General features: G+C 34.8%; 1 protein-coding gene and 1 pseudogene across 1 annotated transcript; both read right to left on the bottom strand.

Moving 5' to 3' along the window:
• Positions 1 to 12,552: 12,552 nt before the first annotated feature.
• LOC141686307 (galactinol synthase 2-like) lies at positions 12,553 to 58,234 on the bottom strand (annotated as a pseudogene).
• A 3,244-nt stretch (positions 58,235 to 61,478) lies between these two features.
• LOC141686306 (uncharacterized) lies at positions 61,479 to 62,009 on the bottom strand. The gene has a single exon (XM_074491348.1). It carries the CDS (start codon positions 62,007 to 62,009, stop codon positions 61,479 to 61,481), a length of 531 nt encoding a protein of 176 aa, XP_074347449.1.
• Between the last annotated feature and the right edge of the window lie 10,080 nt (positions 62,010 to 72,089).

Genomic DNA, 72,089 nt, shown 5'->3' with positions numbered 1-72,089 from the left:
ATAATTTGTTTTTAAGTGATAGGAATGCTGTGTTAGAGAATCAGGTAATTGAGCTTGAAAATATTAAAATTAAATGCTTGACTGTTAAGAGTGAACTAGAAGAAGCTGTTAAGAAAGTAGAAATTCTTTCTAAATAGTTAGAAAGTGAGCAAGAGGTAATCAAGGCCTGGAAAACATCTAGGGATGTTAGTGCTCAGATTGTCAAGGTTCAGAGAATTGAATCATTCTGTGAGAATGCCTGGAAGAAAAACAAAAAGGAGTTAGAATTAATTGATGGATTGTCAACAGATGTGGAATCAACGGATGATGAAAGTTATCCGTTGAAGGAAGAAAAAGAGCATCCGTTGAAGGCTCATCAATTAAAACAGGCAAGTGATTCTAAAAAGAAAAATCTTAATAAGGAGGTTGGTTCAACTTTCAAGAACTTTGTCAAAGAAGGAGCTAGCACATCCAAAGATGCCAGTAAGGTGAATATAGGACACATGACTTTAGATCAGTTGAAAAATAGGCTTAAATTGGTTGAGGATAAAAAGGAAACTAAAAGAAAATCTAATAAAAATGGGAAGGTAGGGATTAATAAACACAACAACTACACACCTGACAAATATGCTCCTAGAAAAAGCTGTGTGCATTGTAAAAGTGTTAATCATCTACCTGATAACTGCAAATTTGTTAAGAATGCTCTCATGCCTTTAACTCCCTCCATGCCTAACATGTCTATGTCACCTCTGCATGCTATGCCTGTTATGTCTCATCAGAATCCTCATGCACATTTTGCAAACATGCCATATATTATTAATCCTTATTTTACTGCATTTAGTATGCCTCAGAAGCCATACAACATGCCTAAATGCCACTGCATTTAGTAACACATCTCTAGTGGAACAACAAATCCACCGGAAAAGTTTTTAAGTCTGTTGTGTTCTTTACATTTGTGTTTGAATATATATATCTGTCTGCATTAGCTGAAAGCAATTCACTCACACTTGTTCATCAAAACACAATAGCCCAGAAACTGCTCAAAACTTGAAAAAGTTTTGAGATTAACATTCAACCCCCCTTTTGTAAATCTCATTGTTAGTTCACTGGGAATAACACTATTCTTTAATCAGAGGATGCCGATGATGCTGATTTTATAAGTTCTGATGTTGCTAATGATGACCTTACTGGTGAAGCTGCTGCCAATGTAGATGCTGATGCAGCTGGTCCATCAGGACATGCACATCAACAAGCTCCAAAAAAAGCTGAATTAATCAAGAAGTTTGTTAGAGAAGAGGCACCGGTACCTTGGAGTGAAACTCCTTGAGGAAGGGAGTGGACTAAGGAATGGAACAAAGTTGATTTTGTTCCTTCTTCAACCATACTTACTGACCACTTGACCAAAGCTAATGAGATGCTACTCAATGATGATTTCAAGACACAGCTCAAAGTTACTGCACTAAGTACAAGGAACCTTCAAGGTCAATAATCTGTAAATCAGGCCAAGGTAGACAAGATTCAAGAATCCATAAATCAGCAAGATATGCTTGTCAAGCTGGACAAGAAAAGGTTTTTCAAACCTACCTTTGACAGAGTTGAATACATTGAGAAAACTCAGGAGAAGCAACAGGCTCAGATTGATGAAATTTTGAAGAATCAAGCTTCTCATCAAAATCAACTCAATGAGATCCAATCCTCAGTGGAATTGCTTCTCTCTCTTCTTTTACCTGCTGATGCCAAAAAGGGGGAGAAAGTAATTAAGTCCAAATGCAAAACTGTTAAGACACTGAAGGGAAAGGATGATGAAAAAGATGACCAGGGAAACTCTGGAATGGGTGGAGGTCATGGTCAAGGTTTTTCATCAAGCAAAGCTGGAACTATAAGTCAAAGAATAAGTTCTGATACTGGGAGAAGAAAAAGTTCTGATACTGGTAAAAGGATAAGTTCTGATAAACATCTGGAACTTGATGAGGAAATTTCAAGACAATTATTTCTGAAAGAAAATCCAGGAATGGACTTTGAGAGTCTAAAGGAAGAAGAAGCTAGACTTAAGTTAGAAAAAGTCAACTCCAAATCTAAAGCTTCTGTTGTTCCTAAGGCTAAAGGCATTGTGATAAAAGAAAGGACAAATCTTGAGGCAACTAAAGTCAAATCACTAGTGGAGATAGATCCAAGGTCCAAGAGCAAAGAAAAAGTTGATGAACCTGTAAAGGTTTATGTGCCATTCATGGATGAACAAATATCTGATAAAGATGCTAGTCTTACTCTGATAAAAAGGAAGATATCTCAAACAACCTCTGACACGGCTCATGTTGTTCAGAGTTAAGATATAGTAAGTTCTTATATGACAGTGAAGCAAGCAACCTCTGCATAGCTCAAGTTGGCTTGATATCAGAAGATAAGGAAAATGAAACCTCTGACATTGCTCATGTTAAACCTTCAAAGTTACTCCTACCAGGATTCACCAAAGCTAAACAGTCTCAATCTTTAAAGACTGCAACAAGTGGTTTTGAAGCAAGAGTTGTTACAGGAAAAGAAGCCAGAGATAAATCTGGATTGGGTAGTGCTGATGAAAGAAGAATACAGAATACAACCAGTGATCCAACTTCTTTAAGTGAACTAGGTGTTGGAGCAACTCCTGAAAGATTGAATCAGCTTGAATCTGTACAGATGGTTTACCATACATTTTTGAAAGAACACATCTTGTTATATTTTATGACAGATGGAAGGGTATACCATATTAGGCAGAATGCTATACCACTGAAGTATTTTAAGGAACTGGAACATGTTCTATTCTTACTTCAAGTGAAGAACAGATTAACAGATGGTGCTGTAAATTATTTGAAGACTCAAATTCAAAGACAGCAGAAGCTTTACTCTGTAAAGTCTGACAGCACATACTGTCCCAAGTACAGAGATCACAAAGGTGATACTGTTGAGATGAATCCTAACTCTGCTAAGATTATAACTACTTTTCTGGGTTATAAGGATGCGGAATTCAATATTGAGTCTGACAAGGCAAATTTAATCAGACTAGATCAGGATATAAGGAAAGCTAGAATAAATGATCTCAGGGCTGCTATCTTTAAAATTGGTGAAGATACAGTTGAATTGAAGAATGCTAAAAAGAGGATGTTTAATGAACTGGAATATGCTGAGAGATGTTTGTTAAAGAACTATCTCAGAACAACTCCTGATATCAAAGAGATCAGTAATTGAAGCCAAGTCAAAGATCTATAACTGCTTAAATTCTGATGTATATACAGACTAAAGCTGTTATCAGACCTTGAGGATGGTAAAGCTACAAGGACTGTAAGTTATAGTTATCTAGTCAAATTTTCATGTATTTGTACTTAATGTTTTTGACATCATCAAATATCTGTTAAACTTGTATATTATGCTAATTTACAAGTTGGGGGAGATTATTAGATATATTTGATAATGTCATGACTCATATGATTTGTGTTTAGTTTTCAGATCTTACTTAATAGGACAAATCAATACTTAACTGGAAATCAGCACTTATACTAAGTCAGAACTTAAGATATCAGAACTTAAGTTGTCAGAACTTAATTTATCAGGATATATTTATCAGGAGATAATATCACGACTTAAGGAGAATTTCAGATAAGGAAGGCAGCTGATTGAAAGGAAAGAAGATCAAGACAAACGCAAGAAGAGATATGCATGAAGAAGGAATTCTATGAAGAATAGAATACTTGGAAGAAAAGAAAACTAGTTGATATATTTTAGGAAGCAAAATTATATTCCATATCAATTAGAATTTATCTTGTAACTGTGTAGTATATAAACAGAGACATAGGGTTTACACTATATGTGTTATCATAATCGAAGTTATTATTTATTGTAACCCTAGCAGCTCTCGTGATAAGTTGTTCATCGCTGAGAGAGAACAGTTCCATATTGTAACAGAGTTTATTGTGTTAAATAAAATCTGTTTTCTGTGTTCTTCTATTCGATTTGATTGTGATAAACACTGTATTCAACCCCCTTCTACAGTGTGTGAGACCTAACACCCCACATTAACTCTTTTGCTATCCTTGACTTGACTTGATTCTCCTGTAACAAAATTCTTAGAAATTGATCCATATTTCTCATTGAGTTTAGATAGTTTAGCTTTGCTAATTGGTTTTCTTTCATTTCGACGAATGTGGCTCTTTGTCTTTTGACAGATAATTCCTTTTATCTTTCGACCGATAATCTTCATTATCTGTTGAATCCACATCCGTGGAAAATCCTTCTATCAAACCAGGATCTAGTTTCTCCTTGATCGTTTTCCAAGCTTCTTCACAGAAAGATTTTATGCCTTGAACTTTAGCAATTTGGGTATGTACATCTCTTGATGACTTCCAAGCTTTGATTACCTCTTGCTCTCGTTCAAGTTGCTTTCTCATAATCTCCTCTTTCTTCAAATATTTTGCCAGTTCATCTTTAGAAATTCTACACTCTATCTTCAGTTTCTCAAACTCAACAAATTGAGTTTCTAACACAGTATTCCTCTCACTTAAAAACAAATTGTTTTCCTTAATTTTTGTGTTTTCCTTAGTGAGTGATTTAAGTGTAACACGCAAGTGATATAATTGCGTTGACATGTCATTTATAGCATCATTACACTCATCTTTAGAAAGGTGTGCTAGATTACTGGTGATTACCTGATTGCTTGAAGAACTGACTTCTGTTTCATCCGATTTAGCCATTAGAGCTAGATTGACATAGCTTGTTTCTTCATCTTCATCTAGCCCATCAGCTACCCAGTCATTTTCTTGAGTCAGGAAAACCCTTTCCTTTTGTTTAAACAATTCAAAATACTTCATTTTGTAATCCACGAGCTCAAACTTCTATTTCTCAGAATCAGGCTTTCTGCATTCACTTGCAAAATGACCACTCAAGCCACATTTGAAACACTTGAATTTAGATTTACCCACCATGTTTCTATTTGGCTTGGATGCTCCAAATTTCTTTTTAAATTTAAGCTTGGAAAACCTCCTTGACAGGAAAGTTAAATGTTCATCTTTGTCTTCCATTTCATCTTGGCTTAGATGATCTTCATGCTCAGCCACTAGCCCCTTTCCTTTGCCTTCACAAACCCTAGAGTTTGGTGCAGATTCCACAACTTCAACCTTCATCTCTTTCACTCTCTCTTGTTTAGCTACCAAAGCTATATATCCTCGCTTCTTCCTTCCTTTCTCTATCTGCTCATCTTGTTCTAATTCAAGCTCATAAGTTTTTAGAATGCCATACTGTCTCTCCAAAGTAAACTCCTTGTAATCTTGAGAATTTCTGAGAGAGACGGTCATAGGCTTTCATTCTTTTGTTAGAGATCTAAGGAATTTCATGTTTGAGTCTTTTATCTGATAGATTCTTCCATGCAGCTTCAATACATTTATTAGTTTTTGAAATCTACTAAAAGATGTCACTTAAAGATTCACTGTCTTCATAATGAAAGTGCTCATACTGCTGGATTAATAGTTGCATCTTGTTTTCCCTCACTTGTTCAGTTCCGTCACATACGATTTGAATTGTATCCCAAATTTCTTTATCAGTTTTATAATTGATGACATTGTCAAATATATCTCCATCAAAAGCATTGAATAGAATGTTCAAAGCCTTTTTATCTTCATCTGTCCATTCTGATTGTGGCTTTGGAATACTTTGCGCATTGCCTACAGCTCCTTCAATGTCTGTAACAGCTCTTTTAGGAATATGAGGACCTTTCTCAATGCAATCAACATATCTTTCATCTTAAAAAAGAAGATGCAGGTGTATTTTCACCATCCAATGGTGATAGTTGTTTTTATCAAAGAAAAGGATCTTCACTCCAACATCCTTTCTGCTCATGTTGTTAGTTGCTTTGATCTTTAAACTCTTAGCGTGTCAAGAGCTTGCTCTAATACCAATTTTTATTCCCAAACAATCTAACAAAGAGAATTACAGAAGGGGGGTGAATGTAATTCTTGGTTTCTTTACAATCTTAAAAACTTCTTATAAATATAACTATAACTGTGTATGAATATGCTAAGTACGGATAAGAAATGTGTAAGTATTCAAACACAAAGTAAATAAAAAGGATGTTTAAAAACTTTCTGTTGGATTGTTATTTCCACCAGAGATATATATAAATGTAGAAGATCTCTGTGATGCAAAAATCACACAGTTGCTTACAAGAGTTTTTACAAACTTAAACTTGAGAGTACTAAAAGATACATCTTACAAATGCTCTATAGTTCTTGCTTGTTCTAAATGTGTTAATTTCTTAACTTCTAATAACTCTTTCTACCCTTGGTTTATAGATCACCAAGTTACATATGAGTAAAATAAAACATAAGTCTATCATCTAGGTTTAATCACATGATTCTTCATTTCTCTGTCCAATGCAATCCAGATAGATATGGCATCTTTGAACGTCTCTGTTTTGCATGAAAATGGAAATGTTTCTTGATCATAATAATCCTGATTACAGGATGCCACATTCCTTTTATATACAATTAACCCATATGACTGTCAAGTTACTATCAACTCCTATTTGAATTCGTTATCCGTTGAAACTCTATTAATTATCAGTCGAGACTCTACTTGCTTATTCGTCGAGACTTTTTTGGATCATCCGTTAATTGGAACTTGGGTCATCCGTCGAAGCCTTGTAGAAACATCCGTTAAAATTATTTTCATAGAAGTTGACTCAATTTCACTTATGCAAAATTACAAGGCATCTAATATTTATAATTAGCCAACCTTTTTTACATATCATACTAGAAGCCAACATGACTTAGAATATCCTACAACTATTAATCCTTCAAGACATTACAGTATACAGGATTATGCTACAAAAACTTATCTAATCATTAGCTACTCTTTCAATGGATGACAAGTAAGATTATCCGTTGAAAGCTACAATTACACTTAATTAAATCTACTAAGGTGTTTTGGTAAAATATCATCAAGCCTACAACAAAGAGCTATGAAAAACACGTTGGTCAAGCATTAAGTTGAAGTGAAAAAATTGGTGACTGACAAGATTGATGAGCTGATGCCTACATTTCAAGACATTAAGACCAAGTTCAACAAGTTTTCAAACAGACTTCAAGCCTTCTCTCTAACATCTGTAGAAGAAAATGTGTCTAAGCTACGGGAATCTTTCAAAACTCTACATGAAGTGATTTAGAAGTAAATTACTCAAAACAATGACTCAAAGGTCAAGATGGATCAAATTTACAAAGCTAGGTTTGAACCTTCAGTCTTGGTCATAGAGGAGGTCAAGAATGTTGTGCAGAATTCTATTGGTCCTTTGGAAGTATTAAGCTTTCAACAACCTTTGTCTACTTCAACAACCCTCCAAATCCAAAACCTGCAAACTTAAATCTCATCTTTACAATCCTCAAATGATTCCTTGATAACTCAAGTCTCCCAACTTACAACTTTGGTGCAAACTCAACAATAATATATAAAGTCCCTGGTAGACTCCGACAAACACCTGAGGCACTCAGTCTGTACAAATAATTTGACAAATTGTTAAGGGTTCTCAGAGTTTCTCTAACCAACAACTTTTTCACCTACAATAAGGCTTTAGATAGAAATATTAATTTTCTAAGGTTGATTATGGTGACAGCAGATAACTTTCAAAAGAGGAGGATTGTTGTAAACATAAATGACTCGGGTGTGGATAGATGTATATAGGTGTCTCATAATTATCTCATAACTAAAAGAGCATCTGAGCTGGATATCCTGATTAACAAAGTTAACGGGGTGATATCAGAGGACACTCTCTTGCTAAATGAACTCAAGAAGTCTCAAATAGCTGCTTTTTCAGAAGCATATCTCCAATCTAGCAAGCAAGTGACCTACATATATTCATCAACCAAAAGGTGCAAACACTTCATGATTCTAAAGCACTGTGTCATGGGGAACTTAAGGCTAATAATGACATTAGAAACTGACTTAAAGCACAAGAGGATCAAGACTGTAGATAATGAAGAAATGATAAAGATATTTGGGAAATATTTGAGGAATGCTGATAACATGTTGCCAAGAACTCAATTCAACACTAAAGATGATTTGGATGATGATGAGCAGAAGAAGGATGAACAAAAATCTTTTGGCTCAAATCCAAGTCAATTTTCTAAAGAAATTGGAAGCACAGTGTATGGGAAGAGAAAGGGGAAGGAAGAGAGGAAAGAAGATGGAAAGAAGAGTAGGAGAGATGAAGAAGGGGAAACAAGGAAACAAAATTTCCAGGAAGCAAAAATTTTAAAAATTCAATCAACTCAAACCTCCAAGCCAAGCCAAACAAACATTCAACCAATCCAATCTCAAAAACCTAAATTCTTGTTCAAACAAACTGCAAACACCTTACTCAAAATACCATTCACATCCAGCCATGTCACTTTAAAGAAAATCTCAAATCTACCTCCATTCAAGCCTCCAACCAAAACTCACTTCAAGACCGTTGGAAGAAAACCAAAGAAAATGCAAGTCGATGCCTGTGTGATATGGAACTTCTTTAATCAAGATGATTTTCTGCCTCTAATATGAGCATAATAGATGATGACTATTTCCAATAACTATTTGAAGAAATAGTCAAAGTTTGGGTTGTCTCTTGGGCAGAAGTTAGAATCTACTATTTGGATGGCTCCTTCATTTTGCTTAGCAGGGAAGTAATGGAAACATTTTCAATCAAGGAATTGAAGAGGGTGATTAGCTTGATTAAGGACAAGGATCAAGTACAAGGATGTGGAAGGCTGTGATATCTGAGAGGTTGAGATAAAGGAATGAAAGACATGAAATAATAAAGGCTGAGAAGGAGGAAAGGGATAGGCATTATGCCAAGGAGATAAAAATGTTTGAACAAAGATCAAATGAGCTCAAGGCAAGGGGGATGAGTAGAATTTCAAAAGATGGACATTTTCTAAACATTCAAGTTGGCAGATTTTCAAGGTTCAGAGTAACTTACCTTAACAGTTATAAATTGGATGATTGGCTCAAACTGGTGGAAGCCTTAAGAGGGATAAAAATAATTGAAGAACTACAGGTGCTAGTAAATCTCTCATTGGGAAAGAACCAGGCTATGAGAAATTCACCTAATGTCTTTAATTTTTGAACTAATGTAATTACTTAAAAGTCTGTATTTATCAATTTTTATGTATTTGATTTTATCTTGGGATTAGTCTTATTATCAGGCATTAATTTGTGATAAGCAATCTTCTCATAAATTGGGGGAGATTATTGTGCATGACATGCCTGTAAAATAATAAGACTAAGTCACATTGATAGCCCTATGATTTAGTTGTTTGATAGTCAATTTTTTATTCTATATTGTATTTCTTGAGTCTGTTAAATGGTTAGAAGATTAGACTGGGGGATTTTTCTGTGAACAGATTCAAGCTAAGGAATAAACTCTAGAAGAATATTAAGCCATTATCATGCCTTAGAGAAAAGTGTAGAATCTTGGAGTTGAATAAAGCTGTTATATGAAAAATGTTCCAAGTCATGATATCGACAAGTCACAAATCAAGTTATATCGAGAAGTCATTCGAGAAGTCTAGAATGACTTGTAGAGAAGTCCAAAATGTCGAATAGAGAAGTCTCAGAGATATCGACAAGTTAAATAAAGATATAGAGAACTAGAAATACCGACAAGTCATTTCTGAATGTAGAGAACTCAGAGATATCGACAATTCAAATGAGGATGTGAAGAATTGGAGATATTGACAAGTCAATTTCTCATATAGAGATCTCAGAGATATCAATAAGTCAAAATGTGTATATAGAGATCTCAGAGATATCGACAAGTCAATTCTACATATAGAGATCTCATACATATCGATAAGTCATTTCTCATGCAAGAATCTAGAGACCTTGACAAGTCAAGTATACCTATAGAGAACTTATAGATATCGATAAGTCATTATACTTATCGAGATGTCACTTCTCTATAGAACAAACTGAAGATCTCGACATACTTCTCAAACACAGATTGCAGACAAGTTCAAGATTCAAAATTATCAGTCAACAAATAATCTATTCACTAGATTAAAAAGTCTACAAAGTAGCTGGAAGAATACAAGATCAAGGGCCAAGATTAACTGGACAAAGGGTGGTCAAAGACCTGCAAGATTGTGCACATATTTGCTAAACTAGAAATGGAAACAGAAAAAGGTTTCTTTAGAAAGTAGCTTAGTACATTTTAGTGCTAGTGTTGTAAACACATGCTACTAGTCTATAAAACATGCACGGGCCCTTAGTTCAGTAGTAACAAAAAGATCTAAATTTTCTTGCATTCTCTTAAGATAGAAGCTGAGTTTTATTTTCTTAAGAACACATAATTTTTAGCAAGACCAACTTAATTAATACAAATTAAGTCATTTTTGAAAATATTGTGCTTGTTGATTAATTATGTAAACACAGTATTAGATAAGTTAACTGCTTTGTTGCCCTACAATCCAAACAATTTTAAAAGGCTAAAAATCCAAGAAACACGTTCACCACCCCTGTATTGCATTCAATATCTAACAGCTATGTCCTTCAGGTTCATTTTTACTTGGTTGTATCTGTAGAAAGCATCCACAAAATTGAGCATTACATGTCCCGCAGTTACGTTTATTAGATGGTCGATGTTCGAGAGTGGGTAAGAATTCTTTTGGGCGCGCGGAGTTCAGGCTTGTGTAGTCCATGCACATTCTCTATTTTTCATTTGGCTTCTTGACTAAGACCACATTAGCTAGCCAATCCGGGTACTTAATTTTGTAGATAATATCTCCTTTGAAAAATTTCTTTACTTATTTGCCGATGGCTTGTTGAGGTTCCGGGGCAAAATTTCTTCGCTTCTTAATTGGTCTTTGATTTGGATCAACATCTATATTGTGCACAACTACCGATTCATCTATCCCAGGCATATCCTTGGCGCTCCATGTGAATACATCTGTGTACTCCTTTAGTAGGTCTATCAACTCTTTTTTTAAAAGCGAATTCTAGGCCTTCCACTATATTTAGCTTCCAGGCGGGGTTCCCGGGGTCAAATTCAGTTTTAAATATTTAGGCAACAGCCTCGACTTTGGTTTTATCCTTTATTTCCACAAACTTCTGCATCCTGGCATTTGCGTTGGTTACACAATATCTCGAATCCTTAATGACATTTACATCCGATTTAGGTCTTTTATTTAGGTGTTTTCTATGCTTTTTCCTGCTTTGGCTCTTGGGTAGGGACATAGCTTTTTTCCTGTTCTCGATTTCTATTTCTGCCAGAAAAGGCTTGTCCGTAGCATCTTCCTGCCATCTCTCTATCTCCTTTGATTTCTCCTACTCCCTCGGGTGTGGGAAACTTGAGCTTTAAGTGGATTTTTGTCAGGATAGCCTAGAGCTTGGTGATAATTGGTCTTTCCAAAATCATGTTGTAGGATGACGCAATGCTTATTACATAAAATGATTTTCTATAAGATGATTTTCTCTCCGGGGATTCGTCATCGTCATTGATTTTTCTATTCATCTTTATTGATTTGAGAAATTCATTTTCCTTGATAAATTTCGATGTTAAAGAATACGCGGACACAAGGCTCTGGAGTTCTCTATGGATTAGGTCTTTCACATAACCCTCGCAGGAGACCGGGTTTAAGTTTCTCCGAAATATGTTGGCAACCTTTTTTTCTTCTAAGTTAGATAGTTGATTGACAGCTTCCTAGAACCTTTTGATGAATTCGGGGAGTGATTCTTTGCTTATTGGTTGAATAGTTTCCAAATGGCGCATCTGGAGTTCATTCTTTCGATTTTCTCGGAATCTCTCTTTAGGAAAATTTCGTGAAAATCTTTCCAGGAGTCGATGTTTCAGGATGAGATTCTGCTGAACCACTTCTAAGCCCCACCCTTGAGTGTTGATGCAAAGAAGCAGCACCTCGTGAGGTTATTATTAAAAGAAATGCTTGAAAATTGCTTAAAATAATTGAGATGCTCTTTGGGGTCAGCTAGCCCGAGAAAGGAGTCAAAGTTATAGTGGTTTAAGCCTTTCTCTCAGGCATGGGTCCATCTTCCTAGTAAAGGGTTTCAATGTTGCATCAACCTCCATGTCACCTTCCACCTTTTTTTTAAGTCGCACAGGGCCCGAGCCATCGGCTCTTGCTTTAAATCCCTTTCAGGCTCAGAGTTTGATGAAGGAAGATGTATTTTTTTAACTTTTTTCTTTAGTTTTGCCTCCTCATTCTAAATAATTTTCTCCATTGCAGCTTTGGCCTTAGCTTCCTCTTCTCTTTGAATTCTATCTCTGAGAGTTTCCCTCTAAATATCATCCTGGGTTTCTTCAGTGGGTCATTTCAGGTTTTTGGTGATTTGGTCAAGAGCGGATCCATGAGTCTCTCCAGATGCTCTTCTTGGTCTCTCGGCGGGGTTTCAGGATTCGAAAGGTTCTTTTCTTTCTAAAAATTCATTGCCTCCTTCATTTTTTCTGGAGTCATATTGCCCCATATATTTTCCAGGGTTTCAGCGTGCTCGTGTCCCAGCTTTTCTATGCGAAATCTTTGGTATCCTGGTTTGAGAGCTTGAGAAGTGGTATGGGTTATGGGTTAATCCCTACTTCGTCTCGTCGATGAGAGCGTCCCTGTTGGGAACGGTGGTGGTAGGAACAACACCTGAAACAAGGGCTTTATTCTTTCTAGTCATCATTTCTCTAAATACCTATAAGCAAACACAATGTCAAACTGTAATATTCAAACAAGTAACCAAATTTTTAATTGAAAAAGTAGACCAACTGCTCTCAAACTAGATCTACACAATTTTCCAAAGGGTTTAGAGAAGAAAAGTAATCTTAGCAAAATAAAACAATCTTACTAGGGTGTAAGATCTTGAACTCCTGGCTGGAGCTGCGTAACTGAAATCAGTACCACTACAGACGGAGGTTCGACCCCTCCTCCTAGCGACAATAATAATTCCAAATCTTCCCCGGGATTCTCTCCTTTTCCTATCCAGATCCGAACAACATTTGTGCAATAATGTGAGTGTTTGCGGTTTAGTTGTAAGTGGGGCACCTACAAAATATAAATGAACGGGGGGTGACATACATGCGGCACCTCCTGCGTGAGAATGAGATAGGGTTTTGGAGTTGAAGGGTAAAATATGAATTACATATATTTATGTGGTGTGTGTATAGGTGTGTAGATGAGTAAAAAAATAACCCTAAAATAAATTTTTTGGAATCTTTTATAGGCTTCCAATTAAGTTTTGGGGTTGGCACCTCTTATGTGGACCGTTGGAAGGTTCTGAGCACTTGAACGCCCATGATGGGGACACGTGTCCAGGTGCCCTCTGTTGCTAAAGTGTCTTGGGGTGTGTATGGCATGTGCCATGTATTTTTTGGAATACGTGTCCCATAATTAAGGTATATTACTCGTACTAACAAACTAATCATTAAATGAATATACTAATATGACATGTTTTCCTGGGGCCCACTATCAGCCGGGGTCGTGTGCTTGTATTTGGGCATGTGCTCCTTCCTTTTGGACCTTTTAGGGGTTTTATTTGGCCCAATTGTATTAGTTATGGCATATCACTAGCGGTAGACATTATAGATTTCAAAACCATTATCAGAAGATCTGGTTCGTGCTTGACGGGTTTTGATAATATTCTTGCATGGTATCAACATTCATAATGTTCTTTATAATTCTGAAGTAATGGCACATTTTGATTACTGTGTATAAATTATAGAAGTACACGCATACTTATAGGTTCTGAACATACAACGGAAATTTGGATGCGGTGAACAAAGATGATAAAGATATAGGTTAACACTTAGCAGTATGATGACATTAATTTGTTGAAAGTTGAAACACACCGAAAGTTAATAATTACTTGCCTTATTATAGTACAAATATAAAAGAAAAAAACATTACAAAGCAGGAAGGTCTAAGATACTGGTGATAGGGCTAACACTCTCTTTTCTTTCTCCTTTAATACCAAATTAAGTTCAATGTTATGTACATGCTTATTGCCTCCAACATTTGCTGCCATTGGCTCCTCATAGATGAACGAATAATCGTCATAATGTCCCACCATTTTTTCACTAGCATCTTCACATCTTCCCTCTGCATGTGTTCATCATTTCCGGTGTATCTCCATGGTTTCAAACTCTATAATTGGTAAAAAAAAGAATAATATTTTATTACTTCCATATGGTTTGGAATCTAGATTGAGAAATGACACACAGTTTGTTTCTTATATTTGCACAAAAATGAATAACTTTCACTTTGTCAAGCTCTACATATTATGGATGAGTCCACAATGTAACATCCGGGACAGAACGTCTAATTATTTCTATCAATAAATGCTTATTATGTGATTATTATGTGAATTTTTGGTGAATTATCTGATGATTGATAATAATATTTGGATGTTTGTATATAATAAAATGTGAGCATGTCAATTTTAATATGTCCAGAAAAAATTATAGATAATTAAGGTATTTTTCTGGTAATTTTTGGAGTGTTATATGATTTTGTAATGATTTATGAATTTATGAATTATTTTCTGAATAACTGCAAAATTATTTTACAAAGCCGGGAATTGTCCGACTTCAACCGTTTTTATGTTTTTATAAGCCGAAACTCTTCCGAAAACTCCTTCCTAACCTAATCTCGTAATTTCGGACAATTTCCGTGTTTTGACTTTTTCGATCTGGATTACGGCTTGACTCGTGCGCGGCCCGGCGTAAAATTTTTGATAAGATAATCATTTCGATAAATCAACAAAACCCGTATTCTCAAAAGACGGGATAATATTATATTATTTTCGTATAAAGTGTTTTATAAAAGCCCGGTTGGGATACTTATCCAAAACTGATATCAAATCGGATCGTTATTGCAGTTAATTAGCGGCTAAGCAACTAATTTATTGATCCAAAATGATCCAGAACGAACCAATATTCCGTAAATATAAATAGCATATTTCTTATTTCATTTTATTCGTTTATTCATTTACAACCAGTAAAAATATAGTAATTACAGAGAAAAACCCTAAAAACGATATGTTCTTGAGAATCAAACGCACGAACGAAGGCGTTACCGAACTCCGATTCAAGGGTGTAATATATCAAATTGAAGCACTCAAAATATAGAACCATAATCAATCGTCAAATCAAACCCAGAAATTTCAGGTAATCCTCGGTCTATTTGTTTTAATTCAAATTTATTAAGATTTTAAATATGAAAATTTGTTCTTGATGTTGTTGATATGATTTGATGATTCCATGTTGTAGAGCATGTTTTTCTGGTCAATTTCATATATTATACTTCAAAAACAGAGTTCAATAACATGTAAAAATTAAGGTTTGATTCTGGTAAGCTTCGAAATTAGGGTTCTTGGATGTTCTTGAGCTCAAATTTGGGCGTTTTCGATTCTGGGGTTATCAGCTGAATTTGATGATATGAATTGCTTCATATTGAATTGTTGAATTGATTTATGTGTTTAGTTTTACCAAACGATTAATAAATAATTTAAATCGAAGTTTTATTTGTTTTTGTTTATACGTTTTTAGTTTTTAATTTTACAGAATATGTACGAAACGTTTGTTGATTGTGATCCTGGGGTTTGATTATATGTTTTGCAAGCTTCGTTTTGAGACATTAATCGTTGAATTTGGTTTAGTAATTATTAGAATTGAGTTTCGGCCGGAACTACGCCGGCAACGGCTCGGAGCTCGTCGGAAACTGACGAGGAGGGACTGTTTGTGGTTATTTATGTTTAACTCAGACTCCTGGGGAAATATACAACTGATTAGTAGAAAGAAGTCGTCTAAATCAAACTGTTTTGGGCTCGATTGGGGGCTGATCGGCGTTTTCTACCGCGCCGGAGTCTGGGGGAGGTGACCGATGTTCATCCCGACCCGGTTGGGTGGGGTGACCTAGTGGTGACCGGAATGGGTTGGTTTTTTACCCGGTTTTGATCTTCCCTTCCCCTAAAATCAAATCTAGAACCTTTTTCTGAATTTCTATTGTAAAAGTAATCCAAAATTCATTATTTTAATTTCAATAATTGTTTCTAATTATTTTAAATTTCCAAAATTCATTATTTAATTATCCTGAAAATTATTTTAATTCTAAAATAAATCTAAATTAGTTAATTAATTAATTTTAGTTGATAATTAATTATTTGATCAGTCAATTAATTTAAATATTAATTGAATAATTTATTTAATAATTTATTAATTAATTTTAATTGATTATTTAATTAGATTTAATTATTTATTTTTAATTTCTGAAAAATAGTTTCGAGTTTTAAAATATTATTTTAAATTATTTTCAAGGCTCGATAATTATTATAAAATTATTTTAAAGTCATATTCGGGTATTCGAACCCTATTATTTAATTATAAAATGATTCGGAGACCCGTTTTAATTCCGAAAAATGTTCAAAAATTTATAATAAATCAACCGTTCATCCGTTTAATACGAAACGAACGCGTCTAGACTCAGAAAAATATTTTGCTTTCATTAAAAATACTTTCGAGACCAAATTTCTTCTGTATCAAAAGATCGTTTATTTTACGAGTCATTCTGAGTGGGTTATTAATCGATAAAATACTCTTTTCGACCTGATTTCATTTCTAAACGTATTGAGACCTATCTTTTCGCAATTCAACTTATGTGCTACATGAATTATATGACTATGTGTTATACGAAATATGTGATACGTGCCTTTTGTGTTTATGTGTTATGTGAACTATGAGTCCACGTGTCGATTAAACTTTATATGATTAAAGATGATCCTTATCTGTTATTATCGGGCGGGTAGACGATAAGGATAAATGTATAGACTAGACAACTATATATTGTCAATTAATTGAATGGTATCTTTTATGATAGATACATATCGTACGAGGCATTCAAAGCCAGACAGAGATTATAAAAGTAAAGCCTGATTACGTATAGTAATGAGACGAGTGTATTCAGAATAGAGATAAACTTGAAATAGCGATTGTTAAGAAAGGTCAAGTGGCATGTCAATGGAAATACAGATACACTTAGGACTGAGTAATATGGCAGATAGTTAAAGATCAGAGGGATTCTCAATTGAGGCAAGTATTCCTAACCTTTCTCCTAAAATACTGCAAATATTAATTTGTTTATATTCTAAGTTCAGAATAGTTAAATATTTTAATATTTCGCTGCAATTACTCTTATTTATGCAAGTACCTTTTTTATCTTGTTCCTTGATTATCGATTGATCTCTTGAGCAAGTACCCATTCGTTCGGGTTATTTACGAACCCTGATATGGGATGTTTTGAAATCAAAGTGATTTGACATCAAAATACTCCACGGACTGGATGGTTACGATGAGGGCCAGTGATGAGCTGGACCCTAAGGGCCAGAGATGGCTGGTCCCTTGATTATTAGGCCATAGTTTCCGGGGTACCCCGTATTTTGGTTGGGTCTATGTAATTGGGTATAGATCCGCACTGTATCCTGACTGATCAGCACGTTATAGTGCATATATTGGATTCTAGTGTCCAGTCTTATTTATTGTTGATCGCCATTAACGACATTCCTTCTTGAATAGTTCATAATTACAAAATCAAACAAAGATTTGATTTAAAGAAATGAAATATTGAAACGTTCATTGTTCTTTTACAGAAAAATGTGATTTATGATTAAAGTCCAATGAGGGTCGACGTTTTGTTCGCTCAATTGTTTTAAAGATATAAAGATGTTTTGAAATCATTCAACAATCGTTTCCAGGAGTTTCTCTGATCTGATACCTGGTAACCATTTATGATACTTGCTGGGCATTTTTGGCTCACTCTTGCTTTGTGAACTCTTATTTTTTTCAGTATCAAATGAGGACAAAAGTGAATAGCTGTTAATAGACAGCAAAAGTGGTGAGACTCCAGTTGAAGAAATTGGGAGGTGTCAGAGTGATCAATACGAGGAAATTAATAATGAGGTAACGAAATTATATTTTGACATTGTAATTTTAGAAGGTTAGATTCTTGTTTTATACCATAACCAGTAAGCGATCCTGAATAATGAGGGGTTGTTTGTATATTTGTGTTAATATACAGGTTTATATTATTCAAAGTTGTGTAGTGACACACAATCCTAACCCCGGATTCGGGGGGTATTACAGTTGGTGTTAGATATATTTGATAATTTCATGACTAATATGATTTATGTTTAGTTTTTTCAGATCTTACTTAACAGGACAAATTAGTACTTAACTGGAAATCAGTATTTATACTGAAGACAGAACTTAAGATATCAGAACTTAAGTTATCAAAACTTAAGTGATCAGAAGATATTTATCAGGAGATAATATCAGGACTTTCAGATAAGGCAGATGGCTGATTGAAAGGAAAGAAGATCGAGACTAAGACAGAAAGAATTGTGCATGAAGAAGGAATTCTATGAAGAATAGAATACTTGGAAGAAAAGATAACTAGTTGATATATTTTAGGAAGCAGGATTATATTCCATATCAATTAGAATTTATCTTGTAACTGTGTAGTATATAAACACAGACATAGGGTTTACACTATATGTGTTATCATAATCGAAGTTATTATTTATTGTAACCCTAGCAGCTCTCGTGATAAGTTGTTCATCACTGAGAGAGAACAGTTCCACATTGTAACAGAGTTTATTGTATTAAATAAAATCTGTTTTCTGTGTTCTTATATTCGATTTGATTGTGACAATGACTGTATTCAACCCCCTTCTACAGTGTGTGAGACCTAACAAGTGGTATCAGAGCAGATCTGTTAACACACAAACAGTTTAAGATCCAAAAACAATCATGTCTGAAGAAGAACAAACTCCAACCAAGCCCACCAAAACTGAAGAACCTCCAAAGACTCAAATCCATAGTCGATATGAGACTATTAGAGTTCCCATACTGAAACCATCTGAATATCCCATATGGAAGGTGAGGATGTCTATGTTTCTGGAAGCTACAGATCCAGAATACCTTGACAGAATCAATGAAGGACCACACAAGCCAACCAAACTCTCTGTTGTAGTTGCAGGTGAACCAGCAAAGTCTGTACCAAAGGAGAAGAGTGATTACACTGCTGAAGATATCTCATCGATTGCTAAGGATGCTAAGGTACGATACTTGCTGCATAGTGCCATTGATAATGTCATGTCAAATAGGGTAATTAATAGCAAGACTGCAAAGGAGATATGGGATGCCTTGGAGACAAGATGTCAGGGAACTGATTCAATTAAGAAGAACAGGTAGACTATACTCACTCAAGAGTATGAGCACTTTGACTCAAAACCTGATGAGTCATTGACTGGTTTATATGACAGGTTTGTCAAACTCTTGAATGATTTGTCACTAGTTGACAAGGAATATGATCTTGAAGATTCAAATCTTAAATTCATGTTAGCTCTTCCTGAAAGTTGGGATTTGAAGGCCACCACTATAAGAGACAACTATAATCTTGAAGAAACAACTCTTGATGAAATTTATGGGATGCTCAAGACTCATGAACTTGAGATGGAACAAAGAAGCAAGAGGAATGGAAGAAAGTTAAGGACAGTTGCTCTAAAGGCTGAGGAGGAATCCCCCAAAGCAGCTGCCTCAAGAAAAGGCAAAGGAAAAGCTTAACTGAGATAGATGCTTATGAAGAGATGATGAAGCTGCGTGCTCTTATGGTGAAAGGAATCACAAGGATTGCATACAGGAAATTCAGAAAGGGAAAGAAATTTTCCAGGAAAGGAGCAAGTTTTGATAAGAAGGGTTTAAGAAAATCTGAAGGCAAAGGAGGAAAGTCTCACAAAGGAGATTACTTAAATGTCAAGTGCTACAACTGTGGTGAGAAATGCCACATATCTCCTGACTGCAAGAAAGTGAAGAGTGACAAAGGCAAGGCTCTTGTCACAAAGAAGAAAAGCTGGACAGATTCTTCAGATTCTGAAAGTGAGGTGAATTATGCCTTGATGGAAAATGCTGATAGCAGTTCTGATAATGTTGAGTTGAAGGTACCTCAAACTACTTATGCCATTCATACTGATGATATTATTGAGTTGAGAATATATCTTAAAACCATGTTCATTAGTTATAGAGATCAAACTTTAACATGTGAAAGATTAACTTCTGAAAATCTTGTTTATAAAAAAGGAATGGTTATTTAGAAAAAGAGTTAGTCATGTTCCATCAAACTCAGAAAGATAGAGATGATGCCTTTTATGTTAGGGATGAAGTACTTAAAATAAATGAATCTCTAAAAACTGAGTTAGAAAAGGAAAGAGAGATTATCAGGACTTGGACTAACTCTGGCAGAACAACTCAGAATTTGTTAAGTAATGGAAACTAGAAAGAAGGCTTAGGTTATGGAGATGATAAGAATGATAAAGGAACTGTAGAAACTGAGCCTATAGTTGTTAAACAAAAGCTAAAAGTAAATCCTGTTAAGTTTATAGCTATAAAGTCTGATATTGATAAATCAGAAGTTAAAGAGAAATTAACTTCTGACAAACCAAAACAGGATAAGCCAACTGAAGTTAACATAGGCTTAATGACAAAGAAGCAGTTTAAGCATAAGCTAAAAGATGTTAAGAATGTAAACAAGTTAAAGCTCCCTAGGAAAAATAGGAATGGAAAGGAAGGTGTGAATAAAAGTAATGATTATAAGCCTGTTCCTAATGCTCCTAGAAAGAAATGTTATAACTGTGGAAATTCTAACCAACTGGCTTCTTTTTGCAGGAAAAATAAGAATATAAACTCCTTACCTTCAAAGTCAGGAGTTAAGAGTCAGTCTGTTAGATGCCACAAAATCCTTGTTTTCATTGTGGTAGTTTATGGCATTCCATTTATTCTTGTAGGGAATATCAGAGTTTGTACTATGATTATTATCAAATAAAACCTTCTTTAAAGAAAGTTAGCATTATTCCTTCTAGTGTAAGTTCTGATGCAAAGTCTGATAGTGTAAATGCTGATAAGAAAAATGTTAACATAAACTCTGATGCTAAATCCACTGCAAATGTTAACAAACTTAATAAGGCCAAAGGATCCAAGCAAGTCTGGGTCCTTAAACCTAATCATTAGGGGTCTTTGTGATTGCAGGGCAACAGGAAAAACATCCTAGTTCTGGACAGTGGATGTTCAGGACATATGACTGGAAATAAAGCCCTGCTATCAGACTTTGTGGAGAAAGCTGGCCCAACTGTTTCTTATGGAGATGGCAGCATGGGAAAAACCTTGGGATATGGTAATATAAATCTGGGGAATGTCATCATTGCAAAAGTAGCTCTAGTCCCAGGACTTAAATGCAATTTGCTGAGTGTTAGTCAAATATGTGACAGAGGTTATCATGTGGATTTCTTTGAAGAACACTGTGAAGTTGTAAGCAAATCTACAGGCAAAGTTGTTCTGAAAGAATACAGGCATGGTAATATTTATGAAGCCAAGCTTTCAACAAGTACTGATGGTTCTGCAATCTGTCTATTGAGTTGAGCATCAATTGAAGAAAGATGGAATTGGCACAAGAAACTCTCTCATTTAAATTTCAATAATATAAATGAACTAGTCAAGAAAGATCTTCTGAGAGGTTTGCCAAAATCAGTATTTGCTCCTGATTCAAGAGCAAGACTGAATCTTCAATTCTTGAGCCTTATCACCTACTACATGTTAATCTATTTGGTCCAGTGAATGTCATGTCTATTACAAAGAAGAAATATGCTATGGTCATAGTTGATGAGTTCACCAGATATACATGGGTGTATTTCTTGCACACAAAAAGTGAAACTGCATCTATCTTGATTGATCATGTCAAATAAATGGATAAAGTGGTTAAAGACTCTGTGAAAATCATAAGAAGTGATAATGGCACTGAGTTCAAGAATTTAATTATGGAAGAGTTCTGCAAAGACCAAGGAATCAAGCAGGAATTCTCTACTCCTGGAACTTCACAGCAAAATGGAGTTCTTGAAAGAAAGAATAGAACTCTCATTGAAGCTGCACAAACTATGCTTGATGAGGCAAAGTTACCAACCTATTTTTGGGCTGAAGCTGTGCAGACTGCTTGTTTTACTCAAAATGCAACACTCATTAACAAGCATGGAAAGCACCATATGAGATGGTGAAGAAAAAGAAGTCAAATCTGAAGTATTTTCATGTTATTGGATGCAAGTGTTTTGTTCTTAAGACTCATCCTGAACAGCTATCCAAATTTGATCTAAAAGCTGATGAAGGAATTTTTGTTGGATATCCACTTTCAACAAAAGCCTTCAGAGTCTACAATTTAAGAACTGAAAGGAATATGTCCTAAGTCCAATCATTTATTAGGATTTAGGAATAACTTCCTGTGTAATCTGTTTTGATTTCATTGATATTAATAAAAGACTTGTTTTGTTTTTATTACGGGCTCTATCTATTTAAGTGTTTAAATAAGATATACCATAGTTTAGAGTAAAGCTTTTTATGGATTATGATGAGATCATAATAGTGAGACCTAAAAAGATGATAACTCTAAACTTAAATAGTTCCTGGTCGTAGGATTACTAACTGGTAATTAATAATCCGCAGAGATCGGTACATACTATGCTTGCTTCATTATGAAGAATGTCTGTTCTCATAGACATTTGTGTGGTGACACTATAGCTAGTATGTAGGTGCTTATTATAGAATTAGTTCACTGAACATGACTCACACAGCTGAACAACTGATGGAGTTCACTCACGTGTCATCAGTTGTTCACATAGTGATAGTTGTACAAGTATCATTAGACTTGAGGTCATCATAGTCATCTTGTGTACACTGAACTATGCTTTGGTTTAGTTCTTAGTCTCCAGGGACAATTATTAGGGCTCTATTGGGTATAGGAATTTGTACACGAAGATAGTGTATGATCAATAAAGGATCTACCCCTTCCAGTGAAGGAAGCGAATGTTCAAGGCTAATCCACTTATGCTAGTTCAGGAATCTCTGGCCAGAGTAAATGAAATTAGAAAGGAGTTTCTAATTTGCATAGAACTACGCATAGTAAATGGTAAGCAAGTGATTGAATTAGATAGGCTTGACACGAGATCCATGCCTTGTATTTAATCGGGATATTGTAGGGTAGAAGGAGTTTATTGTACGGTAACTATTCACTGAATAGGTTCTTGGTATTCTAAGCAGTGAATTCATATTATCCGGATAGTCGCTATATGCTGAGAAGTATCCCTCACGATGTAGAATAAATGTGATTAATTAATTAATCATATTTAATAAATTAGAGAATTTATATAAATAATGATAAAATAGTTTTATTATTATTTATTTCTACTACCGGCTTAATATTGAACCTACAGGATCACACCATAAAAAGAGAATGATTTTATGGTGGAGGAATTAATTAATAATGGTTAATAATTATTTATTTGTGAAATAAATAATTAATTGGCAAATTTAATAATTGATTAAATGAGATTTAATTGATTATAAATTAATTAAGAAAACTTCTTAATATTATTAATTAAGGATTTAATTTTTGAAAATTAAATCAAGAGAGAGAATTATTTCTAAAGTGTTTAGAAAAAGGATTAATAATTAAAAGGTGTTTTAATTATTAATGAGAATAATAAATGGGATAATAATAATAATATTTATGGGAAAATTTCAGCTAAAAATTTTGCCTATAAATACACTATTATAGACCCTATTTTTATTCGAACCCAAGAACCCCAAAAACCCAAAAAGTTTGGAAAACCCAATTCTCTCCACCTCCTTCCTCCTCCTTAACATCGTTTTCTTGATGGATACCGGTGGAGTGCTTCACACTTGAGGAGCAACTGCTAAGGATCTCCGATCGTTGTCTCCGAATTATTTTAAAGGTTAGATTTGATCCCTCGAATTTTTATTCAAGATTTATATGCTTTTATTTGGATTTTGTATGGGTAAAAGTGTTTTGCCATGCCCCCGCTGCGTTTAAAATCCAACATTGGTATCAGAGCATAGGTTGTATGCATATAGATCTGTGGTAAAAATTTCAGAATTTTATGTGCTTGTATGAATTAATTATGATTTTTACAAGTTATATCATGGATTAATTTTGTCTGATGACAAATCATTTCTCAAAATAATTTTGAATGTTGATCTGGGTTCTATAAGTGTTGTAGATCGTCTGGGTATTTTTTTCATAATTTTAGGATGTATAGATTTTTTATTATGAATTTTTGAAGTTCTTGTAATTAAAATTCGTAATTAAATAAGTATAAATATATGTATATATAGTATATATATATGTTTGTATTGTCTGCTGTGTATTTTCTGTGCTGCACGGGGAAAGGACAGAGGGAACAGGTACGGCAAAAGAGAATGTCAGGCGGCTCATTTTCCGAGGAAAAGCGGCGGCTGCTGCAAGACAAAAAAAAGAAGGGGTGTCACGCATTCCGGGAATGCGTTACACACTTGTGGCGCATTCACGGAATGCGTTACACCTTTTAATGGCTTAAAAGGGTTGTAACGCATCACCGGAATGCGTTACAGGGCTTGTAACACGTTCCTGTAATGCGTTACAGCCCGACTGTCCATATTAAAATTGATTTTCTGGGAGTTTCGTAACTCCGTTTTAGGCGTGCAATATACCGTTGGATTCGTTTTTCCGAGACGGATCTAATGGATTGATCAATTTTAGTTTATATAAAAGTTTTGAACTGTTTATATTTCCATGAAGTGTTTTAAAGCTGTTTTTGACTGTTTTAGTTGCTTTTAAATGCTTCATGTGATACATATAGATGTATAATGCTTAGATTAATGTGTTAGATGATATAACATGCCTACCTTGATGTTTATTCATGTTGATATATATATGATATATGCTTAGTTTATCATGCGATGATAGATTTAGGTGAACTTAAATGAACATAAGGCGTTTGTTAGACAACCTAGTATAGTAAAATTGTTTCATAACCTTAAGAATAATATTATGAATACAATCATGAGATTCTTGTGTTTATGAAACACGTAATTGAATATGAATTTTCGATATGAGAGAAAGGATGATTCTGTCAACAACAGATTTCTATCTGTAGGAAAGGGTTATTAAGTGACGCCTCTTGACAATGCTCCACCCGATCTGGGAATCATCTGATTATTGATTATTGATTTGAAATATTTAATTTAAAAGGAAGAATTTCTTTATAATATGATTATGATTGTAACGTAATATAATCCCTCTAAAATTAAATAATATCAAGTAGTAATTGGCCAATGACACAACGGGCTTGTGTCGGTCATAGCCTTCCAACATGATAGAAAAGTAGTTCTTATTTTTAAATCATTGTCATTTCGTGCCACAGCCGAGGGCTTTGATTTCGAAATAAGAAATACTTGTCTATTACATAGAGATGTGTACATTGAATAAGAATCTAAAGGTCGTTACGTGCCACAGCCGTGGGCCTTTGGGGACTGATTCAATTGTACGGAATGTTGGGTTAGACTTGACTTAGAATATTGAGTTTGTCATGCCACAACCGTGACTCAATTATTCAAGAGGCTAAAGTTTGATTAGGGAATAACATTAGATGTAATTGACAAGAATTGTCTGCCTATTGAACATTACATGGCGTTTCATGCCACAGCCGGGGTTGTGTAATGGAATGTAGGATCCCTATTCCCACTAGCATTATGAATGCTTAATTTTTCACGTAGGGGGTTGAATAAATTAGATAAACTAGTGGGAGCCACTTATGAATAAAGACCCGATTCATATAGTGTTTTGAAATGAAATCGAATATTTGCTAAGTGTTGTTATGTGTTTATCATTTACAGATTTACTTTGCACGTTATGTCTTCTGCACTATCACTCAGGAGCATACTAGATGCTCACAAATTGACTGGTCCTAATTATGCTGACTGGCTTCGAAACTTGAGAATTGTTCTCAGGATTGAGAAGCTGGAATACGTGATTGACTCACCTAAGCCTACTGAACCTACTAGTGATGCACATAATGATGAACATGTTGTGTATCGTAAGTGGATAGATGATGCAAATGTTGCTCAATGCATCATGCTAGCTTCCATGAACATTGAGCTACAGAAGCAACATGAGCATATGGATGCTCACACTATCCTAATGCATCTACAAGAGTTGTATGATGTGGCGGAGAGGACAGCTTGATATGAGATATCGAAGGAGCTGTTCGGTTGTAGGATGTCTGAGGGATCATCTGTGAATGACCATGTACTTAAGATGATCAATTTGATTGAACATCTTGGACAACTTGGTTTTGCCATGGATGGGGAGCTGAGCCAAGACTTGGTCTTGCAATCGCTTCCGAGTTCGTTCTCGCAGTTTGTTGTGAACTTTCACATGAATAAGTTGGATGTCAGCCTGCCTGAACTCCACAACATGTTGAAGACTGCGGAATCGAATTTTCCCCCTAAGAAGAGTTCTGTTCTTCTAATTGGTGAAGGTTCCAATCCTAAGAAAAGGAAGAGGAACTCTTCCAAGAAGAAGAAAGTAGGTGAAGAAAAGCCGGTTCCACCAAAAGCTGAAGACCCCAAGAGCAAAGTTGTTTGCTTTCACTGTAACAAGGTGGGGCACTGGAAGAGGAACTGCAAGGTTTACCTTGTAGAATTGAAGAAGAAGAAGGGTAGTGAGACTACCGCTTCTGATTCAGGTATGTTCATGATAGAAGTGAATATGTCATTAAATCAAATTTCTACTTGGGTATTAGATACCGCCTGTGGTTCTCATATCTGCAATTTATTGCAGGGACCAAGGAGAAGTAGGACTCTTGAGGAAGAGGAGGTGATTCTACTGATGGGAAATGGAGCAAGAGTTGCTGCTGAAGATGTAAAATCATTGCATTTACATATGCCTACGGGCAAGACTATTGTTTTAAATAATTGTTATTTTGTTCCCTCGATTGTGAGGAATATTATTCCCATGTTAGACTTGGCTGGATTTTCATTTATTATTGAGAATAATGAATGTTCTATTCTTAGAGATAATATTCTTTATGGACGTGGTGCTTTAAATAATGGTCTGTATATATGTGACATAATTTACTTCAGATTGAACAAACTAATAAAAGAAAAGGGATGATGAAAATCTCACTTCATAGTGGCACTACAGTCTCCATTTAGTAGACATGGAGAGAGGACTGCAAATTTGCTAGGAATGGTACACACAGATGTATGTGGACCAATGTCTAAGCAAGCATTGGGTGGATTTTCATACTTCATTACTTTCATAGATGATAGATCTGGATTCGGATATGTGTTTGATGAAACACAAGTCTGAGGCCTTTGAAAAGTTCAAAGAATATAAGTATGAAGTGGAGAAACAACCAAACATAGTATTATAACTCTTCGATCAGATCGAGGTGGTGAATACTTTAATGGAGTGTTTCTAGATTATCTCAAAGTAAATGGTATAGTCTCCCAGTGGACTCCTCCAGATTGGTATCTGAAAGGAGAAATCGAACTTTGTTAGACATAGTTCGGTCCATGATGAGCTATGCAAATCTTCCAGTATTCCTATGGGGTTATGCATTGGAAACCTCAGCATATTTACTGAATAAGGTGCTTTCCAAATCTGTTTCTCAAACTTCGTATGAGATATGGAAAGAAAGGAAACCGAGTCTTAAACACGTTAAGATTTGGGGATGTCTAGCTTATGTCAAGTAAGTTGACCCAGATAAGCTGGAATATCGATCCGTAAAATGTAGTTTTGTGGGATATCCTAAAGAGACTTTAGGGTATTACTTTACACCGATCATCGGATGTTTGTCTCCAGACATGCTACCTTCTTGGAAAAGGATTTTATCCTTGAAGGAAACAGTGGGAGCAAAATTGAACTTGATGAAGTTTAAGAAGCACAAACTACTACGGATCAAGTGGAAACACCTGTTCTGACTGAACAACCTTTTGTGGAACAGCCCATTCATAGATCAGGGAGAGTGTCTCGCCAACCTGAGAGGTAATATGGCCTTGTCATTGAGAATGACAATGAGTTTTCGATCATTGATGATGACGACCCTGTGACCTATAATGAGGCTATGAGTAGTGTTGACTCAGAGAAATGGCATAGTGCCATGAAATCCAGAATGGAATCTATGTATATGGTATACAAAAGATAGATTATAGCAGATGGCCAGGTGGAGACCTATAAGGCCAGGCTTGTGGCAAAAGGATTCAAACAAAGGCAATGAATTGACTTTGATGAAACCTTTTACCTGTAGCCCTCTTAAAATCAGTTCAGATTTTGCTTGCGATTGCTGCTTACTACGACTATGAGATATGGCATATAGCCAGATGGTTTTCTTTCCAAGGGAAATTAAAGCCTAGTGTGTAAGCTACTGCGAACCATATATGGTTTAAAGCAAGCTTCTCGTAGATGGAACATTCGTTTTGATGAGACAATCAAAGAGTTTGATTTTATCAAAAACGTAGATGAACCATGCGTCTACAAAAGGGTTAGTGGGAGCGCGGTAACATTTCTTATATTGTATTGAATTAGAGTTGACACACATAACCACATAGCAGACCCACTCACAAAGCTACTTTATGAAATTCACTTTGATCGTCATAAATACAAGATGGGTATTAGATACCAGAGTGATTGGCTTTAGTACAAGTGGGAGATTGAAAGGAATATGTCCTAAGTCCAATCATGTATTAGGATTTAGGAATAACTTCCTGTGTAATCTGTTTTGATTTCATTGATATTAATAAAAGACTTGTTTTGTTTTTATTACGGGCTCTATCTATTTAAGTGTTTAAATAAGATATACCATAGTTTAGAGTAAAGCTTTTTATGGATTATGATGAGATCATAATAGTGAGACCTAAAAAGATGATAACTCTAAACTTAAATAGTTCCTGGTCGTAGGATTATTAACTGGTAATTAATAATCCGCAGAGATCGGTACATACTATGCTTGCTTCATTATGAAGGATGTCTGTTCTCATAGACATTTGTGTGGTGACACTATAGCTAGTATGTAGGTGCTTATTATAGAATAAGTTCAATGAACATGACTCGCACAGCTGAACAACTGATGGAGTTCACTCACGTGTCAGCAGTTGTTCACATAGTGATAGTTGTACAAGTATCCTTAGACTTGAGGTCATCATAGTCATCTTGTGTACAATGAACTATGCTTTGGTTTAGTTCTTAGTCTCCAGGGACAATTATTAGGGCTCTACTGGGTATAGGAATTTGTACACGAAGATAGTGTATGATCAATAAAGGATCTACCCCTTCCAGTGAAGGAAGCGAATGTTCAAGGCTAATCCACTTATGCTAGTTCAGGAATCTCTGGCCAAAGTAAATGAAATTAGAAAGGAGTTTCTAATTTGCATAGAACTACTCATAGTAAATGGTAAGCAAGTGATTGAATTAGATAGGCTTGACACGAGATTCATGCCTTGTATTTAATCGGGATATTGTAGGGTAGAAGAAGTTTATTGTACGGTAACTATTCACTGAATAGGTTCTTGGTATTCTAAGCAGTGAATTTATATTATCCGGATAGTCGCGATATGCTGAGAAGTATCCCTCAGGATGTAGAATAAATGTGATTAATTAATTAATCATATTTAATAAATTAGAGAATTTATATAAATAATGATAAAATAGTTTTATTATTATTTATTTCTACTACCGGCTTAATATTGAACCTACAGGGTCACACCATAAAAAGAGAATGATTTTATGGTGGAGGAATTAATTAATAATGGCTAATAATTATTTATTTGTGAAATAAATAATTAATTAGAAAATTTAATAATTAATTAAATGAGATTTAATTGATTATAAATTAATTAAGAAAAGTTCTTAATATTATTAATTAAGGATTTAATTTTTGGAAATTAAATCAAGAGAGAGAATTATTTCTAAAGTGTTTAGAAAAAGGATTAATAATTAAAAGGTGTTTTAATTATTAATGAGTATAATAAATGGGATAATAATAATAATATTTATGGGAAAATTTCAGCTAAAAATTTTGCCTATAAATACACTATTATAGACCCTATTTTTATTCGAACCCAAGAACCCCAAAAACCCAAAATGTTTGGAAAACCCAATTCTCTCCACCTCCTTCCTCCTCCTTAACATCGTTTTCTTGGTGGATACCGGTGGAGTGCTTCACACTTGAGGAGCAACTGCTAAGGATCTCCGATCGTTGTCTCCGAATTATTTTAAAGGTTAGATCCGATCCCTCGAATTTTTATTCAAGATTTATATGCTTTTATTTGGATTTTGTATGTGTAAAAGTGTTTTGCCATGCCCCCGCTGCGTTTAAAATCCAACAAGAACAAGGGTTGTCATGGAATCTATCAATGTCTCTTTTGATGATAAGAAGATTACAGGACTTGAAGATTTCGAAGATCATGATCAGCTGAGATTTGAGAATGAAGTTTTAAATTCTGATACTATAAATCCTGACAGTCTAAATCCTGATACTGCAAACTCTGATGGATTAAACTCTGATGTTATTGAAACTGTAGTGACTACGCCAAAGGAAGATGCTCCTGTGCAGGGGGAGCATACTGAAGATACAACCACATCTCAAGAAGCATCGGAACCTACAACTGGCTCTTCAAGTTCTGATTCATCAAGTTCTGATGGGCCAAGTTCTGATAATTCTGGGAACTCCAATTTTGAAGGATCCAACTCATAGAGCATAATTTCAGGGGGAGCATCAGAAAAGGTTGATGAAGACAACATGGATCATGAGGGAGCATCCAGTTCTAGAGAAAATCTTCCATCTGCAAGGAAGTGGACTAAATCATATACACCTGACTTAATTATTGGAAATCATGATGCAGGTTTCAGAACTAGAACAACTACATCAAATGAAAGTCTCTATCACTCTTTTCTTTCTCAGACTAAACCAAAAAAAGTGGAAGAAGCTCTTCAAGATGCTGATTGGGTGCAAGCAATGCAGGAAGAGTTAAATGAATTTGAAAGAAATAAAGTCTGGACCCTAGTACAAAGACCAAATAACAGATCTGTTGTTGGTACAAAGTGGGTATTCAGAAACAAAACTGATAGTGATGACATAATTGCAAGGAATAAAGCAAAGCTGGTTGCAAAAGGATATTCTCAACAGAAGGGAATTGATTATGATGAAACATTTGCACCAGTTGCTAGGTTGGAAGCCATAAGGATATTTTTGGCTTATGTTGCTCACAAAAAGTTTACAGTCTTTCAAATGGATGTAAAAAGTGCTTTTCTTAATGGAGAATTGGAAGAAGAAGTATATGTTGAACAACCTCCAGGTTTTGTAGATTCAAAATTTCCTAATCATGTCTACAGACTTGACAAAGCACTTTATGGCCTTGAGCAAGCTCCAAGAGCATAGTATGAAACACTAGCTCAGTTTCTTCTGGAAAGTGGATTTAACAGAGGGACTATTGACAAAACACTGTTTTATCTCAACCATGGAAAGGACTTACTTTTGGTGCAGATATATGTTGATGATATCATTTTTGGTTCTACAAATGACAGACTTTGTAAAAGGTTTGCCAAGCTAATGCAGTCAAGATATCAAATGAGTATGATGGGAGAACTTAGCTATTTTCTGGGCCTTCAAGTCAAGAAAAATGCAGAAGGAACTTTTATTTGTCAATCTAAGTACACCAGAAATTTGTTGAAGAAATTTGGAATGCAAGATTGTTCAAGTGCATCCACTCCTATGGCCACTGCAACAAATTTGGATAAGGATACTGGTACATCAGTAGATATTACTGATTATAGAGGTATAATTGGCTCACTACTCTATCTAACTGCAAGTAGACCTGATATCATGTATGCTACATGTCTTTGTGCAAGATTTCAAGCAGATCCAAGAGAACCTCACTTAACAGTTGTGAAAAGAATTTTCAAATACCTAAAGGGTACAGCTGATCTGGGATTGTGGTATCCTAGAGAATCAGACTTTAAGCTAATAGGTTACTCAGATGCAGATTTTGCAGGATGCAAAATTGACAGGAAAAGCACAAGTAGAAGCTGCCAATTTCTTAGAGGCAGATTAGTTTCTTGGTTTAGCAAGAAACAGAAGTCAATTTCCACATCAACTGCAGAAGCAGAGTATATTTTACAGGAAGCTGTTGTGCACAGATTCTTTGGATGAAGAATCAATTACTGGATTATGGGTTAACATATTCTAAAATCCCTATTTACTGTGATAATCAAAGTGCTATTGCTATGACAGGTAATCTAGTTCAACACTCAATGACAAAGCACATCAGCATTAGGTACCACTTCATAAGGGAACATGTGGATGAAGGTACATTAGAATTGCATTTTGTTCCAACAGATCAACAACTAGCAGATATCTTCACAAAACCACTATGTGAAGCAACCTTTACAAGATTGGTAAATGAACTTGGAATGGTTTCAGGTTCTTTTTCTAAATTTGCTTAGTTTATGTTCTGATACATCAGACTTTATGATCAGTATTTACAGATATTACTATCTTTGTGAATTCTGTGCCTAAATTGAAAATTTGCTTAATGCTGATTGTTGTCTGATGTGAATTTCTAAACTCTGATAGTGATATGAATGTTTCTGTGACTATTCAATCCAATGAGGATAATTGTGCTAGATGCTGAACTAGTGGTCCTTAAATACTAAAAATCCCATTTTTGAAGTAATTGTTTATGTGGAAATCTCTTAACACAAGCAAATTCTGATATTGAGCTTAGTTGAAGTTTACTTTGTGTATCTTATTACTAAGTCTAAAACTAGAATAGTGCTTCTTATCTATTAAATTCTGATATTAGTAAATTTGATGGATGTACTAAGTGCTGATAAGCCTCACTTATCAATAGAAAAGAAAAGAAATAAAAATCAGGTACTCCTTTGAGATCTAGAGTAAAAATTATGGAAGGGAAGACCCAAGTGCATTGCTGGTATTAAGTAATATGCATTTGAAAAGCAACATAAAATTTTCTTGGTGACTTTTCACACTCTATGATTACTGGAGAAATACTCTGATAATAGCATAAATTCTGATAAGCAGTTGTGACTCACTTACACTGAGAAGCCACTGTAAAAAGGAATTTCAAAAGATACATAAAATGAGCACAAAAACAGTTGAGATGGACTCATGCATGAACTCATTCTACAGTAGACTTCAAAATAATGACAGATTTTAAGCAAAGTTCTTAGTTATGCCTTATTTCTAAGATGTACTGAAGTAAATCAGACTTTACTCTTTATCTGATATTTAGCTTAATGCACACACATACACTCCATATGAATGATGAAAATTACTGTGGTGATAAATATTATTTTGGATGAACTGTTTAAGTGTTAGTTGCATAAATTCTGAGGACAAGTTCTGATGATTAAGTTCTGATGTACCTATATCAGTATTTGTGTGAAGAATAGCAGGAATAAACATTCACTTTTCGAGTTAAGAAGCCATATTCTGATGAATTTTAAATTCTGATAATAATCAAGTTCTGATCCTGACGTGGCAGTATTTATTTACTTGGTTTATTTTTGGTCATTACCTCAACAGTCACATTTTTTCGGAATATTGGTTTATGTGAGATAAAGCAGTAATAATCATTTGTTTAGTGGGAACAGTTTTTTTAAAAAAAATACTGAACGTGCAAAGTCATAATTGCTTATTTATCGTGCCCATTAACTTTTGCCTTAACTGCTGCATGTTTGACAGGTGTAAAGGTCTGTTCCTCTCCTCATTAACTGCTGTAACGTGGGTTGTCTAAGTAAAAGAGATAAAAGATTTTCAAATCTTTTATTCATATTTTTATTCTATTTCACTCTCTCTCTCTCTCTCTTTTCTTATTCTCTCACATTTTCTGACGGTTCACTCTACAGACATTTCAACAAACACCTTTCAAGCAAATAAGTTTCTCACTAATTTCTGATGGCGCCCAAGGATTTAATTGTTGATGGAGCCAAGTTTGTACCAAATAACTATGCTGCAATCTTGAACAAGGATGAAGCTCCATCAGATTTGCACTTTGTGCAAGATTTCTTGGCAAATAGTGAGACTGGGTATGCTTTGACCCAACCTCAAGCCATTTCAAGCCAACAAGTACTAACATTTTAGAGGACTGAGATTTTTGATGATGGTGGTGCTACTGGTACTCTATGCATCGTATTTGAAGTAAATAATGTTGAACATGTAGTTACTCCTGGAGCAGTTCGCAAAGCTCTCCACTTACCAGAAGGTTGTACATTCTCAACAGTGGAGGACCCTGTTCTACAGCAGCTTATGGCCAGTTTGGGTTATGAGAAAAGTTTGGGAATGCTTGGACAACTGAAAAGAGAAAATATCAGGAAAGAATGGAGCTTTTTCTTTGATTGCATCACTAAGGCATTCGCAAATAAATGCTCCAACTTTGATGCTATTCCAATCATGAGTCAGCAAATCGGGTATGCTCTTATTCATCAAACTCACTTTGATTTTGCAAGTTCTGTGATAGGTTTCATAGGGGATAGGATGACAGAGGATAGGATGACAGAGGATAGGAATATAGTATACTTTGCTAGATTCTGTCAGCTTATATATACTTTTTGTTGTGCTGATGAGCCCCAACCTACCACTGATTTAATTCCACCCTTTAAGCTTGCAAAAAGGGCTTTTAATGATTTGTTAAATGCTGACATTAAGAAACAAATGGTTAGACCCTTACAAATACCTCAGTTAGTGAAATAGATACTGGTAAATGCTGATCCTCAAACCTACACATCGGTTTACCCTGATGTTCAACCCACATCCCAGCCACCACAACAACCATCAGAACATACCACATCTACACAAACACATCAAACTTCTCAACCTCAACCTACTCAACCCTCAATCAGGACATATTTTAAAACATCACAGATATCTCAATCTCAACCTTCAGTACATCCTATGAAGCCTTCATCTTCCAAACCCAAGAGGACACAGTACCTCAGACTCAACAGAAGAGAAGGAAACTTGTTCTGAGAGATGAGTCAGACAATGAGGAACATGTTCCCATATCTGAACCTGTTGTAATAGAAGCTGAGAAGATCTCTTCTCAGAAAGACACTGTAACTGGGAGTTCTAGGCCTCTCAAAAGGCTTAGAAAGCTAAATCCCGAGGATAAAGCTCCTATAGTGTCTCCACCCTTGAAGAAAATGAAAAAACAAAGAGCTCACAGGGACACAGTTGATACAGAATCAGAAGATGAGGAAGTAGCTAAGGAAGGGAGTCAGGAATCTCTTATCCCAATAGAACCAATTATAATAATTGAATTACTTCCTTCAGCACAGCAACAAATTGCTCAAGACAGAGTGCCTACTCCTCCGGTGTCACCTATCATTGAACAAGTACATACTGATGACCCAGGAACAAGTGCTGAGATTGATATTCATAACTTGATTGTGCCTGAGGTTTTTTATTTAGAAGCTCCACCAAATCAAATCACTCCACCAATAACACCAATTCTAGATGCTGATTTTAATGAAGATATTCCTACTACACCAATTCTGAATCTGGATGATAAAAATCAGATTTTAGGTGGCCATCAAGGTTTGGCTGTTGATCAGAACTTAGTTGGAGATCAGCACTTAGAGGATGATGTTGAAGCCTCAATAGCCTCTCATACTATTCTATTATCAGAGGATGCTGATGATGCTGATTCTATAAGTTCTGATGTTGCTAATGATGAACTTACTGGTGAAGCTGCTGCCAATATAGATGCTGATACAGCTGGTCCATCAGGACATGCACCTCAACAAGCTCCAAACAAAGCTGAATTAATCAAGAAGTTTGTTAGAGAAGAGGCACCAGTACCTTGGAGTGAAACTCCTAGAGGAAGGGAGTGGACTAAGGAATGGAACAAAGTTGATTTTGTTCCTTCTTCAACCATACTTGCTGATCACTTGACCAAAGCTGATGAGATGTTAGTCAATGATGATTTCAAGACACGGCTCAGAGTTACTGCACTAAGTACAAGGCACCTTCAAGGTCAATAATCTGTAACTCAGGCCAAGGTAGACAAGATTCAAGAATTTATAAATCAACAAGATATGCTTGTCAAGCTGGACAAGAAAAGGTTTTTCAAACCTACCTTTGACAGAATTGGGTACATTAAGAAAACTCAGGAGAAGCAACAGGCTCAGATAGATGAAATTTTGAAGAATCAAGCTTCTCATCAAAATCAACTCAATGAGATCCAATCCTCAGTGGAATTGCTTCTCTCTATTCTTTTACCTGCTGATGCCAAAAAGGGGGAGAAAGTAATTAAGTCCAAATGCAAAACTGTTAAGACACTGAAGGGAAAGGATGATGAAAAAGATGACCAGGGAAACTCTGGAATGGGTGGAGGTCATAGTCAAGGTAAAGGTTTTTCATCAAGCAAAGCTGGAACTACAAGTCAAAGAACAAGTTCTGATACTGGGAGAAGAAAAAGTTCTGATACTGGTAAAAGGATAAGTTCTGATAAACATCTGGAACTTGATGAGGAAATTTCAAGACAGTTATTTCTGAAAGAAAATCCAGGAATGGACTTTGAGAGTCTAAAGGAAGAAGAAGCTAGACTTAAGTTAGAAAAAGTCAACTCCAAATATAAAGCTTTTGTTGTTGAAAAGAAACTTCCTAAGGCTAAAGGCATTGTGATAAAAGAAAGGACAAATCCTGAGGCAACTAAAGCCAAATCACAAGTGGAGATAGATCCAAGGTCCAAGGGCAAAGAAAAAGTTGATGAACCTGTAAAGGTTTATGTGCCATTTGTGGATGAAGAAATATCTGATGAATATGCTAGTCTTACTCTGATAAAAAGGAAGATTTCTCAAAACAACCTCTGACATGGCTCATGTTGTTCAGAGTCAAGATATAGTAAGTTCTGATATGACAGTGAAGCAAGCAACCTCTGACATAGCTCAAGTTGGCTTGATATCAGAAGATAAGGAAAAGGAAACCTCTGACATTGCTCATATTAAACCTTCAAAGTTTTTCCTACCAGGATTCACCAAAGCTAAACAGACTCAATCTTTGAAGACTGCAACAAGTGGTTTTAAATTAAGAGTTGTTACAGGAAAAGAAGCAAGAGATAAATCTGGATTGGGTAGTGCTGATGAAAGAAGAATACAGAACACAACCAATGATCCGACTTCTTTAAGTGAACCAGGTGTTGGAGCAACTCCTGAAAGATTGAATTAGCTTGAATCTGTACAGATAGTTTACCACACATTTTTGAAAGAACACATCTTGTTATATTTTTATGACAGATGGAAGGGTATACCATATTAGGCAGAATGCTATACCACTGAAGTATTTTGAGGAACTAGAACATGTTCTATTCTTACTTCAAGTGAAGAACAGATTAACAGATGGTGCTGCAAATTATTTGAAGACTCAAATTCAAAGACAGAAGAAGCTTTACTCTGTAAAGTCTGACAGCACATATTGTCCAAAGTACAGAGATCACAAAGATGATATTGTTGAGATGAAGCCTAACTCTGCTAAGATTATAACTACTTTTCTGGGTTATAAGGCTGTGGAATTCAATCTTGAGTCTGACAAGGCATATTTAATCATACTAGATCAGGATATAAGGAAAGCTAGAATAAATGATCTCAGGGCTGCTATCTTTCAAATTGGTGAAGATACAGTTGAATTGAAGAATGCTAAAAGGAGCATGATTAATGAAGTGGAATATGCTGAGAGATGTTTGTTAAAGAACTATCTCAGAACAACTCCTGATATCAAAGAGATCAGTAATTGAAGCCAAGTCAAAGATCTACAACTTCTTAAATTATGATGTGTATACAGACTAAAGCTATTATCAGACCTTAAGGATGGTAAAGCTACGAGGACTGTAAGTTGTAGTTATCTAGTCAAATTTTCATGCAGTTGTACTTAATGTTTTTGACATCATCAAATATCTGTTAAACTTGTATATTATGCTAATTTACAAGTTGGGGGAGATTGTTAGATATATTTGATAATGTCATGACTAATATGATTTGTGTTTAGTTTTTTCAAATCTTACTTAACAGGACAAATTAGTACTTAACTGGAAATCAGTACTTATACTGAAGACAGAACTTAAGATATCAGAACTTAAATTATCAGAACTTAAGTGATCAGAAGATATTTATCAGTAGATAATATCAGGACTTAAGATGACTTTCAGATAAGGCAGGCGGCTAATTGAAAGGAAAGAAGATCGAGACTAAGACAGAAAGAATTGTGCATGAAGAATGAATTCTATGAAGAATAGAATAATTGGAAGAAAAGATAACTAGTTGATATATTTTAGGAAGCAGAATTATATTCCATATCAATTAGAATTTATCTTGTAACTGTGTAGTATATAAACACAGACATTGGGTTTACACTATATGTGTTATCATAATCGAAGTTATTATTTATTGTAACCCTAGCAGCTCTCGTGATAAGTTGTTCATCATTGAGAGAGAACAGTTCCATATTGTAACAGAGTTTATTGTGTTAAATAAAATATGTTTTCTGTGTTCTTATATTCGATTTGATTGTGATAAACACTGTATTCAACTCCCTTCTATAGTGTGTGAGACCTAACAGTTGGTATCAGAGTTACAGGTTATTGGTCACTGAAATAAGAATATGTGAGTGTATGATAGGAGTGATAGGTCATATGAGATAGGAAAGACCCTAGGCATACTCATTTTAAGTTTGAATTGAGTGCGAATGAGGATTAGCAGGTCCAATATGGAATTGGTAAGCCAGAATTATTGAGGGAAGTGTAAGGCGTATATCGCAACGCTATAGGTATATTGAGTTCTTCGATCCTACCTTAATGAGGAATTAATTGATCGACGAAGACTGGATATGTTACCCTACATTTCATGTGGTTTTGAAGAAAATGCGATTGATTCTTGTGAAGAACTTGTGAAAGAGAGGCTAGGTGAGCTTTGGTACGATTTTACTTAGAATTAGGTAATAGAACGAGCTCCACGCTGGAGGCAACGAGTTGATGGAAGCTGATGAAGGGCCAAAGTTGCGAGCTGCAGAGGCACCACTATCGCGAAAAGATTCTTATTACATACCGGGCGCTGCGTGAAGAATGATATCTACCTTACTAGGTATAGGAGGCTAGCAAGAAGGTGCGACCCTATCTATAGACAGAACATCGGATCGCCTGCGTGGTTGTAAGCATAACATCAAGAATGATGACAAGAATGTCAAAGATAGTACCAGATGTCAACATTGCGGTAGAATTGCGAATAAATGATATAAAATAGTAAATGAAACTTCATCGACTAATAAGTGCGAGCAGAATCCAAGGAAAAGTAGAAGATGTACCAAAATGGAGAGACCCTTATATGGGCATTCCTTTAATTAAATATTTCATTAGCGGATTAAGAGAATAGAAAGTAACTTATATAGTAATGATGATCAAATATTTGATTTTCAAAATTTTAAAATGAGATTTCGGAGAAGATTTTCTTAATCAACTTTCAGAAGATTTTCGCATGAAATGAGTTTTACAATTTGGTTGTCGAATTACTATTTAAGTTCTTGATATTATAAATAGAAAATGACCTAAAAAGAAGAATGGATATAGACTTAGTGTTGTTAGTTCGAAGGACTAAGTAGACCCCCCAGCAGGGTGAAAGTTTAAAGTTTTCGTGAAAGATGAAAGTAATCTTTGTTTAAATAATATCAACAATTGAATTAACATGTTAAAATATTATTTACCCAATTCATGAAATTATTAACATTTAACATGATTTATAATTCAAATGGACAAAGGATGATTGAAGGAAATAGAAGACTCTTTTAGACGATTGGCAAAGGATAATATTCCTAATCGACAAAGTTGAAGCGTTGCGGGATCGATTGTTATTCTACGTGGCATAGAAGAAGTCAGTAGTAATAATTATAAATTTCGTTGGGACGCGATTACGATCAAATCATTAAAGAATTTAATGTAGAGGCATTTCCAGACGATATTTTGAAGTTATAATGTGACCTAAGCTGTGAATCTCTCATTCGATTGGTTTCTGAAGGCATACGTAGGTGAAGCGTGGAAGGTGATCAACATCGACATTTCTTCTCCTAATACGATAGCATATGTTCTTCTTAAGTCTTGAAGATGTATGAGTTTCTTCTGTGGATAAATCATATGAGGCGAAGATGAAAGAAAATTTATTGTATTCCTTCTGAATTGTTTCTCTTCTCAAATTACTGATTCCTGATTGAGACAAACAGTGTTATGGTATGACGCTTTATCGAAATGATGAAGAGTCGGGTGGGACGCCACCTAATCATGTGCTGTATGCCATATAGTATGAAAGACTGGCCATCTTGAGTACGAATATGGTTGTCTCATTGACATTTAAATCTTCACTCATTCTTCTTCCTTCAATTTACTGAATTACAAATTCTCCCAATCATTTGTGGCATTGTTATTCCTTATTCAGTTTTCAATCAAAGTCATATTCGCAAACTCTCCTCTTACGTAGAGTCTGTTCTCTGATGATTACAAAAGAAATGAAATAGTGTGGCACGTGGAATCATACAACAAACATAGATACAACTGCAAACTGATAAATGGCGGACATCTGCGGGTGAGGAAGAAGGAATTCATCGATAACATGGACGTGGCGAAAACATCAAGTCAGATAGTTGTTCATATTACGAGGATCTCATCAGTACGATAGATTGCGTTAACATGACGCGCTTCAAATCAGAGGATTTTGACGTGAAATGAATGGTTAGCTAACCGTAACAAATAAATTAATTATAAAATAAGGAAGTAAGGCTGTATATAAAGCGAACGAGTGTCGGGATAACAATCAGAGATCAAGGGAATTCTGAACACTGACTTAGACAGGCAATTAATACGTGAAGCATCCCTTCATCGCGGAAAGATATTTGTCATGAAGGTTCAAGAGCAAAGAAATTTTAATTTCAAACAAATTTTGAACGTGTTCTTCAAGAAATTGTGAAGTTCTCTATCTTGAGTAAATAAGTTATGGTGAATTTAATACCCATAACCGGGTCAGTGATGAAAGTTCGATACGGGAACATAAGTGGAGATAAAGTAATGGTGATTCGACTGCGAGACCTTTTAAGAAATAACAAACTGATGATGGAGTTTTCACCCGATTGTGATGATGATAATTAAGACCCTGTGTGGTTATTGAAAGATCAACAGACTCACTAATGAAATTGAGTGTGTATTGTCAAAGAAGGAGGATTGATGTAGTTCGTTGAAGGATGCGGCATAATTTTGAAAAGTAACTATACCCAATTAATAATGATAAGAGATAAGTTAAAAGACTTGCGAAATAAAATTCTGTAATATTCTGAAAGAACTGAGAAAAGTATGGTTATATTAATCATTGTTGGTTTAAGACCTTAGTCCCATGTCAAAAAGATATATGTTGTGCCAATTAATCATACAAATGCTGGTCAGAATGATATAGTTTGAATTATGGTGAATGGATGAATTTGGTTGATGGAAATGGATGGATATGATTGTGGATGATTTGGTAGATTGATGGTGTCGGCTTGAGTCCGACTGGTAGTCAATGATATAGGGGAAGTGCTGCCCAAATTTTCAGAAATTACCCTACATGTAAGGATAAAGAAGTATATTGTCGTTCTTGTCAGTACTCCAAATAACTGCGATCTCGGTTCTTGAGAAAGTTATTATGCCCAAACCGACTTTATATAATTGGTATTTGATTCCAGTTAGCTAGTCGGCACTGGTTTAAGTGATCAGTTAAAAGAGTTAATTGATCAACATTACTAACTAATGGTTAGCTAAATGGAGATCGATTCCGATTAGATTGAGTCAAGCTCTAACATGATTTTCAGATCCGAAATCAGAGCGGATAGCAAGTTTAAGGAAGTGATGGCATTAGCAGAAATCGAAAGTTTAGCAGAATTAGCGTGATGTTACTGCAGACATGTGCGAGATTTTATCTAGATGAATACGCCCTTTTCGATAAACAAGAGGAATAGAAAGTAATTGGTACATGCTAGTAAGAAGAATATTTTCAAGAACCGAAGGTTCAAGATAAAGCAAAGAGATTCTATCATCTGTAATTCCGTTCCAGGAAGGACTTGAAAGTATACCCATATTGAATAGCGATTTAATAAAAGTTTTAGAAAGTTCACGAATCCAAGTATCCGATGTAAGACGAAGACTAACGAAGTCCGCATGTGAACTCAGGAAAAAGAAATGTTGATCAATTGGAAAAAAGCCAAATATGCGATAAATGATGATTTAAGTGAGGCTAAGAAAATAACTATCGATGAATTTTGATAATTTTGTCAATAAGAACTTAAATATTATAAATAAAAGCCTTTCATTAACTTCAGAAATGGCTTAGTTAATAATGCACATATTAATATTATCAAGAAAAAGACATTCCTCGTGTTAAAAACAAAGTTAATGAGTAATGAGAATGAAGAAATAAATAAGAAAAGAAATGGATTTAAAAGGATGATAAAGAAATTTTATAAAATAGACCAGGATATAAGCAAGTTGTAAACGTCAGCTGTGTCAGAACTGATAGGAGAATGAAGTGAAATGCCGATAATTGAAGATAGAAATTTCATTCAAAGAATGCGTGTAAACAGGAGAGATTAAACCAAGGTATTAGTGGTGAACTGTTAAAGAAGAATGTTACAATGAATCTCATATCAGAATTCTTAAAATTAAAGCAAAGCCCCGAAGGTTCTAACGAATGATTTACCAAGGTTACCTCGGGAAATGAGGTAAGAATTTCTCATTGGTTACTGCACAGAGTCGAGCTGGTGTCAAAAGCCCTGTATCGTATAACCTAGTACAAATGAGATATTAAGTGAAGGAAAACTTCAGAAATGTGAAATGAAAGAATAATGGAGTAAAGAGTACTTCGTGCTATACACAAAAGTGATCATGGAGAAAAGAGAAGGGAGGTATGAAGTCACGCATCGGTTATCAGAAATTGTAAGTCTGAAGATTAAATGAACATAGTGTATAAGGAGTATTTGGATAGTGTAATTGTATTTATTAATAACATCCTCGCCCATTCAAGAACTAAGGCAAACCAAGTTGAACACCTGAAGATATGCGAAGGGTGAAAGATTAACAATTGCATTCTAAGCTTCAAAGGTATGAACTCTGGTTATAATTAATTATGAGCTACGGAAGTATGGTTAATTACCAACCAAGCAAGATCCATTCAGAGACAGATGTCTTGAGTAGAAAAGAAAGAGTGAATATCACTAGGATTTCTAGGGAGTGGATAAAGGAATTGGAAAAGTTAGAAATTGAAGAACAAGTTTTGATCCGGTTTCTAGGTGATTCTGATACTCACTTTTTTGTTAGATATCAAAGATGGTATTAATATAGATGATTGATGTTGACTTCAGTATAGAATGTTGTGAGCATCAAATTCATATTGATATCTAATTTGATATGACAAAAAAATAAGTATTAGTACCAAGAGTTCGGTTTTGAATTAAGTTATGATTCATTCCATTCCAAACTAAAATTTTCTTTCAGATAGTAAAGAATTCTCGCTCGATGAATATACTTGATAGTGACTGAAAAGAAATTGAAGTATACTACAAAGTGGTGAGTTAAATACAATTGTCAAGATTTTCCTTTAATTTTTAGTTTTGAATAGATTTAGAACATTTCGAAGCATCAGACGCCATGGGTTCAGTATATCAGGCGCAGATGGATTGAAAGTACAAGAGACCGTTGAGTTGTGATTAAAGTGATGAGACCTGAGAAATTATAAGAAAGGTAATTGGAAAAATATCATAGTCAACGTCAGAAATCAACTACGCCATGGTCTCAATACATCATTTATAGATGAAGAAGAAGATTACGGGAACAATTAAAGAGCTTCGAATGCGATGGGAAGCGATTACAAATTAGGTTATTTGAACGAAGAAACATAGGGGACGAAGTTCAACAATGAGTAACAGTTGGAAACGTTCCTGAGCGCGAATTATTAGATTTAGAAAGAAAAAGAAAAAATTATAAGCGTTATGCTGATCCTTTTGAGGCTGTAAAATAGGCAGGGTAAGTGGAAGTGAGTTGGCGTCACCGCCATATGTATAGCAGATTAATAGGGTGTTTATATGTGCATACTTAGGAAAAGTAAATTTACCTCTATTTTATATAAGATGGAGACTTGAGTGGAGATATACGAGTAACTAGTAAAAATCAAGTTATCAGGAGGCTATTAAGGAATAACTGATATTGTATGTTAAAATTATGAAAAATTGTAAGGTTGAGAGATTTACCTGAGAAAATGAAAGTGAGATACTTAACAAGTATCAGTTTCATTCTTTAGTGTGATCCTGAGGACATAATCCTTTTAAGGGGGGAAGGATGTAACACCGGGACATAACGTCTAATTAATTCTTATCAATAAATGCTTATTATGTATTTATTTTGTGAATTTTTGGTGAATTATCTGATGATTGATAATAATATTTTGATGTTTGTATATAATAAAATGTGAGCATGTCAATTTTAATATGTCCAGAATAAAATATAAATAATTAAGGTATTTTTCTGGTAATTTTTGGAGTGTTATATGATTTTGTAATGATTTATGAATTTATTAATTATTTTCTGAATAATTGCAAAATTATTTTATAAAGCCGGGAATTGTCCGACTTCAACCGTTTTTACATTTTTATAACCCGAAACTCTTCCGAAAACTCCTTCCTAACCTAATCTGGTATTTCCGGAATATTCCGTGTTCTGACTTTTTCGATCCGGATTACGGTTTGACTCGTGCGTGGCACGGCACAAATTTTTTGATAAGATAATCATTTCGATAAATCAACAAAACCCGTATTCTCAAAAGACGGGATAATATTATACTATTTTTGTATAAAATGTTTTATAAAATCCCGGCTGGGATAATTATCCAAAACTGATATCAAATCGGATCGTTATTGCAGTTACTTAACGGCTAAGCAACTAATTTATCGATCCAAAATGATCCAAAACGAACCAATATTCCGTAAATATAAATAGCATATTTATTATTTCATTTTATTCCTTTATTCATTTACAACCAGTAAAAATATAGTAATTACAGAGAAAAACCCTAAAAATGATACGTTCTTGACAATCAAATGCATGAACGAAGGCGTTACCGAACTCCGATTCAAGCGTGTAATATATCAAATCGAAGCACTCGAAATATAGAACCATAATCAATCATCAAATGAAACCCAGAAATTTCAGGTAATCCTAGGTCTATTTGTTTTAATTCGAATTTATTAAGATTTTAAATATGAAAATTTGTTCTTGATGTTATTGATATGATTTTATGATTCCATGTTGTAGAGCATATTTTTCTGGTCAATTTCATATATTATACTTCAAAAATAGAGTTCAATAACATGTAAAAATTAAGGTTTGATTCTGGAGAGCTTCGAAATTAGGGTTCTTGGATGTTCTTGAGCTCAAATTTGGGCGTTTTCAATTCTGGGGTTATCAGCTGAATTTGATGATATAAATAGCTTCATATTGAATTGTAGAATTGATTCATGTGTTTAGTTTTACTAAACGATTAATAAATAATGTAAATCGAAGTTTTATTTGTTTTTGTTTATACGTTTTTAATTTTTGATTTTACAGAATATGTACGAAACGTTTGTTGATTGTGAAGGGTTTTTAGCACATAAACGCTGCGAAAACGTAAACTTAAATCTTAAAAAAAATCGAAACCCTCCGCAGGATCCATGCAAAAAATAATATTTAATTCGTAGTTCAGTATGTTTACCTTAAGAAGCTTTACATTAATGGAAAGATGGAGGTATTTAATAGCGATCCAAGAACCACGAGCGGAGATCCTTAGCAGCTGCTCCTCAAGTGTGAAGCAGTCCACCGGTATCCACCAAGAAAACGACGTAATAGAGAAGGAGGAGGTCGAGAGAATTAGGGTTTTGTAAAAAAAATTCGGTTTAGGCAAAATAAGGGTTTATAATAGTATATTTATAGGCAAAATTTTCAGCTGAAAATTTTCCCATAAAATATTATTATTATTAACCCTTTATTATTCTCACTAATAATTAAAACACCTTTTAATTATTAATCCTTTTTCTAAACTCTTTAGAAATAATTCTCTCACTTGATTTAATTTCCATAAATTAAATTCTTAATAAATAATATTAAGAACCTTTTCTTAATTAATTTATAATCAATTAAATCTCATTTAATCAATTATTAAATTTGCCAATTAATTATTTATTTCATAAATAAATAATTATCAGCCATTATTAATTAATTCCTCCACCATTAAATCATTCTCTTTTATGGTGTGACCCTGTAGGTTCAATATTAAGCCGGTAGTAGAAATAAATAATAATAAAACTATTTTATCATTATTTATATAAATTCTCTAATTCATTAAATATGATTAATTAATTAATCATATTTATTCTACATCGTGAGGGATACTTCTCAGCATATCGCGACTATCCGGATAATACGAATTCACTGCTTAGAATACCAAGAACCTATTCAGTGAGTAGTTACCGTACAATTAATTCCTTTTACCCTGCAATGTCACGATTAAATACAAGGCATGGAACTTGTGTCAAGCCTATCTTATTTAATCACTTGCTTTCCCATTCACTATGCTTAGTTCTATTTAATGTAAATTAGAAACTCCTTTCTAATTTCATTCACTCTGGCCAGAGATTCCTGAACTAGCATAAGTATATGAGCATTGAACATTCTCTTCCTTCACTGGGTAGATCCTTTATTGATCATACACTATCTTCGTGTACAAATTCCTATACCCAGTAGAGCCCTTATAATTGTCCCTGGAGACTAAGAACTAAACAAAGTATAGTTTAGTGTACACAAGATGACTATGATGACCTCAAGTCTAAGGATACTTATACAACTATCCCTATGTGAATAACTGCTGACACGTGAGTGAACTCCATCAGTTGTTCAGCTGTGTGAGTCATGTTCAGTGAACTTATTCTATAATAAGCACCTACATACTAGCTATAGTGTCACAACACAAATGTCTATGAGAACAGGCATCCTTCATAATGAAGCAAGCATAGTATGTACCGATCTTTGCGGATTATTAATTACCAGTTAGTAATCCTACGACCAGCAACTATTTAAGTTTAGAGTTATCATCTTTTAGGTCTCAATATTATGATCTCATCACAATCCATAAAAAGCTTTACTTTAAACTGTGGTATATCTTATTTAAACATTTAAATAGATAGAGCCCGCAATAAAAATAAAACAAGCCTTTTATTAATATCAATGAAATCAAAACAGATTACATAAAAGTTATTCCTAAATCCTCATACATGATTGGACTTAGGACATATCTCTTTCAATCTCCCACTTGTACTAAAGCTAATCACTCTGGTATCTAATACCCATCTTGTCTTTATGACGATCAAAGTGACTCTGAGAAAGTGGCTTTGTGAGTGGGTCTGCTACGTTGTTATGTGTGTCAACTCTCTCGACGTTGACATCTCCTCTTTCAACAATCTGAATTGCACCACCATTCAGAGTAAACACGTACCCTGACATGGATTTGCTATCACTTTCTGATTGAAAACTAGAGTCAATATAACCCTCTAATTTCAACTCAGATTCACCACCAAAAACAAGAAAAATGTCTTGAGTCCTTCACAAGTACTTAAGGATGTTTTTCACTGCTTTCTAGTGGTCTTCACCTGGATTGGACTGATATCTGCTCGTCACACTAATTGAATAAGCAACATCAGGCCTTATACACAACATCGCGTACATGATAGATCCTATTGCTGAAGAATAAGGAATCTTACTCATACACTCTCTTTCCTCAGGTGTCATAGGAGACATTTTTTCGGAAAGGGACACTCATGGCTCATCGGTATGAGACCTCTTTTGGAGTTTTCCATGCTAAAACTTTTAAGCACTTTCTGGATGTATGTACCCTAGGTAAGACCTATCATTCTTCTAGATCTATCTCTATAGTTCTTCATACCGAGAATGTAGGATGCTTCTCCCAAGTCCTTCATGGTGAAGTTCTTTGATAGCCATACTTTGACTGATTGTAGCATCGGTATATCATTTCCTATAAGAAGTATGTCATCCACATACAATACAAGAAATGTTACCGCGCTCCCACTAACCTTCTTGTAGACACATGGTTCATCTATATTTTTGATAAAACCAAACTCTTTGATTATCTCATCAAAACGGATGTTCCATCTACGAGAAGCTTGCCTTAAACCATATATGGTTCACAGCAGCTTACATACTAGGTGTTCATTTCCCTTGGAAAGAAAACCCTCTGGCTGTGTCATATACACTTCCTCCTCAAGTTCCCCATTGAGAAAGGCCGTTTTCACGTCCATTTGCCAGATCTCATAGTCATAGTAAGTAGCAATCGCAAGCAAAATCCGAATTGATTTTAACAGGGCTACAGGCGAAAAAGTTTCATCAAAGTCAATCCCTTGCCTTTGTTTGAATCCTTTTTCCACGAGCCTGGCCTTATAGGTCTCCACTTGGCCATCTGCTCCAATCTTTCTTTTGTATACCCACTTGCACCCAATAGGCTTAACACCTTCAGGCGCCTCAACCAGAGTCCATACTTGGTTGGTATACATAGATTCCATTTCGGATTTCATGGCACTATGCCATTTCTCTGAGTCAACACTACTCATAGCCTCATTATAAGTCACAGGGTTGTCATCATCAATGATTGACAACTCATTGTCATTCTCAATGACAAGGCCGTAATACCTCTCAGGTTGGCGAGACACTCTCCCTGTCCTACGAATGGGCTGTTCCACAGAAGGTTGTTCAATCTGAACAGGTGTTTCCACTTGATCCGTAGTAGTTTGTGTTTCTTGAACTTCACCAAGTTCAATTTTGCTCCCATTGTTTCCTTCAAGGATAAACTCCTTTTCCAAGAAGGTAGCATGTCTGGAGATAAACACCCGATGATCGGTGTAAAAGTAATACCCCAAAGTCTCTTTAGGATATCCCACAAAATTACATTTTACGGATCGAGATTCCAGCTTATCTGGGTCAACTTTCTTGGCATAAGCTGGACATCCCCAAATCTTAACGTGTTTAAAACTCGGTTTCCTTTCTTTTCATATCTCATATGGTGTTTGAGGAACAGATTTGGAAGGCACCTTATTCAGTAAATATGCTGAGGTTTCCAATGCATAACCCCATAGGAATACTGGAAGATTTGCACAGCTCATCATGGACCGAACCATGTCTAACAAAGTTCGATTTCTCCTTTTAGATACCCTATTTAACTGTGGAGTATATGGAGGATTCCACTGGGAGACTATACCATTTTCTTTGAGATAATCTAGAAACTCTCCATTCAAGTATTCACCACCTCGATCTGATCGAAGAGTTATAATACTGTGTTTGGTTTGTTTCTCCACTTCATGTTTATATTCATTGAACTTTTCAAAGGCTTCAGACTTGTGTTTCATCAAATACACATATCCGAATCTAGATCTATCATCTATGAAAGTAATGAAGTACGAAAATCCAACCATGGCTTGCGTAGACATTGGTCCACATACATCTGTGTGTACCAATCCTAGAAAATCTGCAGCCCTCTCTCCATGTCCACTAAATGGAGATTTGGTCATTTTACCCAATAGACAAGACTCGCATGTAGGATATGATTCAAAATCAAAGGGGTCAAGTAACCCTTCCTTATGCAATGTCCGCAGTCTATTTTCACTAATATGACCTAGCCTACAGTGCCATAAATAGGTCAGATTTTCATCATCTCATTTTCTTTTATTAGTTTGTTCAATCTGAAGTAAATCATGCTCTACGTCACATACATATAGACCATTATTTAAAATGCCACGTCCAAAAAGAACATTATCTCTAAGGATAGAACATTCATTATTCTTAATAATAAATGAAAAACCATCCACATCCAACATAGGAATAGAAACAATATTCCTCACAATAGAGGGAACATAATAACAATTATTCAAAATAATAGTCTTGCCTGTAGGCATATGTAAACTAAATGATCCTACAGATATGGCCGCAACCCTTGCTCCATTGCCCATACGTAGAATCACCTCATCTTTTTCAAGAGTCCTACTTCCCTTTAGTCCTTGCAACGAATTGCAAATATGAGAACCACAGGCGGTATCTAATACACAAGTAGAAATTTGACCTAGTGACATATTAACTTCGATCATGAACATGCCTGAATTAGAAGCGGTAGTCTTACTACCCTTCTTCTTCTTCAATTCTGCAAGGTAAACCTTTCAGTTCCTCTTCCAGTGCCCCAACTTGTTACAGTGAAAACAAACAGCTAAATTAGGACCAGTCAACTTGTGAGCATCTAGTATGCTCTGGAGTGATAGTTTAGAAGACATGACGAATATAGTAAATCTGTAAATGATAAACACATAACAACACTTAGAAAATATTCAATTTCATTTCAAAACACTATATGAATCGGGTCTTTATTCATAAGTGTCTCCCACTAGTTTATCTAATTTTTTCAACCCCTTAAGTGAAAATTAAGCATTCATAATGCTAGTGGGAATAGGGATCCTACATTTCATCACACAACCTCGGTTGTGGCACGAAACGTCATGTGATGTTCAATAGGCAGACAACTCTTGTCAATTACATCTTATGTTATTCCCTAATATAAGTTTAGCCTCTTGAATAATTGAGTCACGGCTGTGGCACGACAAACTCAATATTCTAAGTCAAGTCTAACCCAACATTTCGTACAATTGAATCAGTCTCCAACGGCCCACGGCTGTAGCACGTACCGACCTTTAGATTCTAATTCAATGTACACATCTCTATTTAATAGACAAGTATTTCTTATTTTGAAATCAAAGCCCTCGGCTGTAGCACGAAACGACAATGATTTAAAAATAAGAACCACTTTCTACCATGTTGGAAGGCTATGACCGACACAAGCCCGTTGTGTCATTGGACAATTACTACTTGATATTATTTAATTTTAGAGGGATTATATTACGTTACAATCATAATCATATTATAAAGAGATTCTTCCTTTTAAATTAAATATTTCAAATCAATAATCGATAATCAGATGATTCCCAGATCGGGTGGAGCATTGTCAAGAGGCGTCACTTAATAACCATTTCTTACAGATAGAAATCTGTTATTGACAGAATCATCCTTTCTCTCAATATTGAAAATTCATATTCAATTACGTGTTTCATAAACACAAGAATCTCATGATCGTATTCATAATATTTATTGTTAAGGCAAGAAAGGATTCCTATTCTAGATTTTCTAGAGCACGCCTTATATTGATTTAAGTTCACCTAAATCTATCATCGCATGGTAAACATAGGCATACATCTCATATATAAATTAAATAAACAAGTAAATGTAAAGTGCAATAAATTAAATGTGTTTGGTTATGGCCCCATCCTATGTGATCTTTATCAAGCTCATGATAAAGATCAAGGTCAATCTAATATGGTGATGGAAATAAATACAACTACTTATTACATAAGTCTTCTTCTTCTTCTTTGTATCATCTCCATTGGATAGCCTTCTTGAGTCTTCAATTACATTACATGATTGGAAGTAAAACTAATCTAATGAACTTACAAGAATAACTCGAGTTACATTCGAGATTTATGATTACAAAGATTGACGACATGCAAGTCGTATTTAAAACCAAAACCAAAACCATTATACTAAGGTCGAAAGGCCATAACCATCCACCATGCTCATACAACACATAAAAGCATGTTAAAACACATAATCTGATCTTAACATATCATATTATCCATGATCTAATCATAAAAAGAAAATATGACAAAAATCAGAAAAATCAGAATCAAATCAAAAAAAACAAGAATCACTGTTTACGGGCAGTAAACGACGTCAAACGCCTTACAGACGAGTCGTTGATAGCTTTAGCTACCAGTTTTGTTCAGACACTCATATACCTATGGAATAGGGTATTGGTTTGCGTAAATCGGACACCAGACCCAGATTTCAGCAAATCTGCAGCAGCCAATTCAGAATCCGTATCTAATATGATTCTCATAATTAGAACAAACTTAAATCATGTATATATCAGTATATATACAGATTACATAATCATCTTATGATTATACAACTCACATGAATATCATATATTCAAAACCATACATATATAAGCATATTATATCAACATCAAATCATGGCGAATCACGTACATGCTCATATATCAAAAACAGTTAAACACATAAACGAATTAAAAACTTTTTGCAAGTAGCTCTGATGCCATTGAAGGGTTTTTAGCACATAAACGCAGCGAAAACGTAAACTTAAATCTTAAAAAAAACCGAAACCCTCCGCAGGATCCATGCGAAAAATAATATTTAATTCGTAGTTCAGTATGTTTACCTTAAGAAGCTTTACATTAATGGAAAGATGGAGGTCTTTAATAGCGATCCAAGAACCTCGAGCGGAGATCCTTAGCAGCTGCTCCTCAAGTGTGAAGCACTCCACCGGTATCCACCAAGAAAACGACGTAATAGAGAAGGAGGAGGTCGAGAGAATTAGGGTTTTGTAAAAAATTTTAGGTTTAGGCAAAATTAGGGTTTATAATAGTATATTTATAGTCAAAATTTTCAGCTCAAAATTTTCCCATAAAATATTATTATTATTAACCCTTTATTATTCTCACTAATAATTAAAACACCTTTTAATTATTAATCCTTTTTCTAAACTCTTTAGAAATAATTGTCTCACTTGATTTAATTTCCAAAAATTAAATTCTTAATTGATAATATTAAGAACCTTTTCTTAATTAATTTATAATCAATTAAATCTCATTTAATCAATTATTAAATTTGCCAATTAATTATTTATTTCATAAATAAATAATTATCAGCCATTATTAATTAATTCCTCCACCATTAAATCATTCTCTTTAATGGTGTGACCCTGTAGGTTCAATATTAAGCCGGTAGTAGAAATAAATAAAAATAAAACTATTTTTATCATTATTTATATAAATTCTCTAATTCATTAAATATGATTAATTAATTAATCATATTTATTCTACATCGTGAGAGATACTTCTCAGTATATCGCGACTATCCGGATAATACGAATTCACTGCTTAGAATACCAAGAACCTATTCAGTGAGTACTTACCGTACAATTAATTCCTTCTACCCTGCAATGTCACGATTAAATACAAGGCATGGAACTTGTGTCAAGCCTATCTTATTTAATCACTTGCTTTCCCATTCACTATGCTTAGTTCCATTTAATGTAAATTAGAAACTCCTTTCTAATTTCATTCACTCTGGCCAGAGATTCCTGAACTAGCATAAGTGGATCAGCATTGAACATTCTCTTCCTTCACTGGGTAGATCCTTTATTGATCATACACTATCTTCGTGTACAAATTCCTATACCCAGTTGAGCCCTTATAATTGTCCCTGGAGACTAAGAACTAAACCAAAACATAGTTCAGTGTACACAAGATGACTATGATGACCTCAAGTCTAAGGATACTTGTACAACTATCACTATGTGAAGAACTGCTGACACGTGTGTGAACTCCATCAGTTGTTCAGCTGTGTGAGTCATGTTCAGTGAACTTATTCTATAATAAGCACCTACATACTAGCTATAGTGTCACCACACAAATGTCTATGAGAACAGGCATCCTTCATAATGAAGCAAGCATAGTATGTACTGATCTTTGCGGATTATTAATTACCAGTTAGTAATCCTACGACCAGGAACTATTTAAGTTTAGAGTTATCATCTTTTAGATCTCATTATTATGATCTTATCACAATCCATAAAAAGCTTTACTCTAAACTGTGGTATATCTTATTTAAACATTTAAATAGATAGAGCCCGCAATAAAAACAAAACAAGCCTTTTATTAATATCAATGAAATCAAAACCATAAAATTTATTCATAAATCCTCATACATGATTGGATTTAGGACATATCTCTTTCAGATTGTGATCATGGGGTTTGATTGTATGTTTTACAAGCTTCGTTATGAGGCATTAATTGTTGAATTTGGTTCAGTAATTATTAAAATTGAGTTTCGGCCAGAACTACGCCGGCAACGGCTCGGAACTCGTCGAAAACTGACGAGGAGGGACTGTTTGTGGTTATTTCTGTTTAACTCAGACTCCTGGGGAAATATACATCTGATTAGTAGAAAGAAGTCGTCGAAATCAAACTGTTTTGGGCTCGATTGGGGGCTGACCGGCGTTTTCTACCGCGCCAGAGTCTGGGGGAGGTGACCGGTGTTCATCCCGACCCGGTGGGGTGACCTGGTGGTGACCCGAATGGGTTATTTTTTTACCCGGTTTTGATCTTCCCTTCCCCTAAAATCAAATCTAGAACCTTTTTCTGAATTTCTATTGTAAAAGTAATCCAAAATTCATTATTTTAATTTAAATAATTGTTTCTAATTATTTTAAATTTCCAAAATTCATTATTTAATTATCCTGAAAATTATTTTAATTCTAAAATAAATCTAAATTAGTTAATTAATTAATTTTAGTTGATAATTAATTATTTAATCAGTCAATTAATTTAAATATTAATTGATTAATTTATTTAATTAGTTATTAATTAATTTTAATTGATTACTTAATTAGATTTAATTATTTATTTTTTATTTAGAAATTCCAAAAAATTGTTTCGAACTTTAAAATATTATTTTAAATTATTTTCAAGGCTCGATAATTATTATAAAATTATTTTAAAGTCATATTTGGGTATTCGAACCCTATTATTTAATTATAAAATGATTCGGAGACCCGTTTTAATTTCGAAAAATGTTCAAAAATTCATAATAAATCAACCGTTCGTCCGTTTAATACGAAACGAACGCATCTAGACTCAGAAAAATATTTTGCTTTCATTAAAAATACTTTAGAGACCAAATTTCTTTTGTATCAAAAGATCGTTTATTTTACGAGTCATTCTTAGTGGGTTATTAATCGATAAAATACTATTTTCGACCTGATTCCAATTCTAAACGTATTGAGACCTATCTTTTGGCAATTCAACTTGTGTGCTACATGAATTATGTGACTATGTGTTATACGAAATATGTGATACGTGCCTTTTGTGTTTATATGTGATGTGAACTATGAGTCCACGTGTCGATTAAATTTTATATAATTAAAGATGATCCTTATCTGTTATTATCGGACGAGTAGACGATAAGGATAAACGTATAGACTAGACAACTATATATTGTCAATTAATTGAATGGTATCTTTTATGATAGATACACATAGTACGAGGCATTCAAAGTTTGACAGAGATTGTAAAAGTAAAGCCTGATTACGTATAGTAATGAGACGAGTGGATTCAGAATAGAGATAAACTTGAAATAGCGATTGTTAAGAAAGGTCAAGTGGCATGTCAATGGAAATACAGATACACTTAGGACTGAGTAATATGGCAGATAGTTAAAGATCAGAGGGATTCTCAATTGAGGCAAGTATTCCTAACCTTTCTCCTAAAATACTGCAAATATTTATTTGTTCCTATTCTAAATTCAGAATAGTTAAATATTTTTATATTTCGCTGCAATTACTCTATTTATGCAAGTACCTTTTTGATCTTGTTCATTGATTATCGATTGATCTCTTGAGCAAGTACCCATTCGTTCGGGTTATTTGCGAACCCTGATTTGGGATGTTTTGAAATCAAAGTGATTTGACATCAAAATACTCCACGGACTGGATGGTTACGATGAGGGCCAGTGATGAACTGGACCCTAAGGGCCAGAGATGGCTGGTCCCTTGATTATTCGGCCATAGTTTCCTGGGTACCCCGTATGTTGGTTGGGTCTATGCAGTTGGGTATAGATCCGTACTGTATCCTGATTGATCAGCACGTTATAGTGCATATGTTGGTTTCTAGTGTCCAGTCTATTTTTTTGTAGATTGCCATTAACGGCATTCCTTCTTGAATAGTTCATAATTACAAAATCAAACAAAGATTTGATTTAAAGAAATGAAATATTGAAACGTTCACTGTTCTTTTACAGAAAAATGTGATTTATGATTAAAGTCCAATGAGGGCCGACGTTTTGTTCGCTCAATTGTTTTAAAGATATAAAGATGTTTTGAAATCATTCAACAATCGTTTCCAGGAGTTTCTCTGATCTGATACCTGGAAACCATTTATGATACTTGCTGGGCATTTTTGGCTCACTCTTGCTTTGTGAACTTTTATTTCTTTCAGTATCAAATGAGGACAAAAGTGAATAGCTGTTAATAGACAACAAAAGTGGTGAGACTCCAGTTGAAAAAATTTGGAGGTGTCAGAGTGATTAATACGAGGAAATTAGTAATGAGGTAATGAAATTATATTTTGACATTGTAATTATAGAAGGTTAGATTCTTGTTTCATACAATAACCTGTAAGCGATCCTGAATAATGAGGGGTTGTCTATATATTTATGTTAATATACAGGTTTATATTATTTAAAGTTGTGTAGTGAAACCCAATCCTGACCCCGGATTTGGGGGTTGTTACACACAATATTGGAACTAAAAGTTTGTACACAGGAGGTATTGGCTCGAATATGCTCTTGAAGTACAAGTTCAACAAGTCCTGTAAATGTCATGTTGTGTACGTACGTACAATATGTCAAGTTCAATTTTAAAAGACACCAAGTTCATAACTAATTAATACAGATATAGTTTAACCATATCCAGTATATAATCTACCTGCTCAGCAAACGAAGAAGGTGGAGTGACTTTAATGGTGTTTATTAAATCACCATAAGTTGCATGACTGGGCTCGAAAATGAACATTCCAGCATTGAAATATGATGACGGAGCCTGTCCCATCTTGGCTGGCCACTTCACCCTATCGGGGCATTATTGGTAGTAGCCAATCTTGTACTGAGGGGAAAGATGACATTCATAGAAACAATCCAAAACACCGTATAAATGGCCATTTGGTAAGTCAAAGAGTTCATCAACATTGTCGTACACTTGAATATCCCAATCAAAGTATACCATCTTGATGTACTCCTGAAGCTGCACCAGTAATGTAAATTGCATTAATATAACTGTTCATCTAGAGCAAGAGTACTAAGTAAATTATCACTTATATAGACAACAAAAACACAATATCGAAAGTGTTTAAAGTTTTACGTGGAAGATACGAATCTTGGAGTAGTTAATGGCAAAATGCTCATGGGCCCAGTCTACTTTTGATTTGTCCATTTCCGGGGCTTGAACCCAATCAATATCTTTAAGAATGTAACCATTCCGCACCATCAGAAGGCGGTGCACTTGGGGAACATCAGGCAGAACAACCATAACAAGAGGGTAGGCTAAGCCAACTTTCCTTAGGCCCTTGGCTAGCCCAACAACACCTTTCACATAGTCACCGCTACGTCCCAAGAATGTCACAAAAGCCTTTTTTTTAGAATCTAATAATTCTTAGGGCTAATTATTGAGATTAAATCGTAGAAGAAAGCGTACCTGAATCCATAAGGCTATAATTGTAACGGTATTTGAATCTGAATAATATTCTTGATTATTGTCTTCCTCAACCAAGTACTTCTTAGGGTTCCTCAATAGCTCTCTCTGATGGGTAGAAGATAAGTCGTGTAACACACTTGATATATTGGAGACTATAACCCTTTTTATATACCACCTGATTAAATCTCCCATTATAATTTAATTGGGCCTGGTAGTAGGTATCCACTTATTAGGTCCATACAATAAATTAAAATCTAATTGGGTTTCTTATTTGATCACTTAATTTAACCCAATATAATAAATAGGAAATATTATTGATATATTTATATGTAACCCATAAAATAATAATAATTATTATTAAAATACTAATAATAATCTCCCGCTTGGGCTTCATATGAATCCAGAATCAATTATACAAACTTGAGTGCGCAACTTTATGTTATTTATCATCCTTAGATTTTACCAAAACAATTCTGTCTGTTTACTATATATGCATGAAATTCTGGTGGCATTCGTCACAAACTTTACATAACTAAACCTTCCATGGTCACCACACAAATATATTCAATGACATGAATCAATGCATGGATAAGTGGCATGGAAATTACATATAATGTTAGATATATTTGAGATGTCATGTCTAATCTGATTTGTGTTTAGTTTCAGAACTTAATATCAGGACTTATCAGGACTTACTGGAAATTAGGACTTACTGAAGTCAGAACTTATATCAGAACTTAAGACCGTAAGGATTTATATCAGGACTTAAGTGCGGGTACATCAGATAAGGAATGCAGCTGATTTACAGGAGAGGATCTGGATTAAAACAAAAGAAGATATACGTGAAGATTTGGACATCTAGAAGACTTGTAGAAGATAATATCTGACTGATATATTTTAGGAGACAGAATTATATTCCATATCAATTAGAAGATATCTTGTAACTGTGTACTATATAAACACAGCTTAGGGTTTACACTATAAGTGTTATCATTAACGAGAACATTATTCATAGTAACCTAGCAGCTCTTAGTGATATTGTTCATCACTGAGAGAGTAGTTTAACCTACTTTGTAACAGAGCTTATTATATTAAATAAACTTGATTACTGTTACATACTTGTGTTCTAAATCGATTTGATTGTATAAATACTATGTTCAACCCCCTTCTACAGTGTTGTGTGACCTAACATATAATGTGATCTATATAATGTCTATTTTCAACTAGTCCTTAGTCAATCTCTTACGAGATTGATTCCGATTTTCTCAACTCAATGTAAAACCACAATAAGAAAATTGAACAAAAGTAGAGTGATATTTAATAAAATTACATCAACTGTATTCTGCAGAACATAAACAACTCAATGTTTATTATATAAAACACCAAAATACAAACTCCCACTAAACCAAAGTATCACATAAGGTAACACCCATATGAGCAGTATGCTCGTGAATAACCTTAGGTGTTAATGCCTTAGTGAGCGGATCCGCAATCATGGTGTTAGTGCCAATGTATTCTGTCGAAATCTGTCCACTATGAATCTTTTATTTAAAAACTAGGAACTTAGTATCTATATGTTTTGCTTCAGTAGTGCACCTATTGTTGTTTGAATACTCCACTGCTGATTTATTATCACATAATATATTTAATGGTCTTTCAACACCATCAAGAATACGCAAACTAGTGACAAAGTTTCGTAGCCATAAAGCTTGATTGGATGCCACAAAACATGTTATATATTCTGTAGCCATGGTGGATGAAGCTACGAGCATCTGTTTGGCAGACCTCCATGAAATCGCTCCACCATCCAGAAGATAAACATAGCCCGAAGTAGATTTTCTTTCATCTTTGCATCCTCCAAAGTCAGTTGCTAAATGTCCTATGATTTCTAGATGATCTGATTTCCTGTATGTGAGCATATAGTCTTTTATTTTCTTCAAATACCGTAAGACTCGTTTCACTGCTTTCCATTGCTCCATTCCCGGATTACTCAAATATCTTCCCAACATTCCAACAATGAATGTTATGTCAAGACGAGTACAAACTTGAGCATGCATTAGGCTTCCCACTGCCGATGCATATAGTATCCTTTTCATTTCCCTTATCTCAAGTTCATTCTTGGGACACTGTTTGAGACTAAATTTGTCTCCCTTAGACACGGGTGTATCTATTGGTGCACAATCATTCATGCCATACCTTTCTGGTATCTTTTCGATATAGCTCTTTTGTGACAATCCAAGAATACCTCGAGAGCGAACTTGATGTATATGAATTCCTAATATAAAAGAGGAGTTACCAAGGTCCTTCATCTCAAATTGACTAGTGAGAAATTTCTTTGTATCATGCAATAAGCCTATATCATTAGTAGCAAGTAAGATGTCATCAACGTATAAGAGAAGAAAGATAAATTTGCTCCCACTGAACTTGTGATATACACAATGTTCCACCAAGTTCACTTCAAAACCATATAATGTGATTACATGATAAAATTTATGATACCATTCACGAGAAGCCTGCCTGAGACCATAGATGGACTTCTTTAATTTATAAACCATAGTCTTTAGATTTCCAATGACAAAGTTTTCTGGTTGCACCATATAAATTGTCTGCCAATGTTTCCATTGAGAAACGTCGTCTTTACGTCCATCTGATGTAGCTCTAGATCATAATGAGCCACAAGTGCCATAAAAATTCAAAATGAGTCTTTCATGAAAACCGGAGAGAAAGTCTCATTATAGTCGATACCTTTCTTGTGAGCGAATCCTTTAGCGACTAGATGATCCTTATATCTTTCGATATTACCACTCGAATCCTTTTTGGTTTTAAATACCCATTTGCAACTAATAGGTTTTAAGCCTTTAGGCAACTCGACAAGATCCCAGACGTCATTGTCTTTCATAGATTGCATCTCTTAATTCATGGCATCAATCCACTTTCAAGAGGTAGGACTGTGCATGGCTTGTTGAAGATTTACATGATCATCTTCCTTAATGTCAATTCCATCTTCATGTTCTTGTAGAAAAAACAACATAATCATCTGGAATTGCACTCTTTCTCTCTCTCTAATGGATCTCCTTAGTGGTCCTTCTTGTGATTCATGAGGTTGTTGAGTTTGCTCAATTGGTTCCTCATGAGGAATTTCAGTGTTGTCTTGAACCGGAAGCCTTGAACAATGATGGGTATCATAATCTAATCATTGCTCTCGGCAGAGTCATAAATAGGGTCATGATTATCTTCTTCAAAGACAATACTTTTACCTATAACTTCCCTTCCAAAATCAACATCCTCAAAAAATCTTGCATTATCAGTCTCAAAGAAGGATCTAGTAGTGAGATCATAAAATTTAAATTCGCGAGTACGTTTCGGATACCCAATAAAATAGCAACTGACCGTCCTGGAGTCCAGTTTCTTTTCATTTGGCCTATATGGCCTTGCCTCAGCTGGACAAACCCAAACATGTAAATGCTTAATACTAAATATTTTCTTAGTCCAAAGTTTGTAAGGAGTTTCGGTCACTCCGTTAGTTGGAAGCCGGGTAAGGATATAAATTGCAGTCTTTAGTGCATCTCCCCAAAGTGACTCAGGCAAGAAAGAAAGACTTATCATACTTCTTACCATATCTTTAAGAGTACGGTTTCGCCTCTCAGCAACACCATTCATATTTGGTTTTCCTGGCATAGTTTACTGAGGGACAATTCCACACTCCTTTAGGAAGTTAGCAAAGGGTCCTGGACGTTGCTCACCTGATCCATCATATCTACCATAGTATTCACCACCACGATCAGATCTGACAGTTTTAATACTATTGTTTAGCTAAAGTTCAACTTCAGCTTTATACTCTTTAAATAAGTCCAGAGCTTGTGACTTCTCATGTACCAAGTATAGGTAACCATACCTAGATTAATCATCTATGAATGTGATAAAATACTGTTGACCGTTCCAATAGGCCGTAGGAATGGTCCACATATATCGGTATGAATCAGTTCCAAAACACTTGTAGCTCTATTGGAACCGAACTTTCTCGAGTTTGTTTGTTTTCCTTTAATGCATTCAACACAGACTTGAAAGTCACTTAAATCTAAGGGATCAAGAATTCTATCATTCACAAGCCTTTGAATTCTCTGTTAGAGATATGACCTAATCGCTTGTGCCACAACATAGCAGAATTCTCAGTTAACTTATGCTTTGTACCTCTTGCACTTGAGTGCAAAATTTCATTATTAAAAGCAACATTATCAAGCATATAAAGATTATCAATCAAAGAAATGGTGGCAACCACGTTTGAATTTAAAGAGAAACACACTTTATGATTTCCAAAAGAACAAGTGTAGCCATATTTGTTCAAACATGAAATAGAAATTAGATTTCGTCTAAAAGACGGTGCAACAAATGTCTCGAATAAATCCAAATAAACGCCAGTTTTTAATAACAATCCAAATGTTCCAACAGATTCAACTAAAAATTTATTGTCGTCGCTTACATAGATAAATCTTTCAATATTAGTTGGTTTTCGGCTCCACATGCGACCCTGCATTGATACACTTATGCGAGTACTAGCACCAGAATCTACCCACCAAGTACCCTTAGATACATAATCCAAATTAACTTCAGAACAAACAAAGACATAAGTCATACCCTTCTTCACATGCCAAGCAGCATATTGGAACACTCTTTCTTCATGTGTCCAGCCTTCTTACAAAAGTAGCAGGTCGTTCCCTTATCATGCTTCTCTTGCAACTAATGCTTGGGTTTTCCACTTACAATATTCGTACCTCTCTTTCTTTTCTTATCATGAGAACTTGGTGCCAAGTGAGCACTCTCAGTCTTCTCTCACAAAACCCTCTCTTCCACTTGCACACAGTGTGAAATGAGCTCATGAAGAGTCCATTTTTCCTTTTGAATATTGTAACTCACTACAAATTGTCCAAACTGAGGAGGCAGAGAAATAAGATCCAAGTGAACAAGTAACTCATCCGAAAGTTATAACTTGAGTTCCTTGAGCTTTCCAGCAAGATTAGACATCCCAATGATGTACTCCCTTATGTTCCCCTTTCATTTATACTTCATGGTCACGAGTTTTGACAGAAGATTACACATTTACGCTTTCTCATTTTTAGCAAAATATTGCTCAATCTCGGAGAGGAACTTCTTGGCACTTGTTATCTCAGCAATAGAGCCCCGAAAGCTAGTTGGAATAATTCACTTCATGATCGCCAGACACATGCGATGAGAGCGTTCTCATTTCTCAATTTGATCCGTTTTCGGATCATCCGTAGTGGGAATTGGTTACTCTTTCCTTAGCGCACGGTCGAGATCCATACACCGAAGAATGATATCAACATTTTCTTTCCACGTGACATAGTTGTCCCATTCAACATTGGAATCATGCTCAACTGAGCGGAAGCATAATTAACTGAAGCAGTAACTGAAATAGAAAACAAATCAACAATGTGATAAATTTTAAATATTGACAAAACCATCACAAGATACCTAGCGCAACATTAAATTGTACTCTTTGGACAGAAAATTTAATTTACAATTGGTACTCTCCACGAAATAATTTAGTATTAACAATCAATTTATGTCAAATAGTATGCCTTTCTTTGGACCGACTTATTATTCACATGAAAAACTTAATATTGTTACATAATTATTATCACAAGAATATATTAATTTTGGCCAAACGTTACCTTCCTTTGGGTCGATAAAATTTGCATAAAATTAAATATTCTATCGTCACAATAATATTTTTTAAATTAATTAATCTACACAAAAGAGGTCACTTTGGCGACATATTGCTTCAATCAATTAACTTAAAAATATCCGACCACTTAAATAAATAAGTTAATATTTATTTGCCAATAAAAAATTAAACTCACTAATACATACCCACAGTTTTACCTCTACCTAATCAAATTATGTAAATATGTGGTGCATCATGCTAGGTACTATATTTGCATTAAAAATTGTTGCATCCAAACAAAAACAAGAATTGGTCACGCTTAAAGAAAATATATCTTCTATAATAATATATTATAGGAATATACTTTAACCAACACTTGTCAAGTTGTCAAAAAAAACCTAAACAGACAGTAAGAAAAGAACATGGAACAGTGAACATATATGACTTAATTAACAAGCATAATGTCATGATCATAAGGATTAACCACTTAATAAATAAACTGCCTTCAAAGTGAATCATAATCTTACAAGACTTTTAAAGTGAATTAAAATATGAGGAAGTCAATTCATGAATTTCAACAACGAACCACCAATTTAACTGTTACATATTGAATTCTCAGTGATCAGAAGGAGCTCATGATCTGGCTGTTTGGTTTCATCGGTATTTGATGTGTCGTCAGGATTTGACACATCATCAGCATTTGGATGTCATCAGTATTTGAAGACAGTCAGCTTAAAAAGTTTATTATGTTCCTTGTATTGTGGAGTAGATATCTTTTACATCTGAGTTATAGGACTTTATCTATTCAGTTGAAGATATGTATCAGTTTCAGTTAGCTTTTGATAATGCATATCTTAGATTGATTTGTTTTAGTTGTGTAGTATATAAACACAGTTTAGGTTATCACATAGGGTATCGATCTCGAGTATCATTCGACCTAGCAGCTCTCAAGAACATCGATATTTCTTGAGAGAGTGTTGTAACAGTTTTTATCAGATATATAAAAAGCTGTTATATTTTATTACTTGTTCGGAACATTTATACAATTGTATCCAACCCCCCCTTAAATAATTGTATCTTCACTGGGCAACAATTGGTATCAGAGCTCACTGATAAATTTACAATCAGAAATGATCTAAACATGTCTCTGAATAAGTATGAAAGTATTAAAATTCTCATTCTGAAAAAGACTGAATATCCTACATGGAAGGTGAAGATGCTCATACACCTTTAAGTTACAGATCCATATTATCTCAACGTGATTAATGATGGACCCTACATGCCAACATAACTGGTGCCTGCAACTCCTACTGTTGCTGAACATTATCAGCTGAAGGAGAAGAGTGAGTGGATACCGGAAGAGAAAGTAGCTGTGCTGAAAGATGCAAAGGTAAGAAACATTTTGCATAACAGTCTTGATTATGTGATGTCAAACAGGGTTATAGCTTACAAGACTGCCAAAGAGATCTTGGATGCTCTTGAAACTCAATGTCAAGGAACCATGGCCATCAAGAAGAACAGAAGGGCAGTTCTGATTCAAGAATATGAACACTTTGAAGCCAATCCTGATGAAAGTCTCACTGACATATATGACAAATTTCTGACCTTGCTCAACAATCTGTCTTTGGCGGGAAAGGTGTATGATCGAGAGGATTCAAACACCAAGTTTCTGAGAGCCTTGAGTGAAGAATGGGAGATTCAAACTTCAATCATACGACATCAGTATGATTTGGAAATAATTACTCTGGATGAAGTCTATGGCATGCTGAGAACTCATTGTTAGGTCCCAATTTGTTTGTAGAAGGGGGGTTGAATACAAACAGTACCGAATAATCGAATTAAATGCGGAATAAAAATATGAAACAAAATTCAAGTTAAATAAGAATATTATTAAACTTGAAAGGTGTTACAACAACTGTATCGATTACAAGGAATTAATCTCAAATTAATTATCACAAATCTAGAATAAATTCGACATGAACTTTTTCTATTTTTGTAATAAAAAGATTCAAATGCTAAACGCAATTTGAGATTAAGTTATAGGGATTTTGATCCGCTAGATAGTTACACAAGAACAAGATAAAGATTTCTAGTGGTTTGGATTTAACTTTACAAACTAGAAATCATGATCTTGAAGTTTGCAGATGAAGGATAAAATATTTCTTCTGCGGCTGCTCTATTTTTGTTCTTGTATTGGTTTCTGTATTTTGGATGAATTAGTCTTCTGCTGCTTCTGTTGTTTTATATTAAAACAACCCACATGAATTTAATTGGCAAGACAATCCCAACAGCTGGTATGACAATCGGTAGGACTATTGATTGTACTAGCAAGACAATCTGATTGAACTACAATGACTTTCGGTATGACAATCAGTTGAACTAGCAAGACAATCTCCTTCCCAGTAGAACTTTCGGTATGACTATTGAAATGACTTGGCATGACAAACGGTATGACAATCCAGATTGCATGCTAGTTCATTTTCAATTGTCTTGCTGATTTAAGATTGTTTTTAATCCAATTAAACTTCTGAAAATTCTTAATATTAATTCTGAATTAATTAATCAATTAATTCAATTAATAAATAAATTAATCTTTGCAGATATAATTTATTTTCTTAATTAAATTATATGACTTAATTAATTAATAGAGAATTAATACTAATCCTGAGCAGCAACCATTCTTCTCAAAATCTTCTGAAAATTACTGAGAATTATGAATCAATTCCACCACTTCAATGTTGACACTCGATGTACTGTCTGGTTCATGAGTGACTAACTTCTGTGACGTTTCTTCATGTCTTGACTTTGATACTTGATTTTCTTCAAATTAAATCCTTGTAATTCTTTGATACCCTGACAAGATCTCTGTCACTTGATTAAATCCACAATCTTGATTTGAATCACTGAGGCTTGATCAATTTCTTGAACTTCTTCCAGTGAATTAACTCCTCAAGTCTGTAGATGAACCTTGTTTCTGAATCCTCTAACAGATGTTACTTTGTGAGATCTCTTTGACGGTAGATCCACTATTTACTTATTACATTCTTATTTGAGTTGAGTTAAATCCTCGAATATACAAATAGGCTATGACATATGCCTTACACTCATGATTTGGAAGTCCAACAAAGGAGAGAGAGAAAAAGCAGCAAAGGGAAATCTGTTGCTTTGAAAGTAAATGATAAAGCTTCAAAAGAAAAGTTTGTTGGAGTTGTAAGAAAGAAGAACAATTTGCCAAAATCAGATACTGATGATTCATCGTCAAATCCTGATGATGATATTGATTCTAAAGCTGATGAGAACATGACAGATTATGATGTCATGCAAATGGCCGCATTGCTGGTTAAGGGTTTCAGAAAGATGCAATTCAGGAAGTCTAAGAACAACAAAAGCTTCAGGAAGAAGTTTACTGGAGGTGAAAGGAAGTCAACTAGAAGAAAAGATGGAAAGGACTCTAAAGCCGAAAAGGTAGACAAGACAAAGATCAAGTGCTACCACTGTGATGAACCTGGTCACTTTGCTATAGAGTGCAAGAAAATAAAGCATGATAAAGGGAAAAACAAAGCCCTGATCACATCAAGCAAGAATTGGATGGACTCCTCTGATTCTGAAAATGAAGACACATGTTATACACTGATGGCTAGTCTTGATGATCCTGCTTCCTCTGAGTCTAAGGTACCAACTTCCTTCTTCTCTTTTGATACTGAAGATATATCTGAGTTGAAATCTATTCTTAAATCTTTGCATGGTAATTTTAAGAAAAAGACTCTTGAAAATGATAGACTTATAACTGAAATTGAGATCTTGAAATCTAGGAATGTACAGTTAGAGTCTGACTTAATAAATCAGATTGATTTGAAGAAAGAATATGAGAGAGCTAAACATACGGTAAAGTTCCTTGAGGCTAGATACAGTATATTAGAAAAAGATCTAGAAAATGAGAGAAAACCCCTTAAGGCCTGAACTGATTTAGGCAAAAAGATTTATGAGATGATCTCAAAGAAAAACTGGAAAGAATGCCTAGCCTATAAAGATAGAGTTAAGGATGTTGACACTGAAAATAAAATTTCCCTTAAGACTCCTGTTAAGTTTATCTCTACAGAAGCTGATGAACCCAAATCCATCTTTGAAAAGGGTTCAACATCAGTATCATAAGAAAAATTGGTAAGTAATAAATCTCAAAGAAAGGAAGGCAAGGAAACCATTAAGACTGTTAAGAAAGAAAAGAACATAGGACTTTTGTCAGCAAGACAATTGAAAAAGAAAATATCTGAGGTTACTGACAAACCTCAAATAAAAAGTCCTAAAAGAAACAGGAATGGTAAGCAAGGTATTTCTAAGGATTCAAATTACAAGGTTGTTCCCAATGCTCCTAGAAAAACTTGTTTTAACTTTGGAAATACTAATCATCTTGCTATTTGATTACAGGAGGAGTAAGAAAATGAAAACTGTTATTCCTGAGTCTGATGTTAGGGGTAGATCAGTATTTTATAAACCACAAAATCCTTGTTTTCATTATGGTAGTAGTTGGCATTTGATTTATACTTGTAGTTCCTATCACAAGCTGTATCACAACTATTATGAACCTTTGCCTAAATTTAATAAAGTTGCTTGTGTGCTTAATTCTCTTGATTCTACTAAATCTGCTTCTGACAAGACAAATCCTGACAAAGAAAAAACTGTCAGAAGTACTCCTGACACACCAAAGGCTTAAGTTGTCCAAAAAGAGGGCCCAATAAGTTTGGGTCCTTAAAAATCCTTCTAATTAATTATTCTTCTGGTTGCAGGGTAACAAGAAAAATACACTTGTCTTGGATAGTGGATGTTCAAGATACATGACTGGAAATAAATCCCTGCTGTCAGAATTTGAGAAGAAGGCTGGCTCAGATGTATCTTATGGAGATGGAAATGTAGGTCACACTCTGGGATATGGCAACTTGATAATTGGAAAGGTATAAATAGACTCTGGTGGATGGACTGAAGCATAATCTTCTGAGCATCAGTCAAATCACTGACAGAGGTTATCATATGGTATTCTATGACTCACACTGTGAGGTTATTCATAACAAGTCAAAGAAAATTGTCTTGATAGGATACAGACATGGTAACATATATGAATCAAGGCTACATGAAAGTCTTGAAAAGGAAGCTACTTGCCTTATCTCTAAGACATCAATAGATGAGAGCTGGAACTGGCATAAGAAGCTCTCACATCTCAACTCCAATTCAATCAATGAACTTTCCAAGAAGGAGCTTGTAAGAAGATTACCAAATATGTTATACACATCTGATGGTCTTTGTGATGCCTGCCAAAAATCCAAACAAAGAAGAGTATCTTTCAAAAGTAAAACAGAATTCTCTATTTCTGAGCCATATCACATGCTACACTTAGACCTGTTTGGACCAGTAAACATAATGTCAATCAACAAGAAAAGGTACACACTCGTAATTGTTGATGATTTCACTAGATTTTCTTGGGTTTATTTTCTACACAGGAAGGATGAAACTCTAGAAGTTCTTTTGGATCACATAAGGCAAATTGAAAATAGATCCACCCACAAAGTGAAAATTCTGAGAAGTGATAATGGCACTGAATTCAAGAATTCAAAAATGGAGGAATTCTGCAAGTACAAAGGCATATAACAACAATTCTCAGCTCCTAGTACACCTCAACAAAATGGTGTTGTTGAGAGGAAGAACAGAACCTTGATTGAAGCTGGTAGAACTCTGCTAGAAGAAGCAAAACTACCCACTTACTTTTGGGCTGAAGCAGTAAACATAGCATGTTATACTCAGAATATCACTCTGATAAACAGACATGGTGTTACTCCTTATTAGATGCTGAAAGAAAAGAAGCCCAGTCTCAAACATCTTCATGTGTTAGATATATTTGATAATGTCATGGCTAATATGATTTATGTTTAGTTTTCAGATCTTACTTAAACATGATAAATCAGTACTTACTGGAAGTCAGGACTTAAGGATATCAGTACTTATATTATCAAAAGATAATCATCAGAAGATGGATATCAGAACTTAAGTACTGAAGGACGTTCAGATAAGGACAACAGCTGATTAAAGGAAAGAAGATCGAGACAAACATAAGAAGAGATATGCATGAAGAAGGAATTCTATGAAGAATAGAATACTTGGAAGAAAAGATATCTGATTGATATATTTTAGGAAGCAGAATTATATTCCATATCAATTAGAGATTATCTTGTAACTGTGCAGTATATAAACACAGACATAGGGTTTACACTAAAAGTGTTATCATATTCGAGAAGATTATTCATTGTAAGCCTAGCAGCTCTCGTGATATTTGTTCATCACTGAGAGGTAACAGTTCCATACGGTAACAGAGTTTATTGTTTCAATAAAGTTTGTTTTCTGTTACTTGAGTTTTTAAAGTTCGATTTGATTGTACTTTACATTGTATTCACCCCCTCTAAAGTGTGTGTGACCTAACAAGTGGTATCAAAGCCAATCTATTAACGAACAAACAGTTTAAGATCCAAACACAATCATGTCTGACACAGAAACTCCAACTAAGCCTACCAAAACTGAAGAACCTCCAAAGACACAAATTTAAAGTCTGTATGAGACTATCAGAGTTCCCATACTGAGACCATCTGAATATGCCATATGGAAGGTGAGGATGACCATGTTTCTGGAAGCCACAGATCCAGAATATCTTGATAGAATCAAGGAAGGACCTCACAAACCAACCAAGCTCGTTGTTGCAGTTGCAAGTGAAGCAGCAAAGACTGTACCAAAGGAGAAGAGTGATTATACTGCTGAAGATATCGCATCAATTGCTAAGGATGCTAAGGTACGACACTTACTGCATAGTGCCATTGATGATTTAATGTCAAACAGCGTAATTAACTGTAAGACTGCAAAGGAGATATGGGATGCTCTGGAAACAAGGTGTCAGGGAACTGATACAATTAAAAAGAACAGGAAGACAATACTCACTCAAGTGTATGGACACTTTGACTCAAAGGCTAATGAGTCATTGACTGATTTATATGATAGATTTTTCAAACTCTTGAATGATTTGTCACTGGTTAATAAAGAGTATGATCTTGAAGACTCAAACCTTAAATTCCTGTTGGCTCTTCCTGAATGCTGGGATTTGAAGGCAACAACAATAAGAGACAACTACAATCTTGATGAAACAACTCTTGATGAAATTTATGGAATGCTCAAGACTCATGAACTTGAGATGGAACAAAGAAGCAAGAGGAATGGAGGAAAGTCAAGGACAGTTGCTCTTAAGGCTGAAGAAGAATCCCCCAAGGCAGCTACCTCAAGGAAAGACAAGGGTAAAGCTCTTTTTACAAAGTCTGATACTAAGTCATCAAGTTCTGAAAGTGATGATGACTCAGATTCTGAACGCTTGCATGAGACTGATGTTGATGAGGAGATGATGAAATTGAGTGCTCTTATGGTGAAAGGGATCACAAAGATTGCATACAGGAAGTTTAGGAAGGGAAAGAAGTTTTCCAAGAAAGGTACAAGTTCTGATAAGAAAAATTTCAGAAGATTTGAGGGCAGAGGAGGAAAGTCTGACAGAGGAGATTACACCAATGTCAAATGTTATAACTGTGGTGAGAAAGGCCACATATCTCCTGATTGCAAGAAAGTGAAAGGTGACAAAGGCAAGGCTCTTATCACAAAGAAGAAAAACTGGACAGACACCTCAGACTCTGAAAGTGAGAAGAATTATGCTTTGATGGTAAATGCTGATAAAGCAAGTGCTGAAAGCAGTTCTGAAGCTGCTGAATCAAAGGGCAACAGGAAAAACATCCTGGTTCTGGACAGTGGATGTTCAGGACATATGACTGGAAATAAAGCCCTGCTATCAGACTTTGTGGAGAAAGCTGGTCCAAGTGTTTCTTATGGAGATGGCAACGTTGGAAAAACTTTGGGATATGGCAATATCAATCTTGGGAATGTCATCATTAAAGAAGTAGCTCTGGTCTTAGGACTTAAACACAATCTGCTGAGTATAAGTCAAATCTGTGATAGAGGTTATCATGTTGATTTCTTTGAAGAACACTGTGAAGTTGGGAGTAAATCTAAAGGCAAAGTTGTTCTGAAAGGATTCAGGTGTGGTAACATTTATGAAGCTAAGCTTTCAACAAGTACTGATGGTTCTGCAATCTGTCTGATGAGTAGAGCATCAATTGAAGAAAGCTGGAATTGGCACAAGAAACTCTCTCATTTAAATTTCAACAATATAAATGAATTAGTCAAGAAAGATCTTGTGAGAGGACTACCAAAGTCAGTATTTGCTCCTGATGGCCTTTGTGATTCTTGTCAGAAGGCCAAACAAAGAAAATTTTCATTCAAGAGCAAGACTGAATCATCAATTCTTGAGCCTTATCACCTTCTACATGTTGATCTATTTGGTCCAGTAAATATCATGTCTATTGCAAAGAAGAAATATGCTATGGTCATAGTGGATGAGTTCACCAGATACACATGGGTGTATTTCTTGCACACAAAAAGTAAAATGCATCTATCTTGATTGATCATGTCAAACAACTGGATAAATTGGTCAAAGATTCTGTGAAGACAATAAGGAGTGATAATGGCACTGAGTTCAAGAATTTGATAATGGAAGAGTTCTGCAAAAACCATGGAATTAAGCAGGAATACACTGCTCCTGGAACTCCACAGCAAAATGGAGTTGTTGAAAGGAAGAATAGAACTCTCATTGAAGCTGCACGTACAATGCTTGAAGAAGCAAAGCTTCTAATCTATTTCTGGGCTGAAGCTGTGTAGACTGCTTGTTTTACTCAGAATGCAACACTCATTAACAAGCAAGGAAAGACACCATATGAGAAGGTAAAGAAAAAGAAGCCAAATCTGAAGTATTTTCATGTATTTGGATGCAAGTGTTTTGTTCTCAAGACTCATCCTGAACAGCTATCCAAATTTGATCTAAAAGCTGATGAAGGAATCTTTGTTGGATATCCACTTTCCATAAAAGCCTTCAGAGTCTATAATCTGAGAACAAGAGTG

This window comes from Apium graveolens, chromosome 9, assembly GCF_009905375.1.
Source record: "Apium graveolens cultivar Ventura chromosome 9, ASM990537v1, whole genome shotgun sequence".
NCBI lineage: Eukaryota > Viridiplantae > Streptophyta > Magnoliopsida > Apiales > Apiaceae > Apium > Apium graveolens.
This window is presented reverse-complemented; position numbering and strand designations above follow the sequence as displayed.

What these genes read in the sequence shown, in the direction of transcription:
- LOC141686306 (XM_074491348.1), bottom strand. Translation starts at nt 62,009, where the DNA reads ATGACTTATGTCTTTGTTTGTTCTGAAGTTAATTTGGATTATGTATCT.